This window comes from Papaver somniferum, chromosome 5, assembly GCF_003573695.1.
Source record: "Papaver somniferum cultivar HN1 chromosome 5, ASM357369v1, whole genome shotgun sequence".
NCBI lineage: Eukaryota > Viridiplantae > Streptophyta > Magnoliopsida > Ranunculales > Papaveraceae > Papaver > Papaver somniferum.
Window position 1 is genome coordinate 25,101,800 of NC_039362.1, and position 72,089 is coordinate 25,173,888.

Consider the following 72,089-nt stretch of genomic DNA (forward strand, 5'->3'; position numbering starts at 1 on the left):
TTTTGTAATGACCAAATAACCCTTATTTAGTGGTAGACCCGGGAAGCGTATAAATTAAGCGTAATAAAAACGCGGGCCTACAGTAATACCGCAAGTGCACGGTCGTCAGTTGTAGCACGTGCAAGTACGGGTCGATCCACAGAGATTGGGAGTGTTTTGTAGTGTTTAGCTATTTGGGCTCTAAATTGCTATTGGGCCTAATGGGTTTGTTTTTAACAATGAAATGAACTGAGCTTGGGCTTTGGTCTCTGAATTAGGCTTTTGATTAAGCCTGAATTGGATTGGGCCTTTAATTGAGTTCAGGCTTTTGGATTAAGCCCACAGTTGACTGAACTGGGCTTTGAGCCTTAATGAACTGGGCTTTAGTTTGTACAAACAATGGACAGTGGGCTTCAACTTTTGGTTCAAACCTGGGCTTGGTCTTGAACTGGTTTGAGCTTGGGCTTTTGGATTGCTGTGAGCCAAGCTCAGTTGCAGCAGCAGTGGCTTCAGCAGTGGAAGGAAAGCAGCAGCAGAAGGGTAATGCAGGCTGCTCAGGGAAGCATAACAGGGCAAAACAAGGCAATGAAGAAAGAAGAGATGGCAGTGAAGCAAAGACAATGCAATAAATAAAATGTAAAGAAGCAAAGACAATGAAGAAAATTTACAATGGAAGCAACACAGGGCAACACAGGGCAAAAGCAACACAGGGCAAAAGGATTATGAGAAGGTGACAGAACACAGCAACTACAAGCAGAGAACAATGCAAGTGAACCAAGGCCTAAGCCAAGGGCAGGGGAGATGGTGAAGCTAACAGTGACTAAGCTAAGGCTTAGAATCCACCCTTGTGACCTATCCATACAATGTAATTCTAGGTTGAATTCCTAATGGAACTAAGTGACAGCTAAGGTCAACTTATGATCCTAAGCATACAAATGGAATGGAAAGAGAATTAGCTTGCTATGAGCACTAATTTCTCCCATTTCTCAATCAAAACAATGCATCCTAAGCATACAAATGGAATGGAAAGAGAATTAGCTTGCTATGAGCACTAATTTCTCCCATTGCTCAATCAAAACTATGCATCCTAAGGCTCTAACCTAGCATTCCACTTTCTAACAGTCCACTAAAGCTTCATCTGAGCCTCAGCAGTGAACTCAGAACATGAGAAAACAAATGGAATAACACATGATTGACAGGAACAACACAACATTTAAACTAACACACATGAACATCAACAGGATATTAAGAGGAACAACACACATTTAACAGGAACAGAGAACAAAATGGAAAACAGCAAATATAAACATTAACAGTTAACTTAGCAGTGAGATAAACATGAACAGGGCATAAAAATGGAAGAAACAGTGAACAAAAAAGATTGTAAAAGAAAACTGAAATTACACAGAACATGAAAGTCCTGGACGCCGGCTATTCCAGGCATAAGCCTTTACATCACACCCACAGTCATATTTATACCCAATTACAAGTTAGGGTTCTTCCCAAAAAATCCCTAAAATCAAACAGAAATTAGGTAAATTATTTCTACCTAATTTGACAGTACAAATCAGACCCATATCTTCTATAATGCTCCTCCATGCTTCTCCCTAACAGTAATTAGAGTTTACTCGAAAATACCCAAATTAACTGAAATTAGGGTTTGGGTTTTTCTTACCTTGATGTGACAAATCTCCTCAATTAGCGTCGACCCATGTCTTCTCTGCTTCTCCTGGTGCCTTTCCCATACCTTGATTTCTTTTCTAGCTTCACCTAATTCTCTACCATGTCTATCAATGCTTTTTCTCTATTTTCAAAACCCTAGACTAGGGGAAAACAGTGAAAAGAAGTGAGAGGCATGTTAGAGTGAGAGGGGTTTCGGTGGTTGAGCAGGTGGAGAGTTGGTGGTAGCGGACATGGAGGTACGGCGGTGGTGGCAGTGGAGTTGGTGGTGTACGGTGTGGAGAAGGTGGTGGTGCGGGTAGAGGTGAAGAAAGAGGAGAAGAAATGATTAGGGTTTCTTTTGTTTTTTTGGGTTATATATCCTAGGGTTATTTCGGTGTGATGCGGGTTCATAGAGTTTTGATGTCTAGCAATACGAAGCCGTGGGATGTGAAGATGGTAGATAGATCCAACGGCTTGATTGAACGGAGCATGTATCGACCGTTAGATGTATAATACATCAAAATTAACGGTGTAAGATGGAGTTAGGTGTTGAAGTGTTAAGCGGAAGTATCGAGGTTTGATGCGCAGGCAAAGAAGCGACCGTAGGATCTAAATGTGATCTAATCTGAAGGCTTGGAATTTAGGCACTATGGTGTTTTGCAGGAGCTTCAGATTTTGATGCGCGATGAAGGAGAGACCATCGGATGATGAGATGGATCCAATCCGACGGCTGAGAATGGAGGCGGGTATGGATATAGAAAATGGGTTTGGGTAAGGGTTTTGGGCTTTGGGTATGCCAAGCCCATATCTTCTTTAAGAACAATTCTTCCTTCTTGAGCCCATTTCCAGCTTTTTGGACGTGCGCTCCATTCTTTGCGGCTTCCTTGCGTAATTCCTCCCGGCTTTTCACTACTCTTCAGCTCTTTTCCGCTCCGCAAGTCATCCAGACTTTATTTATTACCTAAAAATGCAAAATTAAGTAAGAAAAATATTTATTCTTGAAAACAATGAAAATACAGAATATGGGATAAAATGTAGAATTAATGCGCAAAGGATGAGTTAAATGCCAACAAAAAGGGATAAATATATACAATATTTGGCACTCATCATTTAGCTAATTTTAATTTAGTTTAATTATAATCTAATTAATTAATGGTTTGATTAAGACTAACCTAGACGTAAGACTAACCTAGAGGTAAATTAAAATTAACCTACTAACCTAGACGTAAGACTAAAACTTACTAACCTAGACGTAAGACTAAAACTAACCTAGACGTAAGACTACATTTTACGGCTTGAATAAACTAAACCTTCGTAAGACTATATTTTACGGTTTGATTAAAACAAAACCTAGACGTAAGACTACATGCAAATCCTATTTTACGGTTGAATTCAACCCGAACCCAGACGTAAATTCTTCATAATCAAATTTTACGTTTAGAAATTAAACCTGAACCCAGACGTAACACCAGCAGAAACGTAACTGAAGTTGAATAGAATTACAATTGAAGTTCCGAGGAGAGGAAGAGAAGAAAGATGAAGAGGAGTAGTTTTTTTCTTGAATTAAAATAGAAAATATTAGGTTTTTAAGTTTTCATGTTAGTTCAAGAGTAATCTAGACATTTTGCTTTGGTATTAGGATATCCCATAATCATTTTTTTGGACACTAAGAATCCAAGTGAAGCCCCTCTAAAGAAGTGTACCGCACCAATAATAACCTTCATTATTTTACTTGTTTTTTTGCATCCATAAAAACGAAATTTTGGGATTATTAGACCAATTTAGTGTTTCTTGTAGCTGTAGGCTTCACGTGTATCTGTTTATAACAACTTAATAAAATGATTAATAGAAGACATGCAAATCTGGTCGCGTACTTTATATATTTCTTTGTTTCGATTTTCTCAATCTCAACCGAACTCACGAGGGCCAGAACAGGCGATGCACGTTGTTGATTACATCTTAGACCCAGCGTGCAGTTCCTGCTCGTTTAATATTCATTTCCTGTACAACTTTGTACTGTACTATAAGAGAAAAAGAGTTCTTCTCATTGCTGGTATCTTGGATGCTCAACTCTAAAATCTTAATGGCTAGTAGTATGATCACCACTGCTGCACTTGTTGTGTTTATGCTGTTTTTGGCAAGTTTTGCCGGTGCAGAATCGAAGTACATTGCGTACAATACCTCTCAAAGTATAGTTCATGGAAAGCTTAATGTGCATTTAGTTGCTCATACTCATGATGATGTTGGTTGGTTAAAAACTGTTGATCAGTATTATGTTGGTTCTAACAATTCAATCCAGGTTCCCTTTGTCTCTCCTTGAAAATCTATCTTTGTTCATTTCGGTTGTTGTCAGAGCTCGTAATGAACGTTTCATTTGTTGTTTGTTTTCTTCAGATAGCTTGTGTTCAAAATGTCTTGGATTCTATGGTTCCGGCGTTGTTAGCTGATAAAAATCGCAAGTTCATTTATGTTGAGCAGGCAAGATGATTGTTTCCGCCTACTGCTGGCAACCCCGAACAGGATCTAATTTGTTGAGTTCTAACTAGTTTGAATTTTTTGAATTTATCCTTTTTACGCCAAGAATTAAGACGCAATAGTGGCTATATATACTTGGTAGATGCAGGCATTTTTTCAGCGCTGGTGGAATGAACAAAGCGAAACCATTCTGGATATAGTTAAGAAGCTAGTTCGATCAGGCCAACTAGAACTAATGTATGTATTCAATTTTGTTATGCAGTCCGTGAAATGATAGTTGTTTGTTTGCATTTGACTCGTCGTTTGGATTTGAGTCGTCCCCGATACGATGCTCAGATGTCAGACGGTTTATTTTTTTTATTTTGAGTAAGATTTGACTAAAAAAACAAACATATTAAGCCAGATCAAGATGAGTCACATGATTTTAGTCAGATCCAGATGAGACATATCCGTGGGGAAAGAAAAATGGTGTAAGATAATTGTACCAATTTGGATTTTGATTATAGATTGTGTATGTTTTTTAATCATAGAAATGGGGGAATGTGCATGCACGATGAGGCGGCACCACATTACATTGACATGATCGACCAAACAACACTTGGGCACAGATTTATCAAGCAAGTGTTTAATCAGACTCCTAGAATCGGTTGGCAAATCGATCCGTTTGGTCATTCAGCAGTTCAAACTTACTTGTTGGCGGCCGAGGTACAGCTAAAATGGATACTTCAAGCATTTGTCTTGCAAAATATATGCACATTTCTTGTAATGTAAGAGCCAAACTATGGTGGTTGTAGGTAGGATTCGATTCTTTTTTCTTCGGTAGGATTGATTTCCAAGATTTACAAAAGCGTAAAAATGAAAAGCGGCTCGAGTTTATCTCGCAAGGTTCTAAAACCCTTGGTTCATCAGCTCAGGTGATTATTAATTTATTACTGGTGCACTTCTGAATTATATTCCCTTATCATGTGTGAACCACCAAGATCTTGCTGCAATTTGCAGATTTTTGCTGGTGCACTCGCCGGAAATTATGAACCTCCCAGTGGTAACTTCTACTTCGAAGTTAGTGATGCATCCCGTGTTGTTCAGGTAAATTACTCCATAATATAACCCTTTGAAGAGCGATTCTAGTTCACAAACTCATTTTTGTCTTGTTTTCGGATTGAAGGATGACCCCCGACTTGTTTGATTACAATGTCCAAGAGAGAGTCGATGATTTCGTAGCTAACGCGATATCACAGGTAAGCACCTTATGATTGTGACTTCATCATTTTACTCCATATACACAAAGTTGAGCAAAGCTCTTCCTTTATCAGGCAAACATAACTCGAACGGATCATATAATGTGGACCATGGGGACAGACTTTAAGTACCAATATGCAACTTCATGGTTCCGTCAAGTTCATACACTACGTGAATATGGTATGCCTTTCGTAATAATATCTCTCTGAAACACTTCGAGTAATGCAGCAGCATTGTAGGCATTTCCTTTATAGAAGCTGTTTTGGCATTTTAGGAAGCGAATTGCCTCATCTTTTGGCTTAAATGTTTTCAGGATGGGCGTTTCAATGCTCTTTATTCAACTCCATCCATTTACACCGATGCAAAATGGGCATCTCATGAATCCTGGCCGCTCAAGACCGGTGATTTTTTTCCGTGAGTTGAAAGATGCAGCTCATTTTTCTCTTGATTACTTCTCATGCTCATGTATTCTTAAGCACTGACGCATGTGTATATCAGCTATGCGGACCGAGCAAATTCATACTGGACAGGATACTTTACTAGCAGACCAGCCTTGAAACGCTATGTCAGGGTGTTGAGTGGTTACTATTTGGTAAGCTATGTGTATTATCTCCAAAAAGAAATTGTTTCAGGTTGTGTAACCTTTGCTGCTTATAAAATTATCAGGCAGCAAGGCAGTTGGAATTCTTTAAAGGGAGGAATAATTCAAGGCCTAATACGGACAGTTTGGCAGATGCATTGGCAATTGCTCAGCATCATGATGCAATTAGTGGAACATCAAAGCAGCATGTAGCTAACGATTATGCAAAACGACTATCAATGGGTTATGCTGAGGTGAATATTCTCTTGCAGCATCTCGATAATTGCGTGACTGTGGAATCATAGTTACCCTTTATAAAAGAAAATCTCATTTATTCGTCTTTATTTTCTGCAGGCTGAGGAGTTGGTTGCATCTTCGCCTGCTAGCTTGACAGAGTCGACAGGAAATCGAAGTTCTGGGAAACCGGCAACTAAATTTGAGCAGGCAAGCTAATGAAGCTCCTGCTAGCGGTATAGTTGTTTATATTGTAACTATTGTTATAAACCAATGACGTGCATCAGTTTCTTTCAGTGCCCACTTCTAAACATAAGTTATTGTCCACCAACTGAAGTCGATTTGTCTCGTGGGAAAAGCTTTGTAAGTTCTTTCTCCATCTTATTTGGTTGGGTTGCGCCATTAAATCACAAACTGCAATCCTTTTATGAACTCTTTGGTGTTTTATTTTGTAGGTCATTGTAGTCTATAATGCACTTGGATGGAAGAGGGAGGATGTCGTCCGGATTCCTGTAAGTTGAGAGACCAGTTGAAATTTGCAGGCAGTCCATGATCTTATAATCTGTCAACTAACACTGTCTAACTTGTGTCAGGTTACCAGCGAATCAGTGACGGTTCGGGATTCCAGTGGAAGAGAAATTGAATCACAGCTCTTACCTCTGTCCAGTGCTTCTTTGAACATAAGAAACTATCATGTCAAGGCGTACTTGGGTAAATCACCAAGTGATACACCCAAGTATTGGCTTGCATTTTCAGCATCTGTACCTCCTCTTGGTTTCAGCACCTACACTGTTTCTGGAACAAAAACAGGAGGTTTGTTGATCATGAAATTTAAGCTGAGAAAAGAATATCCCTAATGTGAAATTGCAGGTGCTAGTTTGTCCAAGTCAACAGTTCATGGACATGGAACTCTAGAAGTTGGGCAAGGTAACTTGAAGCTTACATATGATGTCCATCAAGGAAAATTTACTCAGTATATCAATAGAAGAAGCATGGTATGCACCAACATCGATCTTTGTCTATGTAGGCTGTATTATTTTGTTCAATAATTTCCACATTTTCTTACATTGTTAAGGTCAAAGCTCCTCTGCAACAGTCCTATAGTTATTATACCGGTTATGACCACAGTGACCAAGACCCTCAGGTGACTCTACTTCTGTAAATGCAGCGTTCCTCTTGATTTTGTACAGTTATGCCTGACAGTTTTACTGCTTTTTTTTTTCTTGGTGAAGGCATCAGGAGCATATGTATTTCGTCCTAATGGTACATTTCCGCTTAGATCTGGCTCAAAGGTATACATATATTTTGCGTACGGATAAAAGAATTCCCATTCATCAATATAGTAATCGCCGGGGTCATGAAAGGCTAAGTCCTTAAAGTTTAATAGTGTCTGAACTCTATTCTATATTTTGTCGCTGTCAGGTTCCTGTGACTGTTCTACGAGGACCAGTGTTAGATGAAGTACACCAACAGGTTAATGAATGGATACATCAGGTACTTCGCCAATGCACCCGTACTAGCTCAAAAATGTTATAGTCATATGTGAGGGTTAATCCAAATGAAAACATTTTGCAGATCACAAGAGTGTACAAGGGGAAGGAACATGCTGAAGTGGAATTCATAGTAAGCTCCTACTGGTACCAGTACATCCATTCACCCGAGGTCTAGAAATCTAACTTTAGAATGTTAATTCCTGGTGACGTTCTCAAATTTCAGGTTGGGCCGATACCTATTGAAGATAAACTTAGTAAAGAAATTACAACTAAAATTTCGACTACCTTGAAGACCAACAAAACGTTCTACACGGATTCAAACGGACGGGATTTTATCAAAAGGGTACGCCTAAAGCTCTTTGAAAGGGAGAAAGTGGTTTTGATGTGCTTGACCAGTGCAGCAATGCCATTCAATTTTGAATATTTCATTTCATTTGCAGGTCAGAGACTACAGAACAGATTGGGACCTACAAGTAAACCAACATATAGCTGGAAACTATTATCCAGTATGTTTCCATCACTTGTAAAGCTTTCAATCTACGCCTTCACCTCTAAGCTTAGCTGTTATTGACTGTGCTTAAAGAAGTTCTTACTGCATACAGATTAATCTTGGAATATACATAGAAGATGACAAGACAGAGCTTTCAGTTTTGGTAGACCGGTCTGTGGGTGGATCCAGTTTGATGGATGGACAAGTAGAACTGATGCTCCATAGGTTTGTTTTTCACCTTCCATTTTTATGATTATCCTCACGGATTACCACTTGGTGCAAGAAATGTAAGATGTGCAACGTTTGTTGATTAAAGTTTCTTAGACGCGTTCCATGCCATTCTTTAAAATGTTGTGTAGGAGGTTGGTTCATGATGACTCTAGAGGTGTTGCAGAAGCACTGAATGAGACGGTCTGCGTAGCTGATAAATGCACGGGGTTAATAGTAAGCACACCTTGCCTAGTTCTTCTTGTTGACAAGCAATTCTTGTAGGCTTCTTCCAAAAAACAACAAATGACTTCAAGTGCGCCTAACTGGAGTACTTGCAGATCCAAGGCAACTTTTATCTCAGGATTGACCCTGTGGGGGAGGGGGCCAAGTGGCGCCGTTCATTTGGTCAAGAAATATATTCGCTGTTTCTCTTAGCCTTCACTGAACAGGTGCATTAACAAAAATCTCCAAAAAAATCGACCTTGTTCTGGCATGTAATGATGCATTATAGCTTTTTGATGAATTCTTTTTCATTTACAGGACGGTGATAATTGGAGGAGTTCTCATGTTACGTCTTTTTCAGGGATGGATCCCTCTTACAGTCTACCTGATAATGTTGCAATGCTAACCTTACAGGTAAGGGCCGGCATTTTCAATATGGCATCCGTGTTGGTTGCTGATGAACTGTTTCCCAGCTTCGTATTAGAGATATTCGTAATGTTGTCGAATTTGCAGGAGCTTGTAGACGGAAAAGTACTTGTACGAATGGCTCACCTATGCGAGGTCTTCTATTTTTGTCTTGGTTATAACTACCAGGCATTGCTGTGTCTTATATAACTGAATGTATTCTTTGAGCCATTTAGCTTGCTAATTGTTTTTTCGCTGTGTCATGAACTCCGATATGTCAAATTAAGATGGGTGAGGACAAGGACTTATCAAGGATGGCGCGCGTGGAACTAAAAAAACTGTTCCCATACAAGAAGGTGAAACTAGCTACCTGGCCGACTATTTAATCTGTTATGCCCTTTGTTCATACTACTCGCAGCTTTTTGTGTAACACTGCTTTGGCTCTCGCCAGATTGGCGAAGTGACAGAAATGAGCTTATCAGCTAACCAAGAAAGAGCAGAAATGGAGAGAAAGAGAATGGTTTGGAAAAATGAAGGCTCCTCGGAGGTGAAAGCTAAGGTGGTGAAGGGTGGGGCGCTTGACCCGGCAAAATTAATCGTTGAACTAGGCCCCATGGAAATTCGTACGTTCACAATCGATTTCGGTGGACATTGACGGTGGATTGTTCCGGAGATGGTTGATTCATGGACTCGTATTTAGGGTTGCACACTAACCGCACCGAGACCGCAAACCGCACAGAGAACCGTACTAACCGCACCGAAACGATGATCCAACGGTCGGTCACGGTTTTCATTTTAATAACCGTTAGATCTACGGTTCGGTGAACGGTTCCACCCATAACCGCACACTAACCGCACCGAACAACCGATTAGTAGGGACCGTCGATTAGTTTTTATCCTGATTAATCCTAGCCGTCTAGATTAAAGCCTCCACCATATATATTTTGCAACCCTAATCTCTTCTTAATTTTCTCTTCTTCGTTTCTCTTCTTCGTTTCTCTTCCTCTCCCTCTTCATTTTCTCTTCAGCCTTCACCTGAATCACCTCAGTCGCCTCCACCACCAGTAGACAGCAGACCACCACCACCTCCATCAAGAGCACCACCACCTCTATGGCTCTATCTAGTAAGTAAATAGGTCATGGGTTTCGATTGATTTATTTGTTTTTCAATTTCTAGGTTTTTTTTTTTAATTATTCTTCTGTTAGGACTTAGGGTTTCTTTTATCGAAATCGTTTGCTTGTTGTTTTGTGTTTATCAATCAATTTCTTTTGTCAAATCTTATTTTTCTGATTACAGTCATGGGTTTTTTAATTTAGGTTTTGGTTGAGTTAAGGGGAGGAACTCAAGGAAGGAGTCTGAAAGATTTCTTAAGGAAGGAGTTTGATTACAGGTAACTACTAACTAGTTCAATCTTCATTTTGACTTGTTCTGGTTTTGAACTTAGGGTTTGTGATGTATTTTCAAATGTTGTTGTAGATAGTGGTGAAAACTGGGTTCTTTTCGAACTTGTGAAGGTAACTCTTTTTTTTTTTAAGATTTAAACAAATAAATAAATGAAGGAAATTAATAGTAATGTTAAGATTTTAGAAAGATTAAGGCTCAGGATTCATTATTACTTCAAGTTGATTGGTTATAAATAATATTTCAGAAATTATTATTAAGCTCTTTTTCTTATTAAATCACTTTTTAATTTAAAAGGTGTCCAAATATTAAGTTGTAATCTTTAAGCATGATTTATCAAAGAATATATTCTAAGCATAAAACATCAAACTGATTCACAAATAATTAAGAAAACCATTTAATCCCTTTTTTTATATTTTTATCCAAGTGAATTAAATAAAATAAATAATTAACGAAATTATAAATAAAAATATTACCAATCAAACATGAGTGAATAGATCCTCCATTGCCTCAATCACCAGGTATTTTACCCGCTCATCATGTTGGAAAACCTCTCAAAGAATTTCATTGATGCTCAAAAGTGTTTTACAATGAAGAGAAAGACAAGAAAATGATGTAAAACAGGATTTTGCGACCCACAGAAGCCGTCCAGAGTCAACGACAGAGCTGAAGTGATGTTGTCGTTGGGAAACTACGACCCACAAAAGACAGTCGATGTCACTGTTGATAAACGACGGTCCTTGAGAGTCCGTTCTTCACGTTCTTCCTCCTCGCAGCAGCAGCAGCAGCAATAGCAGAACCAGAATCTCTGCAACTTGGATTTTCTTGCTCTGTAGTGCTCTAAACCCCTCCCAATTCTCTCTAAACTTCGCTCAAAATATTTATTTATTGCTCAAAGGGTGTTTACAAGGATGAAAATGGAGATGAAATAATAAAACAATGAATGTGCGACCCACAGAAAGCGTCCAAAATGAACGACACAGAAGAAGTGCTATTGTTACTGTAGCTCTAAGACTCACACCTACGACCCACGATAAACGACTGCTGGTGCAGGTCCGTTCTTGGTGTTCTTGGTGTTCTTCATCAGCAGCAGCAGCAGAAAAATGGCAGCTCTGCAACTCGTGAGTTCTTCATTCTGTAGCCTCCAAAACTTACCCAAACTCTCGACACCCTCTTTGCTCAACCCCAACAACCTATTTATAGACAACAGACCCATCGAATCTCTCTCATTCACTCCATATAATTCTCCATTACTCGGAAAATATTTTTTTCCATTTTCTTCACTGTCAGCCGAGATATGATCTTCTCCATCCCCTCTGCCTGCGCATATGAGCTGTAATACTTCCATAGTTGCATAAACACTTAAGAAGATCAGATATCTTCCCCATTTAGTCCACAAAACTTCCCAAAAATTCCTCTAACAGAGAACTCGAGCGTATCTTCCCTGTTTAACTCTCGATTGAAAGTTAGCGGATTCTAGCCAAATTTAACTCATTCCAACGCTCAGAATAATCTTGTTATACTCAATATATATAACCCAATTAATTCCAGCCATTTAGTTTCTCCACAAATCCATCGAAAATCAATTTGAAAATCTTCCAGGGAGAGAATATATTTTCCCGCCAAAAATGAATTTTGAATTATGAGAAGAAAAGTGTCCTCCCCTAATCCTGTACGGGTGTCCCTTTAGCAATTGGGGTGGAAATAGTAATTTTGGGGTGGAAATAGTAATTTTTATGGGTTCCTCCGGTACATTTCTGGGACGCTTCCGGTGCATTTCTGAGGAGCCACCGGTACATTATCCTGGGGTGTAAAACACTACTTTTCGAGCTCATTTCGCCACAAAGGCTTATTTCTCTAAAAACATCTACAAAAACACAAAATAACACAATAAGTACTTAATCAGTCTAACAATACAGAATATTGAGAACAAAATAGACACATAAATGCGTCTATCAAATACCCCCATACTTATTATTTGCTAGTCCTCGAGCAAAAATAAAAAAATAAAACCGAGTTAATCTCGGGAGGGCTTACAAGAGATATACCCACAAAACCTTAATACTCCAGACCCTAGCTATCTACAACGAACCTTGGAAGGCACTAAAGAATCTCCTTGGTTGGCATATTTATTGACTACAAGAGGAAGTACCCTGATGCGAAATTCCAATTGATGTACACGAGTTTGCACTCAAGCATACTAAAATTCATATATAAGTGACAGAGCTCTACTCAGATAGTTGCACTATGGACATCATATTCGGAGTCAAACTAATCACATGGAAAGATTAAGAGATGGATATAGAAAAACATAGATGGTTTTGATGTTTACTAAGTGAACGGCGTTTCCCATATTTGTCTGAAGGCCTCCGCCAAAATGAACCTATCCTAATGGATTGAGATACTAGTCTGACTAATATCAACACACTGCATATACAAGGGAACCAGTGGTCGATAACCTAACTCTAGGTCAACACAATTGGCATATACAAGGGTACCAGTGGTCGACTTTATTGAATTTATTCCTTTTGGTCAAATGGTCTGGTCTCAATATTTTTTTATTTTATTTTTCAACTTTTTGGTAACTCCAATTTTTTTTTCATGGTATCTCAATCACTCTAATTCACCCTAGCATTGGTAACAACTTGAATCGTGGGCCTCACCTATTACTTAGAGAAACATAGTTTAAAAACAAAATAAAAACAGAAGTGAAAAGGACTCAACGAGATATGGTGCAACTATCATGTTATTTCTAACACCTGAGCTCTGTGCTTTTATGAATAGACTCTATAGATGTTTCCATCTAATCAGATTGGTTCCTCAACTCCTACAACCAAGATGTTTCCATCCACTTATATTAGTTAGTGCCATCCTGAATACGCATAAATTTCTAGGCTCTGGAGTTTATTTATTGCAACTAAAAGATTTTTCATACCCCCAAACTTAAATCTAACATTGTCCTCAATGTTTCCAATGATAAAATTAACAGCATGAACGAGGAGAAATTGTTACCACTTGAAGCAAAAAGGGTTGAGGAAAGATATTACCGTGTTGCGTGAGATTAGGTTACCTCCCAAGAAGTGTTAAGTTTAAAGTCTTCAGCCAGACATCAAATACCTCAAAAAGGATCTTCACCTTCCAAAGTCATATACCAATAGCCGAAAAAGTTGTGGGTCCATAATACGAAATAGAGCTAACACCAATATGAGACAACTGCACTGGCTCAGAAAAATGAACAGAAGGAGCACATCCTCATCTAAGGTTTCTTGCAAGACAACCTGATCTATCCAGAGCCTCCAGTTGGGCTTCATAAGAGTGTCTTGAAAAATAGATTCATCCGAAAAACGAGTTTATAATATATGGATTTCCTCCTGAACAGTATCAGGCGGATCAGGTTGTGGAGTCTGAATAGACTCAAGCGATACCTCAGATGCACTAGGCTTGAGTCCCAAGTTAGGGACTTCTACTGGGGATAATTGACACTCTCTACCCCCAAACTTAGAGTTTTGGGTGTCTCTAGATAAACTAGTCACAATATTCCCAATTTCTAGACTATCCGGTTCCTGAAAAAGGTCAATTGCTTTCTCTGAGTTATAATCAGGTGGTTCATCCTCTAAATTCTTTTGAGGTATACTAGCTATAGGACTTATATGTTTCATATCCTCTATGGTCATCCCTAGAGTTTCCTTATTGTGTTGAAGCACTGTTACTGGCCTAATCTCATGATCACTATCCAAATCGGAAATTATAGGCAAAATCTCAGATGGGCCTACAAATGCATAATTGGGGTCCAACTTAGGAGGATCTTTAGGCTCTTCAAAATAAGGGCTTAAGGTAGATTCGGTAGCTAGTAATGGTTCAAACCTAGATTTCCATCTATCGGTATCTAACATAGGAATAGAATCCAACAGAGCATTTACTTGTTCAATGTTTCTATCATCGTCGAAATCCATGCTAAAACGGGCTAGACAACTCTATAATGGATCTTCCGATTCGGTGTTTGGTACAGACTTCGGAACTAAGGTTCCTATCATGTTGACCTCTTCAATTCACGTGTCATCTAGCTCAGAGGGTAGCTTACTAATATTAAAAATGTTCAGCTCAATAGTCATATTACCAAAAGACAAATTCATAATACCATTTCGACAGTTAATGATCACATTGGATGTAGCTAAAAACGGGCGACCTAAAATCACTGGTATTTGGTTCTCTTGGTCAGGGATAGGTTGGGTATCTAGGATAACAAAATCCACCGGATATATAAACTTGTCGACCTCTATGAGAACATCCTCGATTACACCACGAGGAATTTTAACGGACCTATCAGCTAACTGAAGTGTCATCTGTGTAGGTTTCATCTCACCAAGTCCTAGATTAAGGTACACATGGTATGGCAGTAAGTTCACACTGGCTCCTAAGTCAAGCAACGCTTTCTCAACACGGTACTTACCTATTGTACAAGCAATGGTAGGGAACCCTGGGTCTTTATACTTAGGAGTAGTGGTATTCTGAATAATAGAACTCACGTGACTAGCTATGAAGGCTTTCTTCTGGACACTGAGCTTACGCTTTCGCGTACACAAGTCCTTAAGGAACTTGGCATAAGAGGGAATCTGCCTAATTGCATATAATAACGGAAGGTTGATATTAACCTGCTTAAAAACCTATAATATATCATTAAAGTTGGACTCCCTCTTAGTCGGAACTAGCAGCTGGGAGAACGGGGCTCTGGGAACAAAGCCGGGCTCATCAGGACCCTCATTGGTCTCTTTGGAGACTCTATCAGTCTCCTCATTTTCTGGCTCATAAGGGTGAACTACAGCATGTTCACTATCAGGCATGGCAACCTTATTGTCAACTTTCTTTCCACTCCTAAGGGTTGTAATAGAGTTCACATGATTGTACGATTTCTATGCTTTAGGATTGGGTTGAGTTTGATTAGGAAACTTACCTTTTTCCCTCAAAGATTCATTTATATGACTAACCTGGGTTTTCAACTCGGAAATAGCCTGAGAGTTAGCCTGACCTATTCTCTTATTTTCTTCTATACCTTGAGCAACAGATTGCTGAAACTGCATAGTGTTACGAGTTAACAAAGCAAGAGACTCTTCTAAACTCATAATCTTCTTATCCGAAGGGTTCTGAAACTGTGTCGGGGCTGAAAGATTCTTAGGATAGCCAAAACCTGGGGGAGCTTGAGAGTTACTAGACTGACCTTGATTCTGGCCCTTAGACCAAGAAAGGTTGGGATGGTTTCTCCAGCCAGGGTTATAGGTTTCTGAATAAGGGTCAAACTTCTGACGGTTATCGAATCTAGTGTTGTTATAAAGAGCATTGGCTTGCTCTTCAACAGTATGGTCTTCCCAAAAAGGCTCTATTCTACCACTAGTACCACTAGAATGACCTAATTCCAACGCTTCTAACCTTTTGGCTATGGCTGCTATTTTAGCATCTGACTCATAGGATCCTTCTACCCTATTGACATTTCCTCTACTTAGAAGAATTGTTTTCTGGGGTTCCCTATTATTTTCCCATTGTTGGGTCTTATTGGCGATTTCATTCAAAAATGTCATCGCCTCATCAACAGTTTTATTCTCAAACCCACCTGTGCATAAGGACTCAACCATGGTCGTTGTTGAATAGTCTAAACCCTCGTAGAGGATCTGAACTAACCTAACCTTCTCTAAACCATGATGAGGACATTGAGAAATTAAGTCATTGAACCTTTCTAAATACCTATATAAAGATTCTCCCTCTTGTTGAGCAAAAGTACAAATTTGTGTCCTAATAGACGATGTTTTGTGCCTTGGGAAAAACTTATGTATAAAGGCAGATGTAAGTTGTTCATAGGTTTCAATTGACTCAGAATCCAAACTATACAGCCAAGATTTGGCTTTATCTTTTAAGGAAAAGGGGAATAACCTAAGTTTCAGTGCATCATCACTAAGGTTTTTAATTTTCAGAGTACTACATACTTCCTCAAATTCCCTAACATGAAAATAGGGGTTCTCATTCTCTTTTCCTAAAAAGGTTGGGAGCATCTGTAAAGTCCCAGGTTTGAGTTCATAATTTGCCTCGGTTTCAGCTAACTTGATACAAGACGGACGAGAGGTCCTAGTTGGGTTCAATAAGCTTTTAAAGTTGCCATTTCTGGCACTACCAAAGGACTAGGAGAAATTTCTTCACAAAGACACAGATTCTCAAAACTGAAGTTTCCAAAAACAGGGATCTCAAAAGAACAATCTTCGAGCTCCCTGCTTATATCAGAAGAACTACTAGGTTTTTCGCTAATCAATCGACCTAGAGTATCTCTTTTCTTATTAACAAAATCGGGCATACACTAAAAAAAATCAAAAAGAAATAAAAATCCTAACAGGAAGGTTCTAGCAATCACACAGCAGGCTGACTCGACTTTACCACAGCAAACCTAGAGATTTCTAGCAAACAACAAGCATGATGGCTCACTTAGATTGTTTCTAGACTAGCTTCTATATCTCGAAAGGGAATTCGTTACAATTTAAGCAAACCCCTCTGGAATCAATCCGAGTCAAAGTAAGTTGAATTGAGGCGAGGGAATCTTAGTGAAGCTTTGATACCCAAGGCCTCACCGCAGTACAAGGCGGAGCAGTCACGCATTCAACTCACAGAAACCGTCATGAACTTCGAAGTATGCTAAAATAATAACCAATATCCTTCGAAAAATTTTCCTAACAAGCTCGATACCCTATAGGTCTCTTTCTAATCAGATTTTAAAGCTTGGGTTCGCGTTAGGTTTTGTTCTCCTAAAGCGGGCAAGAAGGGAGCGGTGATGAAATCCGAACCCTTATCTTGTTTAGGCCAGGCCTTGCCCTTTACTAGGAAAATAAAGACAGTCCGGTTCGTCCTCAAACAATTAGCACCTTAAGGAGCACAGTAACTAGCTTGCAGGGGATTCGCGAGTGTTTCGATTGGACTTACCTCCCGTACCAGACGGGGGATGAACCGTTGTCGTCGACTCGGGCCACGACTACCAAGCCGTGTGCGAACCCGAGGGGTCGAGGTGATATTGTAATCACCGTCCTTCCCTGCACACAGTTTGTATTTAAGGGTACCCTTCCGTAGGGTTTAAAAATTAAAGTCCAAATGTCCAGTCCAATTTAAAGTTCAAAAATAAAAAATAAAATAAAACTACAGTTTTCCTCACACACTCTAAAAGAATTAAAAATTAAATCCTAAAATTGTCCTCTTTTCGCTTTAAGCTTTTTCCTCTCCAAGTCCTTAATTTTCACTTTGAACCTGCAAAATAAATACAAAAAGAAACGTAAAAAGGAACAAACAATTCTAAAAAAATAATAATAAACCTAAAAAAAAAATTCTACCTAAGCACAGTTCTGCGTCGGCGGCGCCAAAAATTTGATGTATTTTCAAATGTTGTTGTAGATAGTGGTGAAAACTGGGTTCTTTTCGAACTTGTGAAGGTAACTCTTTTTTTTTAAGATTTAAACAAATAAATAAATGAAGGAAATTAATAGTAATGTCAAGATTTTAGAAAGATTAAGGCTCAGGATTCACTATTACTTCAAGTTGATTGGTTATAAATAATATTTCAGAAATTATTATTAAGCTCTTTTTCTTATTAAATCACTTTTTAATTTAAAAGGTGTCCAAATATTAAGTTGTAATCCTTAAGCATGATTTAACAAAGAATATATTCTAAGCATAAAACATTAAACTGATTCACAAATAATTAAGAAAACCATTTTATCCTTTTTTTTATATTTTTATCCAAGTGAATTAAATAAAATAAATAATTAACGAAATTATAAGTAAAAATATTACCAATCAAACATGAGTGAATAGATCCTCCATTGCCTCAATCACCAGGTATTTTAGCCGCTCATCATGTTGGAAAACCTCTCAAAGAATTTCATTGATGCTCAAAAGTGTTTTACAATGAAGAGAAAGACAAGAAAATGATGTAAAACAGGATTTTGCGACCCACAGAAGCCGTCCAGAGTCAACGACAGAGCTGAAGTGTTGTTGTCGTTGGGAAACTACGACCCACAAAAGACAGTCTATGTCACTATTGATAAACGACGGTCTTGGAGAGTCTGTTCTTCACGTTCTTCCTCCTCGCAGCAGCAGCAGCAGCAGTAGCAGAACCAGAATCTCTGCAACTTGGATTTTCTTGCTCTGTAGTGCTCTAAACCCCTCCCAATTCTCTCTAAACTTCGCTCAAAATATTTATTTATTGCTCAAAGGGTGTTTACAAGGATGAAAATGGAGATGAAATAATAAAACAGTGAATGTGCGACCCACAGAAAGCGTCTAAAATGAACGACACAGAAGAAGTGCTATTGTTACTGTATCTCTAAGACCCACACCTACGACCCACGATAAACGACTGCTGGTGCAGGTCCGTTCTTGGTGTTCTTGGTGTTCTTCATCAGCAGCAGCAGCAGCAGAAAAATGGCAGCTCTGCAACTCGTGAGTTCTTCATTCTGTAGCCTCCAAAACTTCCCCAAACTCTCGACACCCTCTCTGCTCAACCCCAACAACCTATTTATAGCCAACAGACCCATCGAATCTCTCTCATTCACTCCATATAATTCTCCATTACTCGGAAAATATTTTTTTCCATTTTCTTCACTGTCAGCCGAGATATGATCTTCTCCATCCCCTCTGCCTGCGCATATGAGCTGTAATACTTCCATAGTTGCATAAACACTTTAGAAGATCAGATATCTTCCCCATTTAGTCCACAAAACTTCCCAAAAATTCCTCTCACAGAGAGCTCGAGTGTATCTTCCCTGTTTAACTCCAGATTGAAAGTTAGCGGATTCTAGCCAAATTTAACTCATTCCAACGCTCAGAATAATCTTGTTATACTCAATAGATATGACCCAATTAATTCCAGCCATTTAGTTTCTCCACAAATCCATCGAAAATCAATTTGAAAATCTGCCAGGGAGAGAATATATTTTCCCGCCAAAAATGAATTTTGAATTATGAGAAGAAAAGTGTCCTCCCCCTAATCCTGTACGGGTGTCCCTTTAGCAATTGGGGTGGAAATAGTAATTTTGGGGTGGAAATAGTAATTTTTATGGGTTCCTCCGGTACATTTCTGGGACGCTTCCGGTGCATTTCTGAGGTGCCACCGGTACATTATCCTGGGGTGTAAAACACTACTTTTCGAGCTCATTTCGCCGCAAAGGCTTATTTCTCTAAAAACATCTACAAAACACACAAAATAACACAATAAGTACTTAATCGAGTCTAACAATACAGAATATTGAGAACAAAATAGACACATAAATGCGTCTATCAGTTTGTTGATGTAAAATGTTTTGAAAAAGGTTTGTTGATTAATGAAGTGATTTATGATCTGTGACTGTGTGAAAAAGGGTTTTAATGGGTGTTGAATTAGTCAGGTTTACTCTGAAATTGAAAGAGCAGTTTGGATTTTGCTTGTGTAATTGAGATATTAATGGTATGTGCCTGGAATTGAATGAATAGTTTGGATTTTGGTGGAGATTTATCATGTTTGATGTGATGAAAATCATATCCAAATTATTTTTTCAAATTTTGTTGTATTAATAACTTTGTAGGTGCTAGCCATTTCCAACTTTTGTTGTTTGATTTTAATTAAAATTGAGTTAGATGGCAGGCAATGTCACTCACATGAAGTGCAGTTTCATTATGAAGTTCAGAATCAGAACTAACTTGATTGTTGTAAGAAATATGTGTTCTTGTATTAAGAAGTAAGAACTAACTTGTTTACCTTTGGCAGGGCAATGATTGGATCAAGTTCAGCTTCATTATCAAGCTGCAAGATGGCAAATGCATCTCCCTTTCCATCCACTGCAGCTGGTTCTACTGATGTGACACTATCTATAACACCTCAAGTTGATGCTACTCAAGAAACACAAGCTACACAGCAGGCTACACAGGACCCTGCACCTGAAGTTGTACCGAAGAAGAAGGGGAAAACTAGATCAAAAATTTGGAATGACTTTACAAGGATCAGCGAAGAAAAAACACAGTTTAAGCATTGTCACAAGAAATTGAAAGCACATAGTATAGGAAATGGAACTTCCAGCATGAAGACACATTTAGGCACATGTCCATAGAATCCCAACAAGAAGCTCAAGGTACAAAAGAGTTTGGTGTCTCCACCATCAAGGCCTGGACAGTCATCACAGCTGGTTGATGTAAGTTATGACAAGGATATGTGTAGAAGAAGATTGACTGAGTTTGTCGTCATAGATGAACTGCCATTTAGAATTGTAGAAGGAGAAGGGTTTAGAAGATATAGTGAACAGCTTGAACCTAGATTCAAGGTGCCAAGCAGGATGACCATTTACAGAGATCTTTTAATTATGTACAAAGATGAGAAAGAGAATTTGAAAAAATACTTCAAGGAAAGTAAACAAAGAGTCTCTCTTACAACTGATACATGGACCTCTCCAAACAACTTCAATTATATGTGTGTGCCAGTGCACTTTATTGATATCCATTGGAAACTTCAAAAGAGGATCATCCTGTTTTGCTTGATCAAGGGTTATACTGGAGAGGAGATTGGGAAAATGCTTGAGAAATGTTTGCTGGATTGGGGTCTAGAAGATCTTTTTGGTGTGACTTTGGACAATGTCAGTGCAACTACTGTCGCAATTGAGTATCTTCAAACCAGTGTCATCAATTGGACAGGAGAAGTAGTGAGAGCTCAATACATGCAGGTATAATTACTTTTCTTAGCTCTATTGCTATGTTTATTTTATACTTCTAGTAGGTTGATAGCATATATATTCAATATGAAACTTGAAACTGACTCAATATGAAAACTGATTCTAGTAGGTTGATAGCAGGTTGTTTAAGTTACATTTTAGTGTAGGTTGATCAAGGTACATGAAATGACATGCTTTATGATATTTGTTTGTGCTTGTTACTGATTTTTTGATGATATTTCCTTGTTCCATTCTTATCAGGTAAGGTGTGTTGCGCATGTTCTTGCGCTTGTTGTCAAAGATGCTGTGTTGTTGTATCACAAGTCAGTTGGAAGGATCAGATCAGTTATCAAGTTTGTTACCGGTTCTCCCTCTAGGTTGGCCAAATTCAAAGAATGTGCTGCTCTCGAGAAGATTGATTGTAAGAAGATGGTTTTCCTTGATGTGAAGACCAGGTGGAATGCTACGTATCTGATGCTTGAAGTTGCCATTCCATATGAAAAGGTATTTAAGAGGTTAGAAAGGGAGGACAAGAGCTTTCGTTCTAAGTATATTTTCAAAGAATCTGAAAGTGAAGCTTTACCTAATACCGATGATGATACTGTTGTAATTGATAATGAAGATTATTATCTTAGTTCATCTAGTGAATCTGAATGTGAGGGAGATGTATCTAGAAAGAAGAATATTAAGAAAAAGAACAAGCCCTGTCATCATGCTCCATATGCTACAGACTGGTCATATGCTAGGTGTCTTGTTAAGTGTTTAAAAATCTTCTTTGATGTTACTGTTAAGTTCTCGGCTTCAGTTCAGGTTACTTCACATGAATTTCTATGGCAGTTGGCATTGATCCATAAACAGTTGGTTCGTCTTAGAGCTATAGGAAACCGAGATCCTCATATTTCTAGGATGGCAGAAATAATGTTTCGGAAGTATAACGCATATTGGGGGGATTATGAAGATATGAACTCTGTTATGTATTTTTCTAAGTTGTTTGATCCTCGGGAGAAAGAATCTGGTTTGAAATTTGATCTGGAATGTTTGTATGAGCAAGATGATTTCAGGGTTACAACTGTTTTGAAGGCTGTGAAACAAGATATGGGAAGACTTTATGATGAGTACACCAGCATGTATTCAAATGCCAATGCAGAGGAAGGTGAAATCATTACTTACTATTGATCATCATTAGTTCATTACTTAATATTGCTTATCTGCTTTTTATCATAAATATTGTTATCATCATTACTTACTATTGATTGTTCTGATGTCTTAGGTACTGGGTCAACAGATGTTGCTGGTGTTGATGACATGGTTGTTTCTGTGCAAGAAGAGAACATTGAGGATATGCTTGAATCAAGGAAGAAACGGCGAAGAATAAATGTTCATATACTCATCCAAAGTCAGAATTTGAAAGGTATTTGCTTGATGACTGTGAAGCGTCTACCAGGGAGTTTGATATTCTGGCATGGTGGCAGGCTAATAGTACCAAGTACAAGGTGCTATCACTTATGGCGAAGGATATTTTGGCAATACCAGTGTCTTCCGTTGCATCAGAATCTGCATTCAGTACCGGAAAGCGCATTCTTACCCCGTGGAGAAGCTCGCTATCTGCCAGGACAGTTGAAGCACTTCTCTGTACGCAAAGCTGGTTGCAGAAACCTATCTCTCTTGATTTTCTGTGTGACTATGTACCAGATGACAATTCCAACATTGAAGATGGTAATAGATTCTCTTCTCTTTTGACTTGAAATTTGAATGAATGTTATCTTCTTTTATCTGTTAGTTTTTATACCTTTTATCATTAGACTTCATTGAATATATTTGAATATTTCTTCTTTGCATTCTTGTTGCAGACATTTTGGGAAAGGATGAAGATTAAGGGGATGATTGGCTTGATAGATGGATGGACTGCAATCTTTTACTGGACTGCTACTTGAGAAATGAAGATCAAATGGATGACTATTTTTCTTTTACTGGTCTTTAGACTTAAGACTTTGGTCAACTTGTTTGTGAACTTCAACTCTTTTTTTAATCTGTAGACTATGGTTATCTTGTCAAGACTTAAGTATGGAATGTAGTATCAGTTTATTAGAAATTCAGAAATTCATAATGTATTTATGTACAGGTGCAGGGTATAGGTGAAAACCGAACCGAACCGAATCGTAACCGAATAGTATCGGTGCGGTTAAAAACCGAACCGAATACTAAACAGTTCGGCTGCAGTTTTAATTGTGATAACCGCACCGAACACAGTTAGGTGAACAGTTTTAGCTATAACCGCACCGAACCGAACCGTGTGCAGGCCTACTCGTATTTGCGAGGATAATATTTTTGTAAATGACTAATGACGATGATGGAAAGAGATTTTGTAGCTAGCAAGGGCTCTCTGAGTTGGTGCTTTGGACAACACCTTGTTTTTGAGTTTAACTAGTTGGCACCATATCACATGTCTGTTTCTGGCATATCAAATATTTCACTAGCAAATTAATTTCATTGCACACAAATAGTCAAATCAGTTCATAACCCTAAAGAAAATTATTTAATTTGAGAAAGTTACTTTTAATTTTGGAGCCGATTTAAAGAAAATTACTTTCATTTTTTGGAAGCAATTTGTGCTAATTGCTTTCACTTTTGGAAACAACTTTTAAGAAGATATTTCAAAAAATGGATTTTGAGGAGTATTATAATAATGTTTCCAACTACATGTATCCAATAAATCAATAAAAAACCAATGCAACAGAACACACAATTAACAAGAGCTTACGGTACTTATTTTCAGTTACCGGTAGTTCTCTCTCTTTGTTAGGCGAATCCTTCTTCGGTCTATCTGAAAATCCTCCTCAAGTAATATTTTTACAGTTAGAGATTTCTATCTTTGGATTCCTAAAGAGAATTATCTGGTGGAATCTGCCCCAATCGATCCGACTAAAGCGTTATGGCATCATCAAGTACCTTCGAAGATCAACTTCCTCCTATGGCAGGCTTTTCTCAACGAATTAGGCACTTGCGATAAGGTTGTATGTTCATAAACTTAATTATGAGCACAAACTTAACCATGCCAGCATTTTAACTACCTGGTAAAAGAAATGACTTTAAAGCACAACCTTTATAAGTTAACATGGCAACTAATATAGCCAGCAAGAAGAGAGTGCTGCCATTAGTAATACATGGCTCAGCGAAAATTTTGCTGTAGACACTAAGTAGCCAATTCTTTATAAATAAAATCTAGCGTACAAATGAATTTCCATGTTAAAGATGGATAAAGGTGTACCATGATAAAACCCGATGTTTCTACACATTTAAATCCCGTTGGTTCTTGCCAGCGTGCTTGACATGCGCTCTCGTTCTTTGAGGAGATTTTATCTGATGGGGGGGTTGCGCTGGCTAGAAGCGTTTCAAGAAAATTTGTTAGAAAATGTTGGAAAACGATTGATAAAAAAATAATTTTTTAAAATTTTAATAAAAAATTATAATTTATTGTTTTATTTTGTGAATGAAACTTTTTAGTCCCACATCGTGAAGTTTCCAATTTTTAGTAGTTTTAAGAAACTATATAAACCTTTTAGTCCCACATCGGAGAATTTTTCTTCTTAAGTTGTATTTGTCAATTATATAAACAAATTCACTATTTTTGTAAAATCTATGGGAAAGGGGTTGCTCTATATTCAGAGGGACCCCCAAGGGAAAAAAATATTTTATATTGTTGTCTCAAGCGTTCGAGATTTTCCTTTATGGTTTTTTCGGAGTTGTCAAGCTCAAGTTGAGCATCTACTACATATGCTAGTAGTAGGTGTATTAGGGTGTTTTATCCTGGAGATATCCGTCCTGTGAGAGCTATAGCATCACTCTTGAGTGTAGCCGGGCGCTAATGTCTTGAGGGCAACGTGTTGAACACGTGACTCACTCTGTTTTTCCAAAGTTTTGCCTTGTTGCTGTTGTGGAGATATAGGGAGCTCATTTGTTTCATCAAATCGATCACTTCCATTATAAAGGAACTAAGTATCAATAACTTTTGCTTATTTGATTTTTCCTTGTTTTTGATTATTGCATCCAACAATCTTAAGACATTAGAATTTGTAATAATAAAAAAATGGTTGGTTGGTTTGTGAATCATGGATGTTAATTGTGGAGTGAAAAACAAAAACGAATTTTTGGTCAGCTGTAGAGTTTCGAGTTTATCTCTTAACCTAAAAGGAATTTCGATGAACCATTTTTACACAAAGTAGTAGACATCCTTATAGTTACCCACGTAAAATTTCAGAAATTTTGTAGTTGTAAAAGTATTTTTTTGATATTTTACAAAACTGAGAAACGTTCCTGAAAAATTCTGACGGGCAGAATTTTGTTGTTAACTAAAGTAGTTTTTATGGGGTAACCATGAGTTTTTTGATATGGTGGTTTAAACGAAGTTTATAAATGTAGATATTATCTTCAAAACTCATATATTATCTGAACTAAGTTTGTGAGATATGGTGTATTAGGTGATTGGGAAATTACCGTGTCCGTGGTCAGAGTATAAACGAAGTTTGTGACATGAAATTGAAAAGGAACATGGCTATCAGGCGCATGTGGATGAACACAAGTCTTCCAAAGCTGACAAAGGCGAGAACATCAAAAACAACTCTAAGCATAGTCTTCATAATAAAGGTACGTTTCGTAAAACTGAATCCGACATTACTTTAATTAAGGGTGATTGTTATGTTTGTAAAATTTCTGGCCATACGGCAGTAAAGTGTAGACAACATAAAACCTTAATAAGTAGAAAGTTAATGCTAATTTAGTTGAAACAAAATGAACCATGATGTCGGAAGTTATTTTAATAACCAATGTGAGAGACTGGTGGGTGGACTCTGGAGCCACTAAGTATGTTTGTTGAAACAAAAACCTGTTCACCTATTATCAGAGGATAAGGGATGTCGAGAAACTCTATATGAGTAACTCATCTGCGACAGAGGTTGCATAAAAGGGAAAGGTCGAGCATAAGTTCATGTCTGTAATATTCTCACACTGAATGAAGTTTTCATGTTCCGAGCATATGAAATAATATTGTATCTTGTTATCTTGAAGATGGTAAAAGATTGAAGATCTTAATTAAATGTGGAAAACTTGTTATAACTAAGGGTATTGATTTTTTAGGCAACGGTTATAGGACTTAGGGTCTATATAAGTTTGAAGGAAAATCTGATGAAGTGAACATAGTTGATTCTTGTGCTTTCTTTTGTGTGTCTTTGAATGTTTTGCATGGTAGACTTGGAACCGTAAAATTATAAGTCAATGTATAAACTTCCTAGCATAGGCTTCGTACCCAAATTTAGTTTGGATCTTGAACACAAAAGTGAAATGAATATGCTATAAAATATTTTAGCACAAATGTTCATAGTAATTCTAATCCCTTAGAATTAATTCAGTTAGGCCTAGTTGACATGAGTTCAACCCAAACCACTATGGTAAAAGATGGTTTATAACTTCCGTAGATGATTGTACGAGGTACTATCTTGTATAATTGCTTAGGGATAAGGATGATTCCTTAGAAGCCTTAAGATGTATAAACTTGAAATTGATAACCAATTAGAAGCCTTGAACATATTAGTTGTATCCTTAAGGAGATCATAATTACCATGCTGATTAGTTCAGGATTACTTGCGGTCTTGTGGGAGAAGGAAGTCTTCTTAACTAGTATATCCTGAATATAGTACCCTTAAGGATCAGATGAAACTCCATGTGATTTATGGAAAGGTAGATGACCTTCTTATGAATATGTCAAAGTGTGGGGGTGTTTGACTAAGATTATCATTCCTCTTCCTAGAAGAACTAGATAGAAACCAAAAATGGTGATTATGTCTTCATATAAGGTATGATGAGTATACTTCTACATATAGATTTTTGGTTGTGTGTTCTGATTTTTTCATACTTTTGGTGTGATTTTTCTGACTTTGTTGTGAATACTATTACATAATCTAGGGATGCTGAGTTCTTTGAACATGTTTATTCTTAAACCTGTACCTCATTAGAGATGTGTTGTTGATCCCCTAGATTTATTTTCAAATTGTCAGAACTTATCTTAAAGGAAGATGAAGTTAAGGTTGAGCCTAAGACAAGTAAAACAATTAGACTTGAGACTTCTTATAAAGCCGACTTCATAACATGCCTAGCGTAGTCTAAGCCCTGGACTTGTAAAGAAGCCTTGATATCTACTGAAACCCCATTCTGGTAAGAAGCTTCATTTAGTGAAATGGACTCAGTCCGTCGGAACCTGACTTGAGAGGTTTATAGTTTACCTCCAGAGAGTAAGATCATGAGATGTAAATGAGTCTTTAAGAGGAAACATTAGGTATATGGAACTGTAGAAAAATATTAGGCTAAGTTGGTAGCTAAAGGCTATAAACTAAAAGAAGGTGTATATTTCCTTGATTCTTATTCACATGTGACGAGATTTACTTACGTTGAGATGCTAATTGTTATTGCTGTCATAAAAAAATTAGAGATACATCAGATGGATGTTAAGAAAGCTTTTCTAAAATCGTGAATTAGATAAAGAAATTTACATAGACCAACCTGAGGACTTTGTAGTGAAAGGTTATGATGACAAAGTTTGTAAGTTGAACAAAATTTTGTATGGTTTATAAAATAAACACGTAAACAGTGACATGGAAAATTTGATCATGTGATAATGTGTAGTGGATTTAAGTTAATGAATCTGACAAGTATATTTACAAGTAACTTGTTAAGGATGCCTGTGTGATTGTATGCTTGTATGTTGATGATATGCTTATACTTGATACAAACATAGATGTGATTAATTCCACTAAAAACATGCGTTGAATGAGAACGTTGACTTGAAATACTTAGACCCTGTTGATGTAATCTTAGGGATGAGGATTAGAAAATAATCTAACATATGTAGTCTTAGTCATTCTCATTATTTTGAATTTGTTCTTAAGAGATACAATCAGTGTGATTGTAAGCCTTCTTGTACTCCGTACGATTATTCTTGTAGACTCAAGAAAAAAGGGTAATGGAGTATCTTAACTTGAATACTCAAGAGTTATAGGATGTCTGATGAATTTAATGAACTGTAAGAGTCCAGACATTGCCTATATTGTGAGTAAGTTAAGTAGATATAATTATAGTCCAGAGAAATAGCATTCAGATGCACTGAGTAGAGTATTATGGTACCTAAAATACTCTATTACCTTTTATTTGATTTATCAAAGGTATCTTGCTGTCCTTGAGGGACTTTGTGATGTAAACTGGATAGTTGACTCAAAAAAGTCTAAGTCTACGAGTGGATATGTTTCACTCTAGCATCATAGTTTGTTTTTGGAAGATTTACAAACATATATTGCTCAATTCATTATGGAATCTGAGAGTATTGAGTTAGATAAAGCACGAGAGGGGGTCGAGTGCCTAAGATGTTTTTTAGAAGGCATTCCTCTCTGGCATAGGCCTGTGCCAGCTATATCTATACATTGTGTTAGCCAAGATATAATAGCTAAAGCTGAAAATAACTAATCTCAATCGGCGTTATTTCCATTGATTGGATAAAGTCCAAGGAGAATATCGCGCAATATTTGACGAAAGGTTTATCCCAAGAGATAGTTAGAAATGCATCGAGGGGGAAGGGGCTTAAGCTCATAAATTAAACTTTCCATGAAGGATACTCAACCTTGCTGACTGGAGATCCCAAGATCAAGGTTTCGAATGAGACAACTAATTTGTGGTGGGTAAAGGTAAACACTATCAGAGAATTTTATTCTCTGTCCCTTCCCTATGGTGTAGACGTGATAGTGTGACTGCATGTGAAGGATGACTTTTAAGAAGTCTTAATGAGTTCTGTAGTTTCAATTTAAGATTGAAGTGGGGTGTAGCAGTAACACTCTTTATGGAAACTCACCTATCTGAATGAGGAAGTGGGCCGCTTCCTATGAGAATATGAGCTTTGATTCTCTAGAGCATTCTGAGAAACAGGATATGTCCAGGGCCAAATTGGACAAAACGGCACGAGCTTGGCAGCAATCTTGGAGATATCACTCGTGGTTGTTATCACGAATTACATCAAATGCTAGCAGTTCAAGACATAGTTCACTGTCTCTAGCAAGTAATTCCGGTAATATATCACTAAGCAAAGGTTCAATACCTCATGGACACCTCTGCCTAAAATGGTATTTCCTGCGCTTTTTATGTGATTTTCGTTTTGATGGTTTTGGTATTACTGGAACTTAGAACCTAAAGGTCACTAAGGGTTCACTAGTTCATGCTTTTTCACTTTGGTGAAAGATACCTATAGTCTCACCATGTGAGAACTAAAGATGAAAGCTCTCAATACTATTATGATTTATGCAATCCATAGTATGACCCTGGGGTCAACACACTTTTGTGTGAGGGAGAGGACGTAGAAATGACTAGTATGATTTCAACACTTGCACAATCAGTCTGTTTGGATCGTGAGGTTGGGATGTTGATTTACCAAGATCTATCTGTGTTTTCATGTTTTATTGAGTTTTCATTCATGTGGGGGATTGTTGGAAAACGATTAATAAAAAAATAATTTTTTAAAGTTTTAATAAAAAATTATAATTTATTGTTTTATTTTGTGAATGAAACTTTTTAGTCCCACATCGTGGAGTTTCCAATTTTTAATAGTTTTAAGAAACTATATAAACCTTTTAGTCCCACATCGGAGAATTTTTCTTCTTAAGTTGTATTTGTCAATTATATAAACAAATTCACTATTTTTGTAAAATCTATGGGAAAGGGGTTGCTCTATATTTAGAGGGACCCCTAAGGGAAAAAAATATTTTATATTGTTGTCTCAAGCGTTCGAGATTTTCCTTTATGGTTTTTTCGGAGTTGCCAAGCTCAAGTTGAGCATCTACTACATATACTAGTAGTAGGTGTATTAGGGTGTTTTATCCTGGAGATATCCGTCCTTTGAGGGCTATAGCATCACTCTTGAGTGTAGCCGGGCGCTAATGTCTTGAGGGCAACGTGTTGAACACGTGACTCACTCTGTTTTTCCAAAGTTTTGCCTTGTTGCTGTTGCGGAGATATAGGGAGCTCATTCGTTTCATCAAATCGATCACTTCCATTATAAAGGAGCAAAGTATCAATAATTTTTGCTTATTTGATTTTTCCTTGTTTTTGATTATTGCATCCAACAGAAAATTCAGATACAATCCATACCCGTTATGTCAATTCTGTGAGAGATTCCAGCAGCAGTTAGTGATCTTGAGATTTGTTTGGCGACTGCCTCGTGTTCTGGATTCTTAAGGAAAGACAGTGCACTTGATGGGAGCTACAACAGGAGGGAAACTAAACACATTCAATTATTCATCCCCTGCTTTGCTTGGCCTCGTGTAGAATGAATGCTAAAAGAGGCTGTAAACTATTCGCCCAATTCCAAACAAAGGCTCAAATACAGATGGTGTGAAGACTCTCTGATGTTCTTACTTTATCTCCTATGAAATTGAGACCCATGTTCGAATTAATGGTGACAGCCTTCCCTAGAGTGCATACTTGGAACTCCACCTCCCCTTAGATTCCAAAGCAGATTTCACTTCCATAGCCTCTTTTTCATCCATGGTCTATCCGACAGAGGAGATGAAATAAATAGCATGCATGGAAAAAATGTAAGACCCTAGAAAAACTAACTGATATAGGACTTAATCTCTGGGTATGGCCTTATAATAAGTAAAGAAGAGATCCCAGTAGTTAGAATGAGCATTGTTGTATACCTCTAATGCTTCGACTATCTTCTTTTGGTTACCCTTGAATGCAAGACCCAGCTCCTTCTTCACTGGAGTAATAACCAGTTTCTGAAATTGAATATTAAGAAGTATTAGCACAACATAATACATGATTATAAACTGAAGTCTGCATTTCAGAATAGGGAAGGCTACCTCCACTTCTTTTGGTGCTGAGAACTTCTCATGAACAACAAGAGGAGTACCACTTTTTTCCTGCAATATAATGGCAGACAGCATCAGCGTTCTGTCAGAATGGAGTACATATTCTTTCCAACTAACACTTCACTATTGCAAAGCACAACAAATACAAATATGATATTTAGCAACATATTGCTAAAATCCCTCGTCAACATTTCAAACTAAAACCCCACACAAATAAAAGAAATGTATTGCTTTATTCTATTTCACGTTGTAATAATGCAGGGTGGTCACATAAAGAAGAGCAACATCTACAATGGATCTATCGAAATTTAGAAGAGCCAGCCATGTAATCACATAAAGAAAATTACATATTTTTCTAAAAGACCCATAAGTTTGAGGGAAATATCTCAATTAAAGTAGTCGATAAACTCTTACCGAGTGCGCACGTAGATCATTTGCAGATCTATCTGCAATACCAACACATTCTATCCAGCCATAGGAGCACTCAATCTCAGCATCCCAACAGTCTGCTGCATAGTGGGCCATCTCATTTGCAAGATGCTGGCGAAACCGTAGACGTTCTTTAGTAGGATGTGCAACGGACGGACGATTGCGGATTAGGGATCACCCGCAACCAATCCGTCAAAATTGCGGATTTGGAAAATCAAACCGTGTCCGGTCCAATCACCCGCGGATTTCACATCCGTGGATCAGCGGGTGATACGGGCCGGTTGCGGATTAACCGCGGATTTACTCAGGAAAAAAAAAGTAAAACAAATAAAAATACTAAGTTCAGAAACAGAAAATTTTAACACAAAAGATAGTACTGGTAACACAAAAGAGTATTGTGTTTTTTTAACGGAAACAAAAAAGTACTAATTCTTGCAACAACGGAAGGTAAACTATCAAATGCAACAAGTCTGGTGCCAAGCCAATGGAAATTCTGCTGCCAAAAAACAGTCCTTGGATTTGAGTACTAGTTCATTCAATCCATAATTGATATATCCGGAATTTCTTTCAAGATTTCTTCTGCATCTGTAAAATGAGAAGGAATGTTTGCAATTAGATAACATTGAACTGTGATCATATAACAAGTACCAATTGACTAAAAAAACTGAATCATGACAGACACAACTATCATATTCTTGCTCAAAACCATGAAACAAAACAGAGCTAGGCATAATGCACCATTCCAGAGATGGACGGAAAGAAAAATAAAATGACTAGAGAGATCAATAAGATATAGGAAATCATCTATGACTTGACTGAATTCAAGTCTTTTTCTAAAAGTTTTCCGCGTATACGTTCTGTTAAGGGAGGTAGAAAAGAAAAAAGATTCTTATACGGCGGGCACATATAAGTGGAAAATGTTAAACTAACGTCCTGTAACAACTGCTACACAACCAAAACCAAGCTGTTCAGGGCTTGAATTTCATGCTTAAAGTCATATTATTGATTCCCTAACCTTCACTGGAAAAAAACAAAAAAATCCCAACTAAAGTTTGAGAACAATGGTATGGTGTTGTTTAGAAATCAGTCCACCATGAATTTTTCTATCAAAAACTCAAAGCCTTTTACTTTGGGTCTGAAACAAAAGTAGATTTTCATTTGCTCACTTATGAGTCTCTCGTCAACAAAACTAACTTCAACAATAAGTCAGTCATCAAGCCATAAACATACCTTAGTTACAGATACTTTCATGCATTCCCAAGAAATGTTTACAGCTAGGTACTCGATCTTTGTAAAAACATTTAAGCAGGAGTATAAATCAAAAGGAGTGTCAAGTGGAACTACCTTATTAGCAGCGTGATCAAACAACAAACATAGCAGCTGTAGAACATGACATTATTCTGAATCGTATGAGAGGTCACATTCAGATGCTCGGTATGTTTAATACAAGTATGGCCATATCTATTTCATACTTGCAAGTGGACAGAAATGTAGATCATTTGAAAAATGTGCTTAGACCCATGACCCTAAAAATCACCACAACCATGTACTCATTATTCACACAGGATAGACCTGTAATCCAATAGCATGTAAAGTGCAGCTACAATTGGTTAAGCCACTGAACATTTAGGAATATAGCTTAACCTAATATAAGAAAGCAACAAACATTCTCATAATACAGTACATGGTATCTTTCTAAGGAGAAGGAAATGCAATGATGGAGGTGGCATATAGACAGTAAAAAAGAGACTAAGCACAAGTACACATTGTTAGACTTTTTTATGGTTTAGCAGTAAATCATGTTTACTTTAACAAAACCGGATTAGCTTAATCTTAATCAAGTGTGTGTTAGGTTTAGATCATGTACCAAAGGAAAAACTTTATGTTTTGTGGGATGTGTACATAAGGCCAAAGTACGTCAAGTTAATCCATAAAGTGGGTATATTAGTTTATTAAATTCAGTCAAGGGATGTGTCTCCACCTCATGATGGCTGAGTGTGTGACACATGTCTAAGTTAATTGGAGGTGGACTCCCTTCTAGACTTACTTAAAGTTTATTTCTGCCATTAGAAAAGGTAAGGGTGATAGAAGTGGATGAAGAACTTCCAAGAAAAGATCTTAACATAGAGTCTTCTGTTGTAAGAGATTATCTATAGAGAAACAACAATCAAAGATGAACAAGAACTTGGTCTAAGGTATCAGCAAGCTATTCTCTCCTACTGTTTCTCAAGGAACTAAAGGTATCTTCTGATGACTATTGTTTGGTCTTCAATAAGGTAAAGACAGGTATACCTAAACTCTAGTATTTCTTGTTTATCATGTACTGATTGTATATCCTAATCTTAAGTATGCAGCATGATGGAGTATGAAGCAGTTGTACTTAAACATGATTAGGTTTAAGCATAAAGCATGTTCTTTGTGTTCATATCCATGTCAAAGTTTTCAAATGTATAACATGTAATCCTAGGTGTAAAGTAAGGTGTCCGTATCAGCATACGTGTAACCTGTAATATTAATTCGGTTAACCATGCTTAGTGTCACGCCTTCAAATGCTCCAAGTAATTTTTCGTGAAGGTATAACCCGGCAATACAATGGTTCAGTGATCTCTTATCACCCACTCGTATTTCAGCCTTATAAGTTTGCACCAATGCAAACAGCCAACTCTATCTTGAGTGTGCAACGGAAGACTTACTTAGATTTTCTCTACCAAATAACGTAGCCCATACTACAAAGAGGTACCTACCATGTTTATGCTTCACAGAACTGGGGGAGTATTATCAAATCAACAGTAAACCAAATCCAAACGTATAAGCCAACAAACTCACTTTTATTAGCTTAAGGGGAAGATACAAAATCGTCCAACCAATGGACTTTACAAGCTTATTCTCTAAGCCTAATGCAGAATCACTCTCTACTACAAATGTGGTTCCTCAACACTCGAACTATTGAACTCTTGAACAACCTGATTTGTAAGGCTTCTCTGGCTATTTATAATGCCAAAAAACCAGGGCCAATCCGTATGCAACTCTGTTGCACGCCCCATGAACAACCATCTGTCCATGGGCATTTCCCCTAACCGCCAGTTCCACTTTTTAACTGCTAGCTTTGGTGCTGATGGCGCCACACCTGTCTTCAACGGTTAGGACATGCCAAACTTGGTTATAAAGCACTTTATAACCGTCTCTAACTTCCGCTCTTGCTCTGGCATGCGTGTGATGCACACACACTCTCAACTGACAGCTTAAACTCAAGTCTGACAATCATTATGCGTCACTGAACTTTGGCCCTGCCAATATTCAACAATGATTGTGCTTCACTCACTCTTGGCCCATGCCAAGTGCTCGACAATGATTACGCTTCGTGCAACTTGCACTTCTGCCAAGTATTCGACAATGGTTACGCTTCACTTCACTTGCTACGCACTTAGCTCATTTGGATGCCAACATCCAAATATCGTGCCAATTGAGTCTTGACTTGCGTAATTCAACTTCATGCTTCATATGCATCACTTGCATCTCTTTTGGCGAACAATTATCACCAATGGCGCCTTTGGCAATGTCATTGTTGCATATGCATCATCCAAGTCTTGGCCAGTGCTTGGAACGATGTCAAAGTCATGACATGACTTTGCATTTCATCCTTTACTCTTCTTTTGAGCTGGGCTTACTATGAATAAGGATATGCAACACTATCACGTCGCATTGCATTTGCTAAGTAGCCTTTCTTGTCTCAGCCATGTTGGCACTGCACCGTCGGCATGTGCAGCTCCATCTGCCAGGCTACATTCTCAGTAATGCGCAACTGTCGCGCTTAACTGTTGGACCATGTCATAAACCTCCCCCTCCCAATCCATTCAACGTCCTCGTTGAATGCAACATCAGTTTAGTCTCTGCTGAACTTTCCTTGGCCTTGTACGCATCTGAGCCATTCTCAGAAATCAGCAACTTTGTTTGACCTTTAACCTTGCCAAACCTTTTTTGCCTAGTACTTTATGCCGCCACTTAGTTTGTTTGCCTTGCCATTGAGCCTATGAATTTCAGCTTTATTGTCGCATCGTCGACTATGCTTCAATCTCTACTTCATTCCCATCTCAACACCCAAATGCTTTTGTGATCTATCGCGCCATGCATTTTCAGAACTCTTCCTGAAATATCGACAATATTAATCTTTTGGCTAACGCTAAACCAATGGTCCTCATTCGATCGCATCTGTATCACAAATATTTTCTTCAAGCCATTTTGTGCCTAAGTGTACACTTCAAACAGCCAACATATCACCCCGATATGCATAACTTAGCTTACTGCCTTCAATTCCGACTGACATTGCACTCTTGCAATTCAACAGGCCTTACTGTAGACTAAGTGTTCTTCAATCTTTTTGCAACACTCTTTGTGCAAACTCGACTGAAATGCATGACATTAGCCATGACTTAGGAAATCTGGGTTTTTACGGTTGTCTCGCTAGACTAGGCTCCTCTTCACGCGCCTTTGAAACCAACAAGGCCTCACTTGTTCTTTCAAACTGCTACGCTTTAATGTAGTGGAAAAACAACATCATGTTCTTCCTCACTATAAGTTACTCTTAACTCATATGCTTGATGGACTTACATCTTCATTCTTGTTGTGTTACTTCATGCTATCGTTGCCAAATACTGTCGCACTTCTACGTAACTCTCCCAACAGCAAACTCGCCTATGCCACCAACTTTACTTCTTGCTTGGTTTTGCTTTCATCGTTTCTTATTGTATACTTTGGCTAAGTATACTTGTAGTACTTCCCCAATGAACTTAGCTTTAGATTAAGCAAAAAGAGACAAGGTTTTTGCTTAAACACATCCTTCATTCATTACACTAGCCTTACATAAGAAACATAGGGACCATTCCCATTACACCACTGGCCAACACTCGGCCTTAATGAAAGCAAATACATCAACAAAAGTGTGATATCTCCAAAGACCATAAGATAAGCAACACCCAACTTAACTTGAAAACAGAAACATCAAACAGATAATATGCCAAAGTCTCCATACTTCAGCAACCTTGCAGGTTCAGGCACTAGCAACCAGCAATGCAAGGCCCCTGCTTCATACACACGCTAATCACAGCGAACAAGGGATGCTAAGATCCATAGGATATCCAAATTCCATATGAATCTCAGTTAAGCTTTCTTCGAACGAGCGGACAAGAGCAAACTCACTTGCCTTCCATTTGTCGCACTTCATGTCAACCGGACTAACTTTCCCTACACCTTTCACGAAACAAGGTGCACTAGGACCTTGTATGAAAATAACGCCAAGGTGAGGCATCACTGTTGCCTCTTCTTCTTTGAAAAAGTTGTTACCAAGGATCATCTCGAAATCATTGAGATGCATCACCATTACACTGATCTGGCCACGCCATTCTTAAATTTCAACATTTGTCACTGCCATCCCCTTGATTGGCTTAGCTATATCATTCACTGTCTTCATGCAGTGATCAGCCCGATATACTTCCAAACCCAAGTACTCTGCCATTGACAAGCTCATAACAGTATGCGACGCACCTGTATCTGCCATGCCCCAGAGATGATGATTGTGTACCCCAACTTTCACATAAACCAGGCCAGCGCCACTCAACCCATGTTGTACTGCTGCCGTTTGTGCTACTATGTTGCATAGTTGAATAGGATTAACATGCTCCACTTGATCAGCTTCTTCTTTGTCACCACTACACTCAGTGACAATTGCGGACAATTTTTCTTTCTTTAGACAATCACGCGCAAGGTGAGGACCCTTGCATAAGAAACAACCACCAGCCTTGTTCTTCGCAGCCAGACTATCATCCCTTTGATAGTTTTTCTCCTTGACCTCAGAACTTTTCTTATCCTTGTCCTTAGACTTCTGGTTTTTCTTGTCCTTGCCTTTCCTATTAGCATCAGTTGAGGTATTGACTGACCTAAAATCAGCAAGGCTGTCCACGATTGCAATGGCTGAAGGTAGGTTTTTGGCACCCCGCCTTCTCACTTCAGCCTGAGCCCACGGCTGCAAACCAGATGTAAAATTTAACAACTTGTCTTCCTCCGACATGTAGTGAATGTCTAGCATCAGAGACGAGAACTCTTTGACATATTCCCGTGGTGTACCGGTATGCTTCAGCTTACGCAAGCTCTCTCTGGCTAGCCAAGCAGCATTGCTTGGTAAGAATTGACTCTTCAATTCTTCTTTCATGACATCCCAAGTCACGATGCCTGGACGACCAGCAGTAAGGTCATCATCAGTTCTAGTTCTCCACCATAATTTCGCATCACCCTCCAGGTACATGCTAACGAGAGTAACCTTTTGTTCTTCCGGGGTTCTGGCGGCCTTGAAGTATTGGTCCATGTCCCACATGAAGTTCTCCAATGCCTTCGCATCTCTTGCGCCAGAAAACGCCTTAGGTTTTGGGACTTTAATCTTTGTAAAGTCACTGCCACTACCACCCGCAGTAGCTTGATCTGACCCAATTACACCCACCATTCGCCTCAAGACACTTAACTCATCAGTTAGTTCTTTCAATGCTCCTGTGAACATGGTCTTAACAGCAATGATTTGGCCTTCCAAATCAGTATGCTTCTTGGTTAGACTCCAGCATATCAGCAGCATACTCATCAAGAGCCTGAATGCGAGCCAACACCATTGCATTATAATTGGAATTGTTAGGATGGCGCACCTCATAGCCAATCTTGTCTTCCAAGCCCGCTACCCTATCAGTTAAGGCATCTAGCGTACTCTTCTTACCAGCCATTATCTCTTGCAATTTCAGCAACTAAAATCGAGCAAAACAGAGAAAATCTTCCAACACAAAGCTAAAACAAAGCAATCTATGCTCTGATACCCGTATTGTCACGCCTTCAAATGCTCCAGGAAATTTTTCGCGAAGGTATAACCCGACAATACAGTGGTTCAGTGATCTCTTATCACCCACTCGTATTTCAGCCGTATAAGTTTGCACCAATGCAAACAGCCAACTCTATCTTGAGTATGCAACGGAAGACTTACTTAGATTTTCTCTACCAAACAATGTAGCCCATACTACAAAGAGGTTCCTGCCATGTTTATGCTTCACAGTATTGGGAAGTATTATCAAATCAACAGTAAACCAAAGTCGAACGTATAAGCCAACAAACTCACTTTTATTAGCTTAAGGGGAAGATACAAAATCTTCCAACCAATGGACTTTACAAGCTTATTCTCTAAGCCTAATGCAGAATCACTCTCTACTGCAAATGTGGTTCCTCAATACTCGAACTATTGAACTCTTGAACAACCTGATTTGTAAGGCTTCTCTGGCTATTTATAATGCCAAGAAACCATGGCTAATCCGTATGCAACTCTGTTGCACGCCCCATGAACAACCATCTGTCCATGGGCATTTCCCCTAACCGCCAGTTCCACTTTTTAACTGCTAGCTTTGGTGTTGGCGTGCACAATGGCACCACACCTGTCTTCAACGGTTAGGACATGCCAAACTTGGTTATAAAGCACTTTATAACCGCCTCTAACTTCCGCTCTTGCTCTGGCATACGTGTTATGCACACACACTCGCAACTGACAGCTTGAACTCAAGTCTGACAATCATTATGCGTCACTGAACTTTGGCCCTGCCAATATTCGGCAATGATTGTGCTTCACTCACTCTTGGCCCATGCCAAGTGCTCGACAATGATTACGCTTCATACAACTTGCACTTCTTCCAAGTTTTCGGCAATGATTACGCTTCACTTCACTTGCTACGCACTTAGCTCATTTGGATGCCAACATCCAAATATCGTGTCAACTGAGTCTTGGCTTGCTTAATTCAACTTCATGTTTCATATGCATCACTTGCATCTCTTTTGGCGGACAGTTATCACCAATGGCGCATTTGGCAACGCCATTGTTGCACATGCATCATCCAAGTCTTGGCCAGTGCTTGGAACGATGCCAAAGTCATGCCATGACTTCGCATTTCATCCTTTACTCTTCTCTTAAGCTGGGCTTACTCTGAATAAGGATATGCAACACTATCGCGTCGTATTGCATTTGTTAAGTAGCCTTTCTTTTCTCAGCCATGTTGGCACTGCATCGTCGGCATGTGCAGCTCCATCTGCCATGCTACATTCTCAGTAACGAGCAACTGTTGCGCTTAACTGTTGGGCCATGTCATACTTGGTAACTAATAAAACGTATCAAAAGCATGATCAGAGGCTGATATTATAACATTAGTATCAGAGCCCATAGGTTTTAATAGTGTTTCATCTGATTATGACATAGTCGTCGTGTTTAACATGAAATTTTCCAACACCTCATATGTTTTCATGGTATATTGATTCCAAATCTGCTAGTGCCATGTATAGGTGTTTTATTTCTTATATCATTGGCCTGAAATGAAGTTGAAAGTGTTCAAAGGCCGCAGCCTTATATATCTTTTGTTATTTGATAAGTGTTGCGAAAGTGATACTTTGATAGGATACAAAAGTGCATATTTTTGTATGATAGGGACTGCATAAAGTTGCATTTTGGATCACATTCTGTATGGCTAAACCCAAAGGTTAATCATACAGATGTTATCCTTAATGGACAAGATGATTTGTTCATATCTAGTAAGTGATATTTCTAATGAACCCAAAGGTTTAACAGATTTGTTACTTACTTTATATGAGTAGGTCAGTCTTGAACTTCAATTCAGGGGATTTCGATATGTTTTAACTTTACCCAAAGGTGAAGTGACGGTAATATCAAGTCTTTGTAAAGTTTATGCTTGCCATAAGGTCTTAGGCAGTGAAAGTGAATACAGTTTTCATTTGAATCTTTCACAAGTTCAGTAACTTTGGGTGGTATTAAGGCTTGAGTGGCTCAAGTTCAAGTGAGAAATGCAAATAGAATGTTCATGGAGATGTACCTAATGTTGTCCAAGGAGGTTTTCCTGTTGAAGAGAGATTAAGGAGTTGATAGAGGTTGTCCACTTGCAAGTTACAGATCCTGTGTTGTTGTGCGAAGCTTGCAACAGTCGAAATGATGGTTGTTCAGCTTGCAATGAAGTGATAGCAGAAAGCAATCAAGACGATCACTGCCCAATTCACTTCCAGTCCCTCCTGAACTTTGTCGTCAGCTGCAACATCACAACGACGGCGGTTCATGAGTCATCATCAAAGGTAATTCTACTGAATGATACCAAGTTTTTGGTATAACAACAGAAAGATGGTGTGGTTATCGGACAAGCACAGAAAACAAGAAGTATGGCCAGCTTTGCCAAGTTTTACAAGAATCAATCCCAGGTACAAATGGCGACAATCGAACATCATGCTAAGTTTAAAGCTTCACGAAGTCAGTGGGGAGTTGGATCACATCTTCTTTAATACCTTGAAGTTTGATGGTAATCAAAGTCTATGTTACACTCCTCTGGCATCTGCAAGTGTTTCTATGTTTCCCATCTCTGAGATTTCGACATCTGTAAGTATCATTTCTCTTTTCCCTTGTGTGTTTCTACTTGTGAATATGGTAATGTAAGCATGTTTCAGTTTACAGATAAGCTTATAAGGTTGGTAATATGCATGTTTAGGTCTCACTAATGATGTAACTCTAATATATGGTTGTTTTGTAGAGTCTAGTGGGAGTAAAGTTCCCGTTTTTGTTGTAATATATAGTTCAGTGGGAGCATGCATACATTATGTTTGATGCATAATTGTGTTTGTGCAGGTGTGGATCTCTTTTGAGATCATAAAGTTAAATCCTTAAGTTGTGTTTCAGTTTGAGCATAAAGTGAAGCTCATTACAGACCTTAGAGGTACGAAGGATCTTGTTCAGATCATAGAGTGTCCTTGTCAATGAGCATAAAGTGTAGCTCATTATGTAACCTTAAGTTTGTAGACATCCTGGAACTATGTATGCCCGTAAAGTTTAGCTTAAGGATAATGACCCGTCTAGTGTGGTGATTGTAGAAATGGCCCATGCATCTTCTAAATGGTGTTTGTGTTTCTATGGTCCGGCAATAGCGTTCCATTTGATCTAAGCTTCTGTTATACATGATATTTTACACATTGATTAAGATTTTCTGTTTTCCGAAATGGGTGCACCTACAATCGTTTTAGTTGTTGATCTGAAAGGTCTTTTGCTAAATTTTTCCAAAAGAAACAAAAATGATTTGTTGCTTAACCAAGTGGGAGAATGTTAGACTTTTTCATGGTTCAGCAGCAAATCATGTTTACTTTAACAAAACCGGATTAGCCTAATATTAATCAAGTGTGTGTGTTAGGTTTAGATCATGTACCAAAGGCAAAACTTTTTGTTTTGTGAGATGTGTAAATAAGGCCAAAGTACATCAAGTTAATCCATAAAGTGGGCATATTAGTTTATTAAATTCAGTTAAAGGATGTGTCTCCACCTCATAATGGCTGAGTGTGTGACACATGTCTAAGTTAGTTGGAGGTGGACTCCCTTCTAGACTTACTTAAAGTTTATTTCTGCCATTAGAAAAGGTAAGGGTGATAGAAGTGGATGAAGAACTTCCAAGAAAAGATCTTAGCATAGAGTCTTTTGTTGTAAGAGACTATCTATACAGAAACAACAATCTAAGATGAACAAGAACTTAGTCTAAGGTATCAACAAGCTATTCTCTCCTACTGTTTCTCAAGGAACTAAAGGTATCTTCTGATAACTATTGGTTGGTCTTCAATAAGGTAAAGATAATTATTGTTTGGTCTTCAATAAGGTAAAGACAGGTATACCTAAACTCTAGTATTTCTTGTTTATCATGTAGTGATTGTATATCCTAATCTTAAGTATGCAGCATGATGGAGTATGAAGTAGTTGTACTTAAACATGATTAGGTTTAAGCATAAAGCATGTTCTCTGTGTTCATATCCATGTCAAAGTTTTCAGATGTATAACATGTAATCCTAGGTGTAAAGTAAGGTGCCCATATCAGCATACGTGTAACCTGTAATCCTAATTTGGTTAACCATGCTTAATAACTAATAAAACGTATCAAAAGCATGATTAGAGATTAACAAACATAACACATGGGATAATCTGTTGTTGAAGGTTAGGTCGAATCAAGAAAACATCATTGAAATAACAACTTAAGCTGCCAAACTGGTCCTAATTAGATAGATAAATGAATCTTTTCTTCTTGCTTTTAGTGGAATGTGTTGTTGCAATTCTTTCACTTGACTTTCATTTGAACAATCTTTACAAAAATTGAACACCCAATCCCAGCAATCAATATACAAAAGCAATCAATATACAAAAGGACTCCACTAATAACCAATGCACACACACCAAACCTAAAGTAAACAACGCACAATAACACAAGATAAAACTGAAAAGACCCCCAAGAGAAAATTATATGCTAAGAAGATCAGTTGGTGACTGATCTTTAATACTCTTCTAAACAACGATTTTTTCTCATAGATTTCAACAGCAATTTGGTGATGTTTCTGCTGTTGGTTCACTTTGAGATCCCATTTTCTGATTAAATCTGCCTTTTTAGTTTTTACTACACCCACAAACTTTCTTTAGAAGATCCAAAGTAATCCAAACATGTGACAAGTATACCATCTCTTAGACCGCTAAAATGCTATTATTCTACCATGACTTAACATTAAGAAGCAATTATGTTAACGATCTTTTCAAACAACTTAGATATGCGAACATAAAGATACAAGAGAATCAGAAAATGGAGAGTTTACGATTAGGGTTTACCTGATTAGACTTAAATCACAGAAGAATCTTGCAAAAATCCTACTTCAGTTATCGTTTCCAGTAGGAATCATGGAAGAGAGACAGCAGGGTTCATCGATTTAGGTTTCTGCATTTCTCTAGGATAAAGAAGTTTATATATATAACCCAAACTTCCAATATTATCCTTAATAATTTTAATACCCTACGGTGCGATTTAATCCGCGGATTTACAAAACCAACCGCAACCAAACCGCTAAACCTTGCGGATTTGAAAACTCAACCGTGTCCGGCCCATAGACTCTAGCGAATTGGTTTTCACCCGCAATTTTGCGGACGGTTACGGGTGAAAACCGCGGTTTCGGTTTTTCTGCACACCCCTTACTGATCCCAAGGTGTGTAAGGAATAGATATACCCTCCCAATGTAGTAACCAAGTGTTTCGTTGTTCACAGTTCCCTGAACCAATGAAATATCACAGTATGGGTAAATAAATAAGGAAAGAAAGCCAACTTTTATATAAGAATAAAAATTAGAACAAATTAAAATAGATAGAGGTTACAAAGGTTTGATACTGCATCACCAGGCGATGTTTAACAGCATCCTTCCCCATCATTTGTTCATCCCTAGGAAACATCAAGAACTCCAAGTCTACAACCTCGCTATACTTGGGATGAGATTAGTCATCTGGGTCGACGAAATGCTCAATCTCAGCTAGAAATAGAAAACAGCAGACATTAACTTAAGGGAAATCAAAGAAGGTGTGGGACATCATAAAGATGAACATAAAGGAAACAACTTGCACAGCATTTACAAAGGATACACATTTCCAGCAAATTGAGTAAATGATGGCGGGAAGTTTCATTAAATTAATCCCGGGCTTTATATATAGATTTTGGATATAGAAACACCGGGTCAAACTATTCCACTTTAAAGCAAATTAATCTTTACATATGCAAACATCAATTCTACAGCATTTGTTGCAAGAAAAAAAAAATCCGTTGAGTCTCATTTTTTATTAACCACCACAATTGACAGATACGTATCCACTAAAGCGTAACCACAGACATGTCAAATTAGAATTAGAAAACAACATCAAGCTACGAACTCCTACAGTGTCTGTATTTTCCAAAGTTTCTAGAATTAGAATTGACAGGTATGTCTGATCACTAAAGCATAACCACAAACATGAATTGAAAACATCAAGCCATGGAACCCCTACATTGTTTGCATTTTTCAAACTTCCTAAAAAAAAAGCATTTTTCATATCATATCTTCCTACCAAGTTAAGCTTCAAATTTACTCAAAACAAACACCAATCCAGTTTACAGAATCCAGTTAAGCTTCAAACTGTACCGAAATCCAATCATTATTTCAGCAAAATCACAGACATGAACAAGTTAACAATAGAAATAGCTTCTACTGTTTTGTGATCAGCCCTTGCTGAAGAAACCATTTCACACTGTTCCCTACTAATCCACTTAATATACTCAAAAACACATACTTCCATGAATTTTCACCATTACAATCTCAAAATTGAATCAGAATACTCAATAACAACAAAAATCATCAATACCAAATTCCACATCCAAAATTAAGTAATACCAAATTGAAATCATCCAAATGAGTAAAGTAAGGGGAATAGTTGTATACCTGACCCCAAAAGGCAAGAACATTAGATTTAACTGCACAACCAGGAGGACCATAATCATACAACCCAGCAACATCACTATACATCTTAAAACTAGGTATGTAAAACAATCTCCTCTCTAATGTATATTCACTAGATTCTTCCTAAACACCTCTTTATTCGCACCACCAACACTACTCCCGTTAGAAGAAGAAGCAGTCAACAATTGATGTCCAATTGATGATTTCTCAAGTTTCAATGCATTAAGCGTCTTAATCGCAAGGTAACATAGTTCCTAAACACCTCTTTATTCACACCATCAACAACAGATGATGATTTCAAATCACGAACTATGTAACCTTGTGATTCGGTTATTGTTAGTTTTTCGGCTAGGGTTTTACGAAGTAATTCTTCTGCGGAATCCATTGTTTTGAGTGTTAGTCTTTCGGCTAGGGTTTTACGAAGTAATTCTTCCGCGGAACCCATTGTTTTGAGTGAAGTGAAGAAACAGCGTAGAGTTAAGAGTTAGAGCCTCTTATGGACTGGGCCAGCTAGGCTGTTGCCCAGCGCCTCAAATGGGTAGGGCCCAAGAAATTTGTTAAATGTTTATTCGGTGCCTATGCACAAGGTTAAAATAAAGTGAAAAATATAGAACCCCACTATATGGGTTGAACATATAAAAGCCCCACTAAATGGATCATACATTGTCAACTCCATATTTTTAGAAAATGATATTGCTAGGCCCAAATATCAAATTTTCTTCATATCTGGTCCATAATTAACTATTACGAATTTTAATAATGACAATACTACCCTTTAGTATATATACAAGAGGAATATCATAATACATTTTCATTTTTCTATTTTCTTTCTCTCTCATCTTTATCTCTCTCTGCTGTAGAAAAATGGTTTCTAGGGTTTCTGAGATTCATTTTTCTTCGTCTTCATCAAATCTTCGACTGCAACAACAACGATCGATTGCATCTTCTCCTTCTATGCCTTTGTAATTTCAGTTATGTCAAAGATCGATTCCATCTGATCAAAGGATAGATCTTATGGAAGATGCAGATGATTTGTTTAATCCGATAATTAACCAAAGAAATCGAAGAGAAACATCAGTAAAAACGAATTGAAAGGTAAGTTGATCTTCTCATAAAGCTTTAATTAATCGATTTCGAGTTGAAATCAAATTTTTTGTGGTTTGATTTTAATGATTTTGAAAAAGAATGAAAATTAATCTCGATTTCATTATCTAATCCTTAATCAGAGTTTAGATCTTTACTCATGAGAAAGATGAGCATGATTATGCCTATAAGTATCATCTTCTCTTATGGAGTAATTTTAGTTGATTGATTTCATAAAAAAATTTCAGAAAAGGATTTTAGGGTTTTCAGAACCTAAATCTTCGTATTCTTTTCAATTAATTTATTCTATTCGAAATCGAAGCATAGATTTACAATTTTCTACTCACTCTGGTTGTTTTGATTTAGATTTTTTGAAGAATTTTGAACAAAAATTTCAGATCTGTTCTTCGTCAAAATCGTCATAAATATTAATTTGTGGTTACGATCTAAAAACCGTTTTGAGATTCAATATCAACGAATCATTGTCTCTGTTACCCATAGATTTGATTTGAATTTCATCCTGTCTTAATTTTCGATTACATATGAACTGGTCTAGTGGTGTTGGTGGTGCAGGTGGGGGTTCTTTAGGAGGATGAGGAGGCGACGGTGATATTGGAGCAGGTTTGGAGGAGGATTTGAAGTCAGTGGTGGTGTTTATCAGAATTGATAAATTGAATGAGATTGTAAGAAGAATTGGGATAAACCATTTGAAGTTTATGTTGCCGATGCTAGTGGTGGTGATCGTCGTCACAAGTAATTAGCTTATTTTAGTTATTGATTTGCTAGGTTCTTTTGTAGAGTTGATGATCTTTTATTGTTGGGTTCTAATTTTTTATGAACTGCTTTATTTATTTGTTTAGTTTGTTTGGTATTTTGATTTTATTATAAATGAACCAACAGAAACACTCTTGAATCACAAAAGAGTTTGATTCCTCTATTGTTGTATTTTCATGAGAAATTAGAGTGTGTAACTGCAGTTTACACAAGCATATGCATGTGTAACTACATGTTACACAAGCCATATGCATTTCTAACTGCCGGTTACACAAGCGACATATTCTAGTTATAAAAAATTATTAGCAATGATGTTGTTTCGTTGAAGTCTCTATACACATGTGTTTTGTTAGTAATGGATGTGTACGATTACACAAGCCATATGGATGTGTAACTGGTGACTACACACATCATATGGATGTGTAACTTCCGGTTACACAAGCCATATGATGAAGTTACACAAGTCATATGATCGGCGCATTGTCCAAATTGTTCTCTTTTTTATTTCCTTTTTCTTCTTGTTGTTCCATATTATACCCCTAACTCTTTATTTCATATCTTGCAGTATCGATCCCTAATTGATGAATTGTCAGCATCTCACTTATCAGACCTGCAGCAGTGTGCATATGAGATGCAAGCAGTGCTGAGCTTCGATGCTCGTGTTGTTGGAAGTATACTGCCATTAGATGCAAGTTGTGAAGACATTGAGGTGAAATTTTATTTCAAGTTTTTTTACGTTTTCTTCTTTATTAAACATGAGGTTATTACTAATTTTCAAGTGTTTTTCATCTTTGCTTTGCATATTTGTTTTGTCTTCTGATTTATGCTACTTGAAAAGCTAAATTGAACATGAACTAGTGACCTATCAAGTGTTTATGTTGAGGCAAATATTTGAGTTTTCTTCGTGGTTAATGTTATTAAATGGTGGTTGTAGACCTTAGAGGATGAACAAGTATTTCGAGTGTTTACTTGAAATGAGTATGGTTAGTTTTGTTATTGCAATGTCTATGGATTATGTATTTCGATATCGATTGAGGCTTGTTGTACATTTTATACTGCATGCGTCTTTTTGGATAGTTCATGTGTTGGCTTATGGAGTATCTACCTTAGATAGTGCAGTTGCTTGTCAGAAATGCTAAAAGGTCAGTCTTGTTCCTTATTATACATTTCCTGCAGTTTTTGAAACATTAAGCAAACTAAACAAAATGTAAATATGCTAGGGTAGGAGTAATAATTGGTGGATATATTTGTTGAATTCTTTGTGTTGTGTTGAGTCTTAGGTACCGGAATACATGGTATCTGAAGACCTTTAGTTTTCATACATTGTTTTTGCCACATAATTTTTTGCAATGCTACTTGCTTACACATGAAAAGCATATCTTAGAATGTGAACGGTGACTACTACATTAGTTTACACCGTCTTTGAACCTTGTTAGTTTTGATGCTTTGATGAATTTTTTTGCTAGAGGTACACAATTAGGTCAGTATTTGCTGATTACACAAGTCATATGTATGTGTAACTCCTAGTTACACATGCATATTGCATGTGTAACTCATCCTTACACTAGTCAGATGCATGTGAAACTTCCAGTTACACTATCCAGATGCATGTGTAACTCTTGGTTACACATGCTAAATGAACATGCTAAAAGTGTTATTCTAATTTACATTACTATTTTGCTATGGCACCTTCATGTGAGCCTATTTGCTATTTTAATAGCAAACCACCATTCTGTAGAAAGAATTTCTCTCTGAGTTGTTTTTCTGCTTGTGTTAATCCCCTCCCATGTATATCTTTGTAGTATGATCTCAGTTGTCTTAATGTATGAGAAAAGTATTGGTGAAGCTTCTAATTAGGCTGTTTATTTTCCCGTTTACATATGTATTTGAAGTCTTTATTGTTTAACCACCTTGTCAAGGATGCGGTAGTTCATGAATTGACCTCATCTTTTGACGTTAACTTCGTATTGCAGATAGGAAAATTTGAGCTTCATATCATGGAGGGAGAGTTTGCTGATCCTCATATTGTAGTTATGCTTGGTGAAAACTAGACAGGGAAGACGACATTTCTTTGCTTGCTGGTACACCTATTTAGATCCCTCTCTTGTTTTTTTTAGTTTCAAATTTTATGTTTAGACTGCGCATTTATTCACATTACACAAGTAGGATGCATGTGTAACTTCTAGTTACACATGTTATATGCTTGTGTAACTCCTAATTACACGAGTAGGATGCATGTGTAACTCTGAATTACACTAGACAGATGCATGAGTATCTTCTAATTACACATGCTAAAATGAACAAACCTTGTAACCAAAAATTACGCATGCCAGTTACACAAGCTTTATGGATGTGTAACTGCTAGTTACACATGCTAATTGGATGTGTAACTATGAATTATACATCCTAATTGAATGTGTAACTCACATGTGGATGCGTATCTGTTTCATATGCTTATACTTTGGTGTGTTTGATGAGCACTTGTTTTGAATTTACAAAAAATTTGAATTCTTGTAGCAAGGTTGTTTCTTAAGCTCTGGTTTCTAATTACTTGATTTCACATCTCCTTATGATAGAATGTGATTTCGTGTAGGTGAAACTGAATATACATTGTTGTATGTACTGTTCATTTTAATCTTATAAATACTGATTGCGTGTTGTTATATTTCAGGTTTCAGATAACTTCATAAAAGCTAATTACTTAAATGTGATAATGGTCTCGCTGGAATTGGAGTTGACGTTGAATACACAAATCAGATGCATGTGTAACTCTCAATTACACTAGATAGATGCATATGTAACTCTCAATTACAATAGACAGAAGCATGTGTAAATTCTAATTACACATGCTAAGAAATTATTGTAAATGAATATTAAAGTAATACATGTATTTTTTGTATGCGTTCTTTTTTATGTCTATTTTTTTGTTGTGTAACTTTACATTACACATGGCATAAGGATGTGTAACTTCTAGATACACATGTCATATGCATGTGTAACTTCTGTTTACACATTCACACTATACTTTAATAATTTTGGGCCTAGATTTAATAATTTGGGGCTTGACAATATATAAAAGGGCATAGATGTCTTTTAATAACTCGGGGCCTAGATTTAACTTCTTTTAATTAAACCCATGGGTCGGGCCTTAGCCTAATTTTCCCAAAAGAAAAATTGTTTGACATACCAGGTGACATGACAACTGAATTGCGCCACTATGGAAAAATCACGGAGCGGCAGAAATTCTAGCGAATGATATTAATAATATCGCCAGCGCTATCATGAATATCGCTCGATATTAAGTCTAGCGCCAACGTCTAGTTCTTTATCGCCTATAAATAGGTAATTTTAAAACTCAAAACTTACACCAAAATTTTTGTGTAAAAATTTTCTCTATTTCTAAATCTAATTTATTTTCTCAATTTTTTCCAAATGGCACAATTTCAAACCCAACTTAATTTGGAAGTGTAACTTGATTTTTTTGGAGTAATGCTTGAAGGTGTCGTTAAGAAGATATGTGATAGTTATAAAGCAATAGGTAGAAAAAAAAGAAGTCTTCAAATTTTGGATATTAATCACGTCAAGAATGCAACTAAAAAAAGGCAAAGAAAAGTTCAAGACAAGGAAAATCAAGGCAAAGCAAATTTGAAGACAAAGAAAAAGATAAACAAAGGAAACGTCGTTGATGAGTGCATTGATTGGAATTTTTGTGATATGAAGAAGATAAACAAGAAGAAGAACATTGTCCCAAATTTTTATTTTTAAAGTCTAGTTATTTTTATTCTTCAAATTATTATTGTCTAGTTTTATGTCTTGTAAAATGACTATTAATGATTAATTCGAAGTTTAATGAATTTGAAAATTTGACTCGTATTATTGAAAATTAAGCTTAACTTTATTCTTAATTCAATCTTACATCTCAATTTAAACTAAAGTAGGACAAATATTAAAACTTAATACATAAATATTAAATCTTAAGTTGACAAATAAGAAATTAAAACATAAATATTGGATTATATTTTGGCAACCTTCTTAAAATCTCGAAAAAACTTCCAAATTGGAAGTCTTTTCCGTTCATGCGATGATATTCAGCACGACACCTTTGTTCAAGTTCCATCATGGTTTCAACATCCCTCATGTTTGGACCTTCTTGCTGAAGTAAAACAAGATTCTTACTAATTTCCTTATTTATTACAGTGAATGATGAGACAACCCTGAAACATACATTACGATTGTTGAGGTTCATTGTTTGTTTTTGAAATTTTCTAAATATCCTTTCCCCAAAAAATTGGTGACGGGATGCTTCTCCAAATATAGTCTTGGTGAAAAAAAAACATAATTCCTGCAAATACATTCATCTTCCTCAATAATAAATTTTGGTAATCGCCTCCTAATTCGACTTTGTACATTGGAACGATTAGCAACTCTTTGCTTTTTGGTAGCATGTTGGTTTGTTATGAACTCATACATGTTCATATTATCAGTTATGCTCTTTGAAGAATTGGAAGAATGAAGAAATGAATTGGAGATTAAGAAATTCTAGAGAGATTTAAAAAATCTGGTGTGAGTTAAAATGAGTTTGAACTACTGTATTTATAGATGGGGGAAATTGTAGTCGTTGGATGAGGAACTGATGAGCGATGATCAAGTCAGCGAGCGACATAGTGACTATCGCTGGCGCTTGAATGACCACCTAGCGATGGACACTCTATCGCTCACTATAAAGTCTGTCGTGTATGGATATATGTTATATTTGACATATATGCAGATATGTTTGGCAGTTTGTGTTGTAGTAATTCGATTGCGGTAAATAAGGATTCGTTGCTCGGACTTGTAAAGATTTAAAAATTAAGATATATACAGAATATATGTCACAAGATCAAGAGGAACCAGGACTCAGGATTCCAATGTGTTTCATATTCAAGTGGCTCAGAAAATAATCCTAGGCGATTATAGCTCAAAATAAAACAAGTATCAACTCTATCTTTGCCAAATTAGATTCCATAAAATATTACTTGTATATTATAAGCATGGCACATCAAGAATCCCTAGGACTAAGCATGTTCCATCAAACAAAATCACAAGTAATTAATTGAAATCATAAATCAATTAAAATCGGTGCAAAAAGTGAATTAAGAATTATTTAAATAACCACATGGCTGAAAAATAGCTTCCTCCATCATCCCAGTATTGGGGTTTAGCTACTAATAATAATCATGTTCTCAAAATACATACTTGATGCTCAAAATATGATTAAAAGAGTGAAAAATATAAAACAGTGAAACTACGACCCTCTATAAGCGTCCAGAAAAGAACGATACCATAGAACTGCAGTAAAAGAACGACACTCCGCTGCTGCTGTTGATGCTGCTGAAAATAAGTCTGCCCTGGAGAGTATGTTCTTCGTGTTCTTCGAGCTTTGTCAATGGCAGCAGCAGGTACAATTCCTGCAACTCCTCCTGCGCCTCTCTGCTGGCCTCCCAATCGACCCCTAACTCTTCATCCCCCTTCTCTGACATAAAATCAACTATTTATAGGCTTTAAATCCCCTTGAAACTCGATCAAACCCCTTGGAAATCTCCATTATTCTTTACGGGTTGTTTGAAGAATAATCTTCTTCTTGTTGCGTTACAGGTTGTTTCTAACTATTTTCTCGTCTCAAATATCTTCTAGGACTTTTACCCAACTGTTTTGATGTATATCCCACGCAAGATATCCCATAAATCTCTCAAACTAATCTCAAACCCTAAACAGAAACCGTGTGCACTGTCTTGACTTTGTGTGGATTTTCTGACTTATCCAGCCCAATTAGATGGGTCTAATCGCTTCTAACAGGTCCCTTATGTCTTGTAGAGTCTGTGGGTACCAAATTTGCCCATTGAATCGCCTCCTAGGTCGCTCAAATCCTTGATCCAAAACTGTTGACGATGCTGCCTTTTTTTCCGCCAAAATCCAGTTTTGAAACTTTGAAGATGACCTCCCCCTATCCAGTTCCGGTGTCCCTTTAGTACATGCCCTGAAATGGGGTGCCCCTTAGTAGTTAGGTTACCGCTTATCCAAAGTGAGATTCCGTATAGTAATTTCTCCCACGAGCGCAAAAACCACTTTTTAGCCAATTTCGCCGCAAAAGCTTATTTCTCCAAAAACACCTACAAAGACATAAAATAACCAAATAAGTACAAAATCGAGCACTAACAATATAAACAATTGGGACAAATTAGACACATAAATGCGTCTATCAAATACCTCCAAACTTATTATTTGCTAGTCCTCGAGCAAATCTAATCTAAAATAAAATGACTACACTTAGCACGTGCAGTAAGCCGTTAAACCACTAGGTGGCCCTAGTGGCGGAGTGTTTTCTCCGGGGGGTTTACCAGAGGTGTACCCACAAAACCTTAATACTCCAGACCCTAGCTATCTACAACGAACCTTGGAAGGCACTAAAGAATCTCCTTGGTTGGCATACTTATTGACTACAAGAGGAAGTACCCTGATGCGAAATTCCAATTGATGTACACGAGTTTGCACTCAAGCATACTAAAATTCATATATAAGTGACAGAGCTCTACTCAGATAGTTGCACTATGGACATCATATTCGGAGTCAAACTAATCACATGGAAAGATTAAGAGATGGATATAGAAAAACATAGATGGTTTTGATGTTTACTAAGTGAACGACGTTTCCCATATCTGTCTGAAGGCCTCCGCCAAAATGAACCTATCCTAATGGATTGAGATACTAGTCTGACTAATATCAACACACTGGCATATACAAGGGTACCAGTGGCCGATAACCTAACTCTAGGTCAGCACAACTGGCATATACAAGGGTACCAGTGGTCGACTTTATTGAATTTATTCCTTTTGGTCAAATGGTCTGGTCTCAATTTCTTTCTTTCCTTTTTTTTTTCATCTCTTTTTCTTTTTCAACTTTTTTTTTTTTCATGGTATCTCAATCACTCTAATTCACCCTAGCATTGGTAACAACTTGAATCGTGGGCCCCACCTATCACTTAGAGAAACATAGTTTAAAAACAAAATAAAATAAAAATAGAAGTGAAAAGGACTCAACGAGATATGGTGAAACTATCATGTTATTTCTAACACCTGAGCTCTGTGCTTTTATGAATAGACTCTTTAGATGTTTCCATCTAATCAGATTGGTTCCTCAAACTCCTACAATCAAAATGCTTCCATCCACTTAGATTAGTTAGTGCAATCCTCAATAGGCATAATTTCTAAGCTCTGGAGTTTATTTATTGCAACTAAAAAGTTTCTCCCATACCCCCAAACTTAAACCTAACATTGTCCTCAATGTTCTAAAGATGAAATTAAAAGCATGAACAAGAGAAACGGTTACCATTTGAAATGAAAGAGTTAGGAAGATATTACCTGTTGCATGAGATTGGGTTACCTCCCAAGAAGTGCTAAGTTTAAAGTCTTCAGCCAGACTAGAAAAGGTTTAGTCAACTCGAACCGTATAACATACGGAATAACTGTGGGTCTTTAAAACCAAAAAGAGCTGACAAAAGGAAACTGCAGTGAACCAAGAAAATGTACAAGACTAGCATGCCCTTACCTAGTTTCTGGATAACTATCGCTAATTGCGGTTCAGGTTCAGGTTCTATGAAGGGTCTAAATAGACTATTTCCTCGGATGCATTTCTCATAGGTAGATCCAAATTATTAGGTCCTAGAGTCTGGAAAAACTCAGATAAGAACCTGGAATCACAAAATAACCTAAATAATTTAGGATCCTCTAAGTCAATTAGGTATGACTTACATATTGACCACAGAGAGTAGTGGTCATTCTGAAGCAAATGTGTCGATTCTAATTTCCTAAAGTACTTAGGCTTAGTCTCAGAACTTAATAAGTGACACATTTGAAATATACGTTCCCACAATTGGAAAAAACTATTTGGTGGGAAAACAAAGTCAATCTGGGTATCATAGCCTGGCAAACCACATCAACCAGAGGATGGGTTTCTAACGACTGAACTTTTCAGGACATCATTAGGTTCGGGAAAACGAGTATGAAGGTAATCTTGTAAAATGGTGAGGCAGAGATATCAAGTCCTAAGTGTGGGACTTTCTGAGAGTTAAAGGTAAGGCACTAGGAAGTGATAATCACCCCCAAACTTAGAGTTTTCAGTGTCTCTAGATAGACCTCTAATTATTTCTTGAATTTCCGTATCTTCAGAGTCCTTAAAATATTCAAGAGATTCTTCTAAGTTATTATCAGGTAGTGCATCTTTACTCATCTCTACGGGTCTATCTTCTTTTTCCAAGACTATTGTTTCTAAGTCGCTAGACTCTAAAACAGTATTTTCGAAATGAACCCGTTCCTCTAAACCACTATCGGCTTCGTAATCAAAAGGAAAAACTACATCGTCTAAAACGGTGGTATCCCTAATCAAATCCTCGTCCTTTTGAATAGGTGAATAATCATAAAAATTATTTGGATTTGAACTAGAAATAATATAATCACTATAAGCTCAATTGGATTACTAGATTCCTGATCACTATGCCTACATATTTCAGATTCTTCATACTCTATCCTCATCATAATAGTACGAAGATGATTGAACCTTATCTAAATAAGTAGTGTTACCAATTATAACCTCGTTATCTTGATTATGTGAAAAACTATCTTCATTCTCAAGGGTATTATTGGATACACTATATTGGCAATTCAAGTTATTTCGAGCAATACTTTCGTTCGTTTCTAACTCAAGTCTACGTGTCGACTCAGCTATCCTCTCAAGGGTCTCTTCCAAAGAAAGTTCCCTTAGTGTAGGATCTAAGTTTTGAGTTAATCTATTGAGGATATATTCTACAGATTCAGTTGTTGTTGCAGTTCTTTCGTCCATAACTACATTATTCACCTCATCTAATTTATACGTCGATTCAGCTAACTGACGTGATGACTTAGCTAAATTCCTGAGAGTCTCTTCTAGAGAAGGAATAGGAACTGAAGGATCATAATAAGGACTACTTCTCAAAAGTTTGATTGTATCCTCTAAAGACGAAGAACTAGTATTATAATCTTCTTGCTCGTATGACTGATGCGCGTGCGGATAATAATTGGGCTCACCATGGTATGAACCATAACCTTGAAAAGGTTGGCGTCCACAGTCACTATTCTCACTATGGTCATAATACTGATGATGTCCATATTCAAATTCAGGTCGATATTCATTGTATTGGCTTCTATCATACCAGTTCGACATTCTTAATTGCAGGGGAATTCTACACAATCACAAACAAGTCCGACTCGACTCCACCAAAACAAACCTAAAGATTTCTAGCAAACAAAAAGCATGATGGCTCCACTTATATTGTTTCTAGACCAGCTTCTATCTTTCAAAAGGGAATTCGTTGCAATTTGAGCAAACCCCTCTGGAATCAATCCGAGTCAAAGTAAGTTGAATTGAGGCGAGGGAAGCTCAGTGGAGCTTTGATACCCAAGGCCTCACCGCTATCACAAGGCGGCGCAGTCACGCATTCAACTCACAGAAACCATCATGAACTTTGAAATGTGCTTAAAGAGCAACCAATATTTTTCGAACGAGTTTCCTATTAAGCTCGTTACCCTATTGGTCTCGTTCTATTCAAAATTTTAGTCTTAGGTTCGCGTTTGGTTTCGTTTTCCTAAGGCGGGCAAGAAGGAAACGGTGATGAAATCCGAGTCCTTATCTTGATTTGGCCAGGCCTTGCCCTTTACTAGGAAATTAAAAACAGTCCAAATTCGTCCTCAATCAATGAATCACCTTAAGGAATACAGTAACTCGCTTACAGGAGATTCGCGAGTGTTTCGATGGACTTACCTCCCGTACCAGACGGGGGATGAACCGTTGAAGTCGACTCGGGCCACGACTCCTATGTCATGTACGAACCCGAGGGGCCGAGACGATATCGTAATCGTCGTCCTTCCCTGCAAACAGTTTGTATTTAAGGATACCCTTCCGTAGGGTTTAAAAATAAAAATAAAAATGTCCAAAAGTCCAGAATAAAGTCCAAATAAAAAGTCCAAAAATTACAAAAATTATGAAAAATAAAGCCTATTTACAAATTCTAAAAATATATATAAAAGCTATATACAAAAAAATAAATAAAAATAATAATAAAAAAAAATTAAATCCTAAAAAAATTATGTCTTTTTTCTCTTCTCTTTTATCTTTTAGATTTTAGCTTTAAGCTTTTTGTTCCCAAGTCCTTAGTATTCCACTTCGAACCTGTAAATCAAAGACACAAAAAGAAACGTAAAAAGGAACAAATAATAGTAAAAAAAATAAAATAAAATAATAAACCTAAAAACAAATCTATATACAAGTCCGCGTCGGCGGCGCCATTTTGTTCCCAAGTCCTTAGTATTCCACTTCGAACCTGTACCTGAACCGCAATTAGCGATAGTTATCCCCGGCAGCGGCGCCATTTTGTTGTAGTAATTCGATTGCGGTAAATAAGGATTCGTTGCTCGGACTTGTAAAGATTTAAAAATTAAGATATATACAGAATATATGTCACAAGATCAAGAGGAACCAGGACTCAGGATTCCAATGTGTTTCATATTCAAGTGGCTCAGAAAATAATCCTAGGCGATTATAGCTCAAAATAAAACAAGTATTAACTCTATCTTTGCCAAATTAGATTCCATAAAATATTACTTGTATATTATAAGCATGGCACATCAAGAATCCCTAGGACTAAGCATGTTCCATCAAACAAAATCACAAGTAATTAATTGAAATCATAAATCAATTAAAATCGGTGCAAAAAGTGAATTAAGAATTATTTAAATAACCACATGGCTGAAAAACAGCTTCCTCCATCATCCCAGTATTGGGGTTTAGCTACTAATAATAATCATGTTCTCAAAATACATACTTGATGCTCAAAATATGATTAAAAGAGTGAAAAATATAAAACAGTGAAACTACGACCCTCTATAAGCGTCCAGAAAAGAACGATACCAGAGAACTGCAGTAAAAGAACGACACTCCGCTGCTGCTGTTGATGCTGCTGAAAATAAGTCTGCCCTGGAGAGTCTGTTCTTCGTGTTCTTCGAGCTTTGTTAATGGCAGCAGCAGCAGCAGGTACAATTCCTGCAACTCCTCCTGCGCCTCTCTGCTGGCCTCCCAATCGACCCCTAACTCTTCATCCCCCTTCTCTGACATAAAATCAACTATTTATAGGCTTTAAATCCCCTTGAAACTCGATCAAACCCCTTGGAAATCTCCATTATTCTTTACGGGTTGTTTGAAGAATAATCTTCTTCTTGTTGCGTTACAGGCTGTTTCTAGCTATTCTCTCGTCTCAAATATCTTCTAGGACTTTTACCCAACTGTTTTGATGTATATCCCACGCAAGATATCCCATAAATCTCTCAAACTAATCTCAAACCCTAAACAGAAACCGTGTGCACTGTCTTGACTTTGTGTGGATTTTCTGACTTATCCAGCCCAATTAGATGGGTCTAATCGCTTCTAACAGGTCCCTTATGTCTTGTAGAGTCCTTGGGTACCAAATTTGCCCATTGAATCGCCTCCTAGGTCGCTCAAATCCTTGATCCAAAACTGTTGACGCTGCTGCCTTTTTTTCCACCAAAATCCAGTTTTGAAACTTTGAAGATGACCTCCCCCTATCCAGTTCCGGTGTCCCTTTAGTACATGCCCTGAAATGGGGTGCCCCTTAGTAATTAGGTTACCCCTTATCCAAAGTGAGATTCCGTATAGTAATTTTCTCCCACGAGCGCAAAAACCACTTTTTAGCCAATTTCGCCGCAAAAGCATATTTCTCCAAAAACACCTACAAAGACATAAAATAACCAAATAAGTACAAAATCGAGCACTAACAATATAAACAATTGGGAAAAATTAGACACATAAATGCGTCTATCAGTTTGGCATACCCATAGTGGGTGTTAAAGTGGCAAAATTAGCTGATTGACATGTGCATAGGAATAGGCCTTACCGTTTTTTGTTTTTGTTTTTTTTAACCATATAGGTAGGGCTCCGATATAGTGTCGACTACGGTTCTTGTTGATAAGTCATGTCATTATTGAAAGCCGTTTGTTGTGTAACCACTGCGTACTACTTCCCAATTCCATTTAGCCAGTATTTTATTTTATGTAATGGTGTACTACTTCCCAATTCCATTTAGCAAGCAAAAAATAATAATTATTTTCTGTAATAGCAGTAGGATTCATTACATTAAATAGTTCTCTTCAAACTAATTTAAATATCCTCATTCTCAGTAAATTCATTTAAAATATGATGAACATCATAAGGGGAAGATCAAAATTTAACAAAAGAAATTATGCATGGGTGCGTTATCCTTACACCCATGGAGTCTCCAGTTACATATTATCTTGGAAAGCACGTATTATATGTTTCCAAAACATAGTTTCAAAAAATACTTGTAAAATTCTATCTACTGCCTCACTTGCTAGTGCATCCGCCGCCTAGTTGGCCTCTCTATATATGTAGTGGATTGTATGATGCAGTAGGTCTCTCATTTTGACAATATACCGCAAACACCATGGTTTCTTGATTCATCTGGTAATGAAATTGACTAGGTTCTACGGGTCAGACTTTTGTCTATTTTATATTTGTTGTTGTTCTGACGCTATAAGCATGCCCCATGTCTCATCAATAAAGTCGTGGTTATTTTCAGAATTTGTGTCGTTGCTATGATCATGGCAATAACTGAACAAAAATTAATGAACTTGGTCATCCATTTATATTAAAACTACTTTATGAGGGATATCAACGAGAAATAATCGAAAGGAAATAGGAAAATGTAGTTTTGTATATATCTGATTCAATTTTCATGGTTAGAGATAAACTAAATGTTATTACAGAGTTTTCAGTAAATAATAGATCAATTCATCGAGATGTGGACGAATCAATTATTTTAATTGAGATTTAGGGCTTATTTTTTATGAGGAAGATAATCATATGGAGAACTCGAGGATTTTTGAAAATGACAATAAACACGGTAACTGTATTAAAAATAAAAAATAATATTGTATATTTGTCAAAGAATTAAGAAGACTTTTTACATGAGATATTAGTAGTATCAAACAGAAAGCCGGAAGAAAGTGATATTTGATTTGCACTACTGGGATAATGATTTTACCCTCTATTTAAGTAGAGGAAGCGCTTAACACAAACATCTTCAATTGTGGATCCCACCACTACGTACTGGTAGATACTTGTTGGGATATATATTTTAAAATAATTCTTTTATATATTTATATCAACAATTCGAGCTTGGCCCAGTGGTTCAGCATTTTGGGTCTTGAGGGTGAGGTCTCAGGATCAAATCCCTCCCCCTACTGATTGGGTATATATATATCATTCGTCCGGGAGCAGGGCCTTGGGAGGTCTCTTGAATTTCGAAAGTATTTTTCAAAATGTTTTTTTCCCTTAATTACGTTTTTTAATTGTGATAATTATGGCATAATTTATTTGCCCGTTTTCAGACTGATTGTTGAATGGAATTTTTATGGCAGCAATAAATTTAATTTATTCTCTATTAATTTCCATCATAATGTTAGGCTATAAAAGGCCGTTTTTGAGAACAGAAAAAAAATATAAGTTTTATACCTTTGTTTTTTCTGAGAATCAAGAGACCAAAAATTCTGAGCAAGATTAGAAAGAGTGAAAGTGTTCAATCTCTCATAGTGTGCGTGAGAGATTGAAAGAGAGTTTTTCTCGATTGTTTTATCTTGGGGACATTGTGACGAAGAAATGACTGCTTGCACAAAACTCAAGGCAGAGCCACGAAACGTCTTAAAGAGAGCGACCTGGTCGTGACTCATCCGTCACTTTGTTTTGTGATTAACCTTTGTTTTGCAGGTGTGAAATCGGCAATTGTTCAAACAATACTGAATATCTACTATGTAGTGGGAAAAACAAACATGTTGTTACATATCTATATGTACTGATGTTTATAGTTTTAGGCTTGGGGCGCTATTCATGTCATAACTTGTATGACTGAAAACTAAATTCAGTCTTGGTTTAGATTTCGACTTTCTTTTATGGGCTCTTATTTTTCATTCTTTTTGCATGAAAAATTATGAGTGTCGACCCCGTTTAATCTCACTTTCGAATCCAACTTTGAAATTATAAAAGATTTTTTTTTCGTAGTTTGGTGCCTAGATTTTGTCAAGACCTTAAGCTTAGTACCAACATTGTTTCAGGTAGGAGTTTGGTGTCTGAATCGTACATTGACATTGACTAATTGAATTTTCAAAAAACAAAATAGCATAAATATAAACGATGAGAACGTTAACTTACTAATAACGAGTTTTTCGTCGTCACAAGAACCTTAAGGCAATCTTTAACGAGTTATAGAAATTTGAAAAGGGGAGAGTACCAAGTACACTAACAAATTTTTTGTTTCAAAATCTAATAGATATTTCCTTGCGTGGACTTTAATTAATTTAAAAAATAAACAATCAATATGATTAGATAATCTCTAATTGAGATTCTTGAATCACAAGGATGATTAACCTATAGATTGCTCGAGCTTCAACTATAAAGAATAAATCGATAAAATGTAGAAAAAAATAAAGGCAAGATACTAAAAATTTTGTGAACAAGGAAAACTGCAATGATAGAAAAACCCGGGACATTGCCAGTTTACACAGATATTGTATTAAGCCGCTACAAACACTATCCTACTATAATGACTTCGGTATGGAATATAGTTGAGATAAAATGAACCGTCCAGGATTTTATACTGCAGTTGTTCCCCTAAGCCTCATGATTAACTCGAGAACCTACACATTTGATTCTCTTGGTGATGTTCTTTATAGTCCTAGGAGTTGCTCCATAATCGTATTCGTGAAGTCTAGCGTTACCCTGCCTCAAACAAGATAAAAAATAATTTACTGTTAGATGATAAATCAATGTGCCAAAAACCTTTCATTAGATTTAGATGAATTTAATTAAAAACATTAGGTTTACTTCTTTAATCGTGTCGAGAATCATAATCTATCTATCTCATAAGCATATCAATCTTATAACAAGTCTAAATGAATTCTATGGTATCTTTAAATTTGATCTTTGATAGATAACGATTATACACAATTGAATTGAGTTTTGTCAATATAGTCTATTTCAATCAATAATTCTTGAATGACCTTTTCGCAAAACAAAAGGATCTACATAATAGACAATAATTATATAACATATCAAATTAAGATACATGTTCAATATCTATCAAAGAATGATAGTTTTACTTGTGCTTCACGAATCTCCAAGTGAAGTTTTTTAAATTCTTACCTTGGTTATAAAAGAACCTTCGATGTTGGTATACAAACTTTACAACAAGATCCATAGTGTGTAAGGGATTAAGATTTTGTGTTGCAGGCTGTCTCCAATATATAGTAATTGATATCAAAGATAGGTTGTTTTAAACGTAATATAATTTACTAGGGCTGTCTCCAACCCTAGTAATTCTCAATGCCGCTAAATTTAAGTTTTGTCTCCAGATACAAAAGGTTTTTTTCTTCAGTTAGAACTTTACTTGCATTGTTTTTTCCCCCCATAGTTTGAAGTGTGGAAACAATTAAGCATGAAGCTCTTCCCATAGGTACAATACCGTCGAAGATATCCTTGGTCTTACCTCAAAGGATAACTCCTTAGATGATTTTTCCGAATTCCGAGGTAGTAAACTTGTGCTATCAGATACTGATAACATTCCCTCTAATGTGACAGTTGACATTATGTTAGAATCTAAAATGGAGCTCACCAGAACTTTAAAAAATCTGCTAAGATTATTGATGTTCAAATTTTAAAATTAGTTTTCTTGAAGAAAAATATGCTCAGCTCACTGATGACATTCTCAATGCCGCTAAATTTAAGTTCTGTCTCCAGATACAAAAGGTTTGTTTCTTCAGTTAGAACTTTACTTGCATTGTTTTTTTCCCCATAGTTTGAAGTGTGGAAACAATTAAGCATGAAGCTCTTCCCATAGATATAATACTGTCGAAGATATCCTTGGGCTTACCTCAAAGGATAACTCCTTAGATGATTTTTCCGAATTCCGAGGTAGTAAACTTGTGCTATCATATACTGATAACATTCCCTCTAATGTGACAGTTGACATTATGTTAGAATCTAAAATGGAGCTCACCAGAGCTTTAAAAAAATCTGCTGAGATTATTGATTTTCAAGTTTCTAAAATTAGTTCTCTTGAAGAAAAATATACTCAGCTCACTGATGAACTTGAGAAGTCTCTTGATAGAGAACGAGAACTCTATAGTATTGTTGAGTCTTTTTCTAACAATATCGAAAATCTTATTCAAGAAATTACTCTACAACGTGAAAACATTAGTTTGCTTGAAGATATTGTTAAAGAATATTCGGTTAGAGAAAAACGTTTAATCGGGACTCATTCATCAGATCTTAAAAACTTTCATGTTGAAAAAAAGAAACTTGTTGAATCTCTTCGTCTAGCCCAGGAACAGTACAACTCCTTGAAAAGGAAAAACTCTGTTTTAATGAGTAAGTCTTCTTCCGTGTCTATCTCTAATACTCATGTGGTATTACCAAGCATGGATAAAGTTTCTTCTAAGAATTTTCCTGCTAAGAGACTGTCAAGTGACTTACAAAATTCCAAAAAGGCTGTGAGTCTAAAACAAGATACTTGTGACGTCTCTTATCCACAAACTCGTTCACTCTGTGGGAAAAGGAACCACAATGTTCTACATTGTTTTGCTAGAAAGAAACAGGTTTCTGATCTTCAAAAACTACTTATTTTTATTGTTGGCAGAGTAAATCTTCTGACGACATCAACAATGAATTTCATTCCTGCAGAAAACCAGTATTCTCATAAAAGAGGTTTCCAAAGTCACTCTTCTATAAATCCCTACAGGAATAGTGTCTCTCCTTATGGTGCAAACATTTACGCCACAAATATACACATTTCCTAATTTTATGAGAATAAGTCTGGCAGACCTAAGTCTATGAGATGGAACTCTCTCAATTCTGATCCTCTGGAACCGATCTCTAGAGGTCCTGGACTTAACCCTCAAAAAAATCCTTCTAATGGATATTCAAAAGGGTTTATATATAATTCTCTTGGAATAAGATATAACCGAAGGAAGGTAAGGAATACACCACTCAAGCGCTCAAGAGGTATTTACCACTCATCCTTCAATATTCATAGTGGGATTACTTCTCACTCTACTAACTAAGTAGGTAATCTCATTTTTGTATCTAACTTGAGAGTTGCAAGGATGATATTTGGGGGATGCTCCAGTTTGTTGTGTATTATCATCTGATCGAATGATGTCTGTTAATTTTGTTTTCTCCATCTACAAAAAATTGGGTCATGTCTTGACTCCTAGTAACTAATGTATCTGTGTTTGTATGCTCTAATTTAAAGCTTCTTCTAAATTATTGAGCCACGAAAAGATATGAGTTATTTGAAAACAAAGTGTATTTCCTTATTTTGGATCTTGTCTGATCCATTAAATTTTTGTAACTGGTCCACGAACGTCCGTGTCTTCTTCTTGAGAGCTTTTAGGGTTTCACGTAACAAGGGTTCCTTCTCTTGTTCTCTCTCATATATATATATTTTATTCCTTCCTTTCCGTATAATAATAAAAAGATATATGGAGAACTCTTCAAGACCTCAGGAAATCTTGAATCTTGACATGAAAGAAGACATTAAAGGATGTAGTTCGGTTCAAGAACTTATCTTGAAAAAGATGATTGCAAGGAACGAGTACAACTCCTGGATTGGTGAATCTGTCAAGGATTTAATTCTTTTTCAGAATGACTCAAAGGTCGAATTTGCAAACCTTCAACTGCAAATAAATCAACTCATTGATGGTCAGACCAAAATCCTTGAAAATCAAAAGGTCTTGATACGGAACCAGAAGAAGGATCTTCAACTGCAAATAAACTCATGAACGTAGAGCTTCTACGGTCAAAAGGATCAAGGATATCGATAATACCTTTTATGATGGAGTCATGGAGAGGTATGATATTATCAAAGAAGTCTGATCTTCTCATTTTATCTAGGAAACTTCTTATGAGAATTTATTCTTGTCTTTTTAAGAACGATAACTAGGGTTTGGAATACCAATTATTGTGATTACACATAGCTATTGTCAACGTTTTTCATCTTACAATGTTTTTAGATTTATTTGTTTAAATGCTAAGTTATTTGGAAGATGATTTTGCAGTATTAATCTTTATTGGTTATATATATTGCAAAAATAATTTTGTATGGGATATGTGGTTTACGTCTGTGAACTGTGATTATTCCATATATGCTCAAAAGTTAAGTCTATTGTGTCATTATGCAAATATTGATGGAAAATAGAATGAACTTTTGAATTATATGTCAAAGGTTAAGTCTATAGTATCATTATGCAAATATCGATGAAAAATAGAATGAACCTTTGAATAGTCCGCAGCATTGATCTTTCCCATATCCACTTTATGTGGAAGTACTGTATGGCTCCGTAAGTTTTCTTCTGTTGAGAATTTCTGATTAAATTAATCATTAAGGTTCCTTTGTAGTTAATTTAATTGAGTTTTCTGGATACAAATTCATGTTTCATGTGATTTGTTAATGTTCAAAGAAATCCTTATTTTCTTGTGAAAGTAAGGTCGCTCTTGTTGTTCCTTTTGGGAATAAAACTTTATGGGGGAGATGTTAGAGCACTGCTCGGTCGAACTCGCAAGCGTTGTTATCTCAACCTTGTTTGTCAAGTTTAGTTGTCAAAACTATAAGTCTTGATTTCTAGTCTACTTATAGCTATGTCTTGATTAGGATAGAATGTGTAGTTGAGCTTTAAAATTCACGATGTTCATCGATTGAAGACGAAGAACTACTAAGGGGAGCTTGTGGAACTTCATAAACAAAAGGTATGTGGAGACTTGAACTCATCTATCACTCAGAAGTCTATTTCTATTCTATATCATATTGAGACAAAGGTCGTATAGCTATATAGACTTTATATTATACAATTTGGTATTTCGAGCTGAGTTTAACTCGCTTACATATTTCTAGAAATATGTGTCGGTAAGCTTTCGCTTTAACCAAGTTCATCTTTTATTCTTGACGAAATTCAAAAGATGATCATGTGAAAATCGCCTGGTAACATCTTACATGATTTGTGTGAGACGGTCATTTAAAGTAGACTCGGAATGTTTCGAATTGATCATTTGATCACTTGAAAATTGCTTTGAAGCTAATAGTTTGTGTGGTACAGCTATTCTCGTCTTTCAAGAATGTTTCAGTGATTGAAATGGGAGTTTAGAACAATTAACCTTTGATTGGATATAGCACAGTATGCGTACTGTATGCTAACTGTTGCATATGTATTCCAAGTCCGGAAATTTAGTATGCATACCCGTATGCGCACTGATTTAACTGAGTTCGGTCATGAGCGACAGTATGTGTGCTCGTTTGCATACTGGCGAACAAGACCAAGTCCGGGAACTTAGGTATGCGTACTCGTTTGCATACCTGAGTGGGTTAAGTTCTAAAATCGGTTATGTATGTTTACATACTCATGAACAAATACGTTTACATCATAAGGAATGCAATCTTTGCATATCGTGGCTATAATGTTCATGAATTGATTCGAGTGAATCAAAATCGATTTTGCTTCAATTGTATCTTGTATACTTCTATGAGAATATAAACAATTGAACAACTCTATAACTAGTTTTATTTGAGTCATTTGAACTAGTTGTGATTAAGATGAACAAGGTTGATATGAAAGTGTTCATATGGATAACTTCGGTTAACTATTGTTGAGCCAACCAAGTGTACACGTTTAGGTACGGTTACCCATATATAAATGAAGAAACATTTCATTTGTGTGTAACAAGCTAAGACAATCTAATGGTTGAAAGATATTATCTTGACTCTAATCAGGTTTTCATGTAACGGTGAATATTGAATGCTTTGTTACCAAGGTAGCATTGATTGCAAACCCTGATTTGAAGACTATATAAGGGAGAACTCTAGCAACTGGGAAACCTAATCCCCACACCTCTTGTGTGATACTAGTTGCGAATAGAGTCGATTCTCCTTTAACCTAGGTTTTTCCTAAAACCATTATAGGTTAATGACTTAAAGACTTCATTGGGATTCTGAAGCCAGGCCCAACTATTTTCTCTGTAGTTGTGTGTTCTGATCTCACTTTGTTTTATCGTATTGAGTACTATGTTCTCCAAGATTTGCTCGAGATTTAATCTTCGATAGGTTAGAAAAAGAGTAATCACAAAGCTCTTCGTCTCATTCTTTGTGATTCCAAATATCTTGTTTCACTTCCATACGGTTAAGATTATTGTGAGGTGATTGATATTACTAGGCTGTTCTTCGGAAATATAAGTCTGGTGTATCAATTGGTTCATGTTCACCTTGATTTATCAAAATACGGAACAAAAACTCGTAGGTAATTCTGTGGGAGACAGATTTATCTATTCAATAGACTTTTCTGTGTGAGACAGATTTTTTAATCAAGTCTTCGACTTTGGGTCGTAGAAACTCTTAGTTTTGGGTGAGATAAGCTAAGGAAATTAAGTGTGTAGAGTCCTGCTGGGATTCATAGGCGTAAGGAACGCGGTTGTACCTTAATCAGTGTGAGATTGGTTAGGGATCAACTACATTCCGGTCCGAAGTTAACTTGTAATAGGATAGAGTCTGTAGCGGCTTAATACAGTGTGGTATTCAAATCTGGACTAGGTCCCGGGGGTTTTCTGCATTTACGGTTTCCTCATTAACAAAATTTATGGTGTATGTGTTATTTCTTTTCCGCATTATATTTTCTATCTATATAATTGAAATATCACAGGTTGTGCGTAGTTTAATCAATTTGTGAATGCAACCTTTGGTTATTGATTGAAATTGATTGACGATTGGATATTGGTCTTTGGTACCATCTAAGTTATTTCTCTTATTAATCCGGCTCACAGATTTATGTCTGTTCGATTGCAGATTGATTTGAGAAATTGAGATATAACTCTTGGATATATTTTCCTTGATTGAGTCTGACTGTCTAGTTGATTCTCTTGGAAATATATTGGAGTTAGTCCATCCAGATTGCATAAACGAAATATTGGGTGTGGTTGTTCGACCCCCGCTTTTTCAGGAAAGTTCTTAATTGAACTTGTGTTTAATTGCCAAATTTTTTTGGGGAGTGCAGCTGTGGAATATAGTAGGAGTTATCTTGTATCTTTATTAACTCCTTGGTAAATACACTAAGTTTCGACTATGTGAAATCATCGAAACAAAGTTGATATGTTCTCTTTTAGTCATGAAGTATATCTCTATGAAAATTCATTATGATCCCATGATTTTTGTAGCTTTGCCTATTTATATTGACAAAAAGGGGGAGAATTATTTTATAGTTCACACTACATAATATGGTTTACGGATCATTATGTAAGGGGGAGTGGTTTCCATTGTGAGATGGAGTATTGACTAAGGGGGAGTGATACATATCACCATAGTATTATTCTCAAAGTTGTGATACAATTGAAGTTTAATGCCGTGTAATAAATACTATGACACTGTATAACAATATGAAAACAATTTGTTGATTATTATTATAGATACGGATCTTCAACAACAATGATGTTGGGGCGAGCACATTCAGAGTCACTGAAATACTTGGAGTCGCAAAGAATTAAAGTAATGTTGAAGAACCAAGGAAATCAAGCATGATGGATGAGAAGCTACAAAGTCTTATTCATTCTGTAATCCATATGTATTGATAGTTCTGTCACTAAAATTGACAAAGGGGGGAATTGTTGGAGCATTGCTCGATCAAACTCACAAGCGTTGCTATCTCAAGCTTGTTTGTCAAGTTTAGTTGATCAAAACTATAGTCTTGATTTCTAGTCTACCTATAGGAGTTTCAGACTAGGATAGATTATATATTTGAGCTTTAGACTTCCCGGCGCTTACAACTGAAGACGAAGATCTACTGTAGAACTCGGAGGAACTTCATCAACAAAAGGTATGTGGAGACTAAAACTTATCTATCCTCAGAAGTCTATTTTATTCTTACTTATCTCCTATTGAGACAAAAGTCGTATACGATATAGTCTTTCGTATCATACACATTTGATATTTCGAGCTGAGTATAACTCGCTTATCTATTTATCGAAATACGTGTTGGTAGCTTTCTGTCTTAGCTACATTCATCACTATTATTAACTTTATGTAAAAAGATGATCATGTGGAAATTGCCTTGAAACATCTTACATGATTTGTGTGAGACGGTCATTTGATGTCGACTTGGAAAGTTCCGTATTGATCATTTAATCACTTGAAAATTTCTTATTAGCTAATGGTGTGTGTGAGACATCCATTGTCGTCTTCTAAGAATGTTTCAATGATTGAAATGGGAGTTAAGAGCTAAAACCCATATCTAGATAGATTACGGTTTGTGTACTTAGTGTACGAACTGTTTTGACGGAGTTCAGGACCAGAAGTTTGCATACCCGTTCGCAAACTTATTCAACTGTTTAAGTCAGGGTACTTAAGTTTGCATACCCGTTCAACTGATTCAACTGTTGAAGTCCGGGAACCAAGTTTGCGTGCCCGTTCGCAAACGGTTTCAATTGAGTTCGATCCGAAGCTAAAGTTTGCGTACCCGTTTTGCAAACTGTTAGCTTGTGACCAATGTCTGGAACTTAAGTTTGCATACCCGTTCGCAAACTTAAGTGGTTCAAGTTCTTAAATCGGTAAAGTATGTTTTCATACTCATGAATAAATACATTTATATAATAAGGAATGTAATCTTTGCAAATCGTGGCTTAAATGTTCATGAATTGATTCTTCCGAATCAATTCGATTTTGATTCGATTCGTTCATGTATTTTACTATAAGATAGTGAACAATTGAATAACTCTATGAAGAAAACAATTAGATCCTTTGATTATCTTTGATCATCATAGTTGATCTAGATGTGTTAGATGAATGTGGTTGTGTATTCTGATCTTACTTATTCTATCGTATTGAGTATTATCTTCTCTAATATTGACTCGAGATTTATCTCCGACAGGTAAGATATAAAAAGTAATCACAAAGCTCTTTGTCTCATTCTTTGTGATTCCACAATAACTTGTCATGCTACCATATAGTTAAGTTATTGTGCGGTGATTGATATTTCTAGGTTGTTCTTCGGGAATATAAGACCGGATTATCAATTGGTTCCTGTGCACCTTGATTTATCATAAGACGGAATAAAACTTCATAGGTATTTCTGTGGGAGACAGATTTATCTATCAGAATAGACATTTATGTGGGAGACAAATTTGTTTATAAGTCTTCGACTTTTGGTCGTAGCAACTCTTAGTTGTGGGTGAGATCAACTAAGGGAATCAAGTGCGTAGAGTCCTTCTGGGATTCAGAGGCGTAAGGAACGCGACTGTACCTTGATAAGTGTGAGATTGGTTAGGGCTCAAATATATTCCAGTCCGAAGTTAATCTTGTAGTAGGCTATTATTTATAGCGACTTAATACAGTGTGGTTTTCAATCTGGACTAGGTTCCGGGGTTTTTCTGCATTTGCAGTTTCCTCGTTAACAAAATTTCTGGTGTCTGTGTTATTTCTTTTCCACATTATATTTGTTTATATAATTGAAATATCACAGGTTGTGTGTAGTTCAATCAATTGGTAAATCCAACCTTTCGTTGTTGATTGAAACTGACTGACACTTGAACATTGGTCTTTGGTACCGTTCAAGTTGTTTCTCATAATAATCAGGCTTGCGGATTCTATCTGTTTGATTTGATGATTACATTGAGATATAACTCTTGGATACTTTTCCGTGGTTGAGTCTGACTGTCTAGTTGATTCTCTTGGAATTGTATTGGAGTTGTCCATACAGATTGCCGAACGAAATATTGGGTGTGGTTGTTAGACCCCCGCTTTTTCGATTACAATACCACCACCTTAAATTAGAGATGTCCTCGGCTCTAGAGTATATACACAATCTCAAAATATTCGACGTTCCCTATCCCTCATGACATAAGCACCTGGACCAAACCCGTCCAGTTTACCTTCCCACCATTGGAAGGTGACCCGTCGTCATCTTTGATACCATTTTTAATGACTCAACCCTCCACCAATATTGTCCCCACTTAGCCATTGCGGTTATCCAACAGTGTGGGGTTTCCAACGGGCATAACTGCAGTTATCCAGCAGAAACTTCCAGGGAGGTCACCCATCTCTGGATTACTTATGCCTGAATACGCTTAACCGTAGAGTTTTATCACCCATCCTTGGAATACTCCAGTCCGAGCACACTTAACTGCCGAGTTTTATGCCAAATCTGGAGCCAATTGTGTTGAAAATCCTTCGGTGTTTGTGAAAATCCTTCGGTGTCGTAGATTCTCGGGAGGTCACCCATCCCTAGATTACTCTCGCAGGAGCATGTTTAACTGCAGAGTTTTATGCCAACTCTGGAGCCAATTTTGTTGAAAAGGCCTCGGCGTTAGGAAAGGATGAACCATTTCGGCGAAGCCTACGACAAATCCTACCTGCCGAATTGGGGTATTACTATATCACCGCACATGATTCCTCATTTCTAGTTTGATTATACCCTTCTTGTGTAATTATATTAACTAAATTCGTAATAAAAACTTTTAGATTCTGGGAACTTGAACTGCAGGACATGAATGTTATCAAGGACATTAGATGGAAAAGAATGAAGCCACATCCCATTCTGACAAAGATATCTTAAATTATGCAAAAGACAATTTTAGACTACTTTTTATAATTCCCTAAAAAACCTACAAATTATGCTAAACAGGTTCCTTGATCAGTAACTTAAGTTCTGGACATACATGTCATCTCAAAAAAGAAAAGAACAAAAAAGGGAGGAGGAGGGGTACCCAAATCGTCAGCCTGGATTGGTTATCTTGGTTTTGATCCAAAAAATACTATTATTCCTTGGGAGAGACCGCTTTTGCAAAAATATGCTACTAAATCATTGATACTCGAGAAGGGTTTCTATAGTAGTAATGGTGCCAAATTATCTTGAAAGCCTTAAAAGTTGGTAACCCTTCAATTTCAAACATGTTTCAAAAAAGCTCTAGTTTGTTGTTATTGTTCTATAACTCCAACAATCGAGCCCTGTAACGCTTAAATTGAAAAACCACCCTCAACTAATAATTAATAATATCCTTTATAGACACACAATAAGTACAAAAAAAATTTGAAAGAAATAAACTCAAAATTTTCTCCCAATCAAACAATCAAATACAAAGAAAATAAAATACCTTGAGATTTATATGGAGTATCCATTTCGAATAAATTTTGATAAATAAAGAGAGATTTAAACCAAAAATATGAAAATGTAATTATGAGAAACATTACATAATCCCAAAAACGAATTCTTAGTAAAAATACATATGCATTGTTGTGCATAGCACAATTCCAAAAATACATATACATTGCACAATCC

The 72,089-nt window shown here is 36.8% G+C and overlaps 1 protein-coding gene and 1 pseudogene across 1 annotated transcript; one reads left to right on the forward strand and one right to left on the reverse strand.

The window, feature by feature from the left end:
* Positions 1–3,724: 3,724 nt before the first annotated feature.
* LOC113278874 lies at positions 3,725–9,644 on the forward strand (annotated as a pseudogene).
* Positions 9,645–30,244: 20,600 nt separating this feature from the next.
* LOC113281200 (glycine--tRNA ligase, mitochondrial 1-like) lies at positions 30,245–31,690 on the reverse strand. The gene is made up of 4 exons (XM_026529876.1): positions 31,414–31,690; positions 30,991–31,050; positions 30,826–30,906; positions 30,245–30,675 (listed from the first exon to the last, which is right to left on the reverse strand). The coding sequence occupies exons 1-4, from the start codon at positions 31,522–31,524 to the stop codon at positions 30,595–30,597; spliced, it is 333 nt and encodes a 110-aa protein (XP_026385661.1). The 5' UTR covers positions 31,525–31,690; the 3' UTR covers positions 30,245–30,594.
* Between the last annotated feature and the right edge of the window lie 40,399 nt (positions 31,691–72,089).

Bases quoted from the DNA above. Each gene is read 5' to 3' on its own strand.
- LOC113281200 (XM_026529876.1), bottom strand. From the start codon at position 31,524: ATGGCCCACTATGCAGCAGACTGTTGGGATGCTGAGATTGAGTGCTCC. The intron at 30,907-30,990 runs GTAGCCTTCCCT...ATTCAATTTCAG, and splicing joins CAGCACCAAAAGAAGTGGAG to AAACTGGTTATTACTCCAGT. The intron at 30,676-30,825 runs GTATACAACAAT...TCTGTCGGATAG, and splicing joins AGATAGTCGAAGCATTAGAG to ACCATGGATGAAAAAGAGGC.